The 72,089-nt window shown below is 44.3% G+C and overlaps 1 protein-coding gene across 2 annotated transcripts; it reads left to right on the top strand.

The window, feature by feature from the left end:
* The first annotated feature begins 19,662 nt into the window (after window positions 1-19,662).
* PDPN (podoplanin) lies at window positions 19,663-46,512 on the top strand. 2 transcript variants are annotated; one of them, XM_061187085.1, is made up of 6 exons: window positions 19,663-19,971; window positions 37,953-38,086; window positions 39,710-39,839; window positions 43,906-43,944; window positions 44,493-44,598; window positions 45,177-46,512. In XM_061187085.1, exons 1-6 carry the CDS (start codon window positions 19,905-19,907, stop codon window positions 45,181-45,183), a joined length of 483 nt encoding a protein of 160 aa, XP_061043068.1. In that variant the 5' UTR covers window positions 19,663-19,904; the 3' UTR covers window positions 45,184-46,512. The 2 variants fall into 2 exon arrangements, with proteins under 2 accessions (XP_061043068.1, XP_061043067.1); XM_061187084.1 differs by having other exon boundaries at window positions 44,493-44,604.
* Window positions 46,513-72,089: the final 25,577 nt, after the last annotated feature.

Raw genomic sequence — 72,089 nt, 5'->3', positions numbered from 1 at the left:
TGGGATGAATTGGGAGATTGGGATTAACATGTATACACTAATATGTACAAAATGGATAACTAATAAGAGCCTGCTGCATAAAAAATAAATAAAATAAATTTCAAAATAAAAAACAAAAAAGAAAGAAGGTCAGTGTGTCTGGAGGGCAGAGGGCAGAAGATGGTCAGAGGGTATGCGGGGAGGGGACCCCTGAGAGAGATGTGACCAGAGCCTTTGCCCAAGGGAGGGACTGGATCTGATTAATATTTTTAAAGATCCTACAGGCCACTGGGGAGAGACTGGTGTGTGGCGGGCCTGAGGGGAAGCTGGGAGCCAGGTTAGAAGGCAGAGACGGTGTGGTGGAGACGGACGGGCCCAGACTGGCCGCAGGGCCTGACGCTGCTGTCTCAGGCCGGCACTCATCCCCTCCCCTGGGTCTGGACGCTCCGAGTGCCCTGCACACCCACACTCATCCCTTAACTCCGTCTCAGACCTCCACACCCAGCCCCGTCGGTGAAGCCGGGCCTGCAGCCTGGCCCTGCCTGTGCCCTACACAGCACCCACCTCCCCGCCGGGACCAGGAAATCTTTTGTATTTCCGGTGTCTTGCAGAGTGCCTGGCACATGCTGGTTTGTGCTCAGTAGCTAGTTGTCCAGTGAGTGAATGAACTTATTAACTCATTTTAGAAAAATAAAAAGAGCCCTGCTCCAACCAGGCAAATCTGAGCCTAGACCTTGACCTGAAAAAGAGGGCTTCTATTTCCAAACCCAGCACATTTCCCTCTCATTAGATGTTAAAAAAAAAAAAAAAAAAATCAAAAAAAGAAAGAGGAGAAGCTGACACCCGAGGCTATGGCACCCAAATTACAGCCTCCGACTATTGTTTACGCTATATTTGTCTCGTCTCCAGGCGTCATCCTGTGGGACAGGGCTTAACATGCCAAACGGTCCCTCTGGCTGCAGCACCCCAAGGAGGAATGTTGCCCTACTGCGCCCTCTCGTGGCGAGGGTGGACACTGCATATGTCCCAAGCGGTTTTTCCAAAGACTGCAGGAAAAACAGGAGGGTTTTGATGATGAAGACTTAGAAGGAGGGGTGAGCTGCCAGAGAGGCTTGGGAGCTGAGGTCCTCTTGGGCTGGTGGTCTCCATTAACCTGGGATGTTACTTATCCTGGGTCGTTCCCCAATCTCAGGGTTGCCAGACTGTACAAGAGCTGGAGGACAGTTCTGCTGGACAGGGGATGGCAGCCTTTGCCAGAGGAGGACAGACACACTGAGCCTTTACATGGCTTTTTATGGTCCCTTCACAGAGCTGTTTTATTTACCTGCTGCATGGATGAAGTCTAAGAAAAACCCAGATCCACCATATAATTTGGAGCTAAGTACATGATGGATGCCCAGAGATTTAAAATTAGCCAAGTAAACTTAATACCGGGGCATTATGCTTGCTTTCAAGCGCCTGGATGTCTGTTAGGGAGGCATCACTTGTGAAGGACTCTTGATAAAATAATCAGATTCTATTCTCCCTAGAAATTAAAAAAAGGGACCCACTCTGAAGGGGACCAGTTGTCCCAAATGTCCTCCAACTAAAGCAATGAGTAGAGCTGGCAGTCCGTGTGGGATTATTTTGCGGTTTGCACAAATTAAAGTGAGGTTTGAGGTGATTTCCAAAAGGGAAATATACATTTGCTATTTTATAAACACATCCCACTCAGCTTTCAAAACTGAGTCTCTCCCCACTCTGTGGTAGGAGGGATGGTAGGTGGGGTGGAGCAATGAAGAGGCTCGACCCTTGACACCTCCTGCAAGTTCATGATAAGAAAAGGGATGGCATCGGTTCACATTAAAAGCTAGCATATGAGGGAATGCTTATCCTTATGCGCTTTACTTGCATTATTTCATTTATTTCTTACAACTTCAGGAGGTAGATATTATTATCTCCACTTACCTAAATGAAGAGGCTGAGGCTTAGCCTGGTTAAATGACGTGCCCATGATCACGCAAGAGGAAGTAACGGCAGAGTCAGGATTCAAATTCAGGTCTGCAGGACGGATGCTCAAGCATCCTGCACTATTTTCTCCCAGAGTAGAGTGGAGTTCATCAGTCCACCAGTTATGCCTCAGATCCTGCCTTCTGTTGGAACCATAAGGAGACAATCAATCACACCCTTTATTGCCCTTTAAAGTGTGCAAACGACTGAGAAATAGATTGTATTAGTTATCTGTTGCTGTGTAACAAGCTATCCCAAAATGTAGCAGCTCAAAACAACAATGAACATTCATTACCTCACGGTTTCTGAGGGTCAGGCATCTGGGAGTGGATTAGCTGAGTGACTACAATGCAGGGTTTCTTATGATGTTGCAGTCAAGAGGTCAGCCAGGGATATGGTCGGCTCAAAGCTCAGTTGAGGCTGGAAGATTTGCATCTAAGCTCACTCGCTTGGTGTTGGCAGAAGGCCTCATTCCTTGCCATGTGGGCTTCTCCCTAGGGACACTCATGATATGAATGGTGGCTTCCCTTAGAACAAGTGATGGGGAATTAGAGGGCTCAGAAATGACATACTATTATTTTTGCCATACGCTTATGGTCGCAGAGACTACCCTGATACAATATGGCACTATACCAGGGCAAAAATACCAGAAGGTAGGGATTATTGGGCACCATTTTGGATGCTGCCTATCACGTCGACAGAGAAGCTGGAAAGATGGAGAACAAAATGATGGCTTTAAAACTGGAAAAGCTGCATCAAATGATGCGGCGTAAGGGACTTCTCAATATTTCATCCCTGAAATAAACACACTTAGCCACCTGGTCAGAGGTGGGACTGGAGAACCATAGCTCCCCCTGCAAGAGCACAGCAGGGAGGCTTCACACATTAAGGAGCAGAGAATGCGTGCTGAGAACAAGACATTCTGCAAGGAGAATGGGCTGACTGGGCAGGCTCAGCAACATTTCCCACCTGCCCAACTCGGGACATTTCTCCTCCCCCAGGAGTCTGGGAATGCTCCTCTAGTAGACTTGTTCTCATATGAACATATGGCCAAAGAATGCATTTCTCACTAATACCATCCCTGGTCCAATCAATTCTCTGTTCCATCACCACCTGCTACATCTCACGGATGCTTTATGGACCCTTGTAGGCAAGGAATGCTTCTCCTTGATTTTGGTGTCCCCAGAACCTAACGTGACACGTACCATCATCACCATCACCACCACCATCATCATCTAGCATGTGGCAAGCAGTGTACTCATTCCTTCACAGGAATGACCCCATTCCATCACCATAACCCCCTGCAGCAGGTACTGGAACTACCTACATTTAATGGAAAAGGCAAGTCAGCCTTAGAGAAGTTAATGTGCCCACGGTCACATACTTAGCAGGTGGCAGAGGTGGGAACTGAAGCAAGCATTCTGACTCCACAGCCTTGCTTTTAAATCCCATGCCAGAGAGGCCGTTCAGTCAATATTTGTTGAAAGAGATTAACTCAAAAATAACTTTTGACTTACAAAAAGAAAAGAAAGCCTAAATAAGTAAAGTTGTTGGACCACAGCAAGTTCTAGAGAAAACCTAATTCCCACAGTGCTTTTTCCAGGTCTTAGGAATAAACTTAAGGTTGAAAAAGTGACAGCATCTTGCAAAATAAATAATTAGTTTCCAGGAGGCAGAAGCATAGGCCAGGACATGGCTTCCTTTTCAGTGTAGAGCTGCTTCTCACTCCCATTCACTTCTGTAGATGCTGCTTCCGTGGTTAAAACAAGGGCTGTCCATAAGATCTGAGCAATGCAGGAGTAGGTGAGAACTTTGCTCCCCTAAATGACCACTGGAAGCCAGCGCAGCGGTCAATGCAGATGGCTTGTTGGCTGTGAGCAAAAGGAAATGGGGATGGGTCCATGCTGCACTTCCCGAGAAACAGAAACCCAGAGTTTGTTTGCTTATGAGACAAACAAATGAAAGGCCAAGAGACAAGATGCTTAGAGACTTAGTGCTTCCACTTGAATTGTTGGCCTGCCTGGGAGCAACTGCCTACTTGCTGTTACCCACTGGCGTCTTGCATGCCTCTTAGGCCTCCCCTAGTCCCCACCAGCTGTGTCCTTCTGGCTACACCAACTCATTTCAATGTCTTAACCCAACCAGAGACTAGAGTTCACCAATGGCCACGAGAGCACCAATTATGCATAAGACACAGGGCAGGGCTTATGGGGAAACAAGGTCTCGTGAGAGACAAGGCCTCATTGGGGGAGATAAAGGGGAGATAAAATCTCATGGGGAGACAAAGAGGTATAAGGGAACACTTACCCTGTGGGGAGTTGATTTTGGGTTTTCATTTGTCCTCAAGGACTGCTTGCTTCAGTCTTGGGGTGATTTAGGGGTCATGGCACAGAATAAAAGGGTGATTAGCAGGAGAGAGGCTAAGAGGCATTGGCCACAAGGCTTTAGTCCTTCAGAGGAAGGAGGGAGCGCTTGGGGCTGGGCTGAGGAGGGATGCTTTCAGGGGGGACATGGGATCCGAGGAATTGGGAAGATATAGCCCAGTGTTCCCCAGCCCTCATTCTCAATAATTTTGGCAATATTTGGCTATAGCCTGTACTATTGTTTATTTGAGATTTTCTTTAAATTGAATCATTTTTTCACATATAAATAGATTCCTCTTTAAGGGAAACTTTATATCACCACAGTAAATGGAAATCCAGTAGCACTTTCCATCATAGAATGTAGCCATAAGCTAGAGACAATGAAAACTGAACAGTAGTATTAAATTCTAGCCAGACACTATTGTTGATGAAGTCTCTGACTCTTAACAGGTGTTACAGAGGTGTTAAAGACACAAGAACACTTAATGCACACTTTCTCCGTGATATAATCTGAAGATTAGAAATGAACAGAATTCCTCTTGCAGGAGTATGGCAAATCAGTTCCTCTGAAGACCCCTCCCACTATACTATAACTAGATCCTAGCAAGATTACAATAAGCATTCTTGTATGATTGCTAGGTTTGTATGAAAATGAGGACAATCTCCAAAGTTGGTGGGGGGATAGAAGAGAATACTAAAATGACAGTAGAATGGGAATAGTCAGCAAATGTGACAGTGAGAGATGGCATGAGTACCAACCCTGGAATCAGGGCACGAAGCCTTGAGCCCTCTGCAAGATGGGAGAAATAAAACTGAGACTCCTGCTATAAGCTCTGATTCTTTGAATGGAGCCCAAGGTGCCCGCCCAATGTGGTAACAGCTCAGCTACTGAAAAAAAGCAAACATAAATCGTCCCTGGAAGAAAGCATCGCCAATTTAGGCTCTCAGGATCCCTACAGATTATGTTCAACCAAATGTAAACTCACCATAAAAAATTGCCAAGTACTCAAAGAAACAAGCTTCATGGAGTGAGATGAGTAGAATTAACAAGACACGAATTTAAAATCATATGAATTTCTGATATTGGAATTGTAAGATAAAAAATATAAAGTATGAAATGTTTATAGAAAAAGCTATGTTATTAAAAAATGAACAAAGAACAATAAACTATAAAAATTGACCAGGAAAAAGAACCAAATAGAACTTTTAGAAATGAAAAATATACTCACTGAAACTCAATGGATCTGTTTAGCTGCAGATTAGACAGATAGTGGGTGAACTAAGGAATAGATGTGAAGAAAGTATCCAGAATGCAAAACAGAGACAGGGAGGAGGAAAGTGTCAAAGATAAAAAAGTTATGAGAAAGTATTAGATAAAGTCAATTAAATTAGTTAATATAGGTAAAGAACTTAGAATACTGCCTGGTAATTAATACGAACAAAGACAAATATTGGTTCTTCAAAAAGATCTATAAAAATTTAAGATCTCTGGAAAATGAATCAAGGGGAAAAAAAGACTGCCCAAATAAACAAGATCTGGCACAGGAAAAGAAACTGCAGATGTAGCTGAGATTACAAAAATAATGAGAGTATACTATAAACATTATGCCAATTAATTGGAAAATGTACATGAAATAGACAAGTTCACAGAATATATAACTTACCAAAACTGACCAAAGGAGATATAGAAAATTGAACAATCATATAATTATTATGGATATAGAAGTTTTAAATAATAGTTAAAAATGACCCAAAGAGAATACAGCAGTCCTAGAGACATTTACAGGTGGATCCTACCAAACTTGCAAAGAAGAGATTATTGGAGGGAACATTTCCCAATTTATTCTATTAGACAAAGTTTTGACATTAAAGCCAGGCAAGAATAATGCAAAAAAGGAAAATTATAGGTCAATTTCACTCAGGAACATTGATGCAAAAATTGTAAACCAAATATTACCAAATTCAATCAACAATCTACGAGAAAAGTAAGAAAGACCAAATTGGATGTAATCTAAAAATACCAGGGTAGTTTAACATGAGAAAAATTTATAAGCACAATTCGTCACCTTAACAAATTAAAGGATAGAATCACATGATCATCTTAATAGATGTCAAGAAAATCATTTGAAAAAGTTAATACCTATTCATTAATAAAAACTCTCAGCAGATTAGGAATAGAAGGGAATTACCAACAGCAAGCATCATTCTAAATGGAGAAACATTAGAAACATTCTCTTTGAAATCAAGAGCCAGACAAGGAGGCCCACCCTTCCTATTGCTATTTAACATTGGACTGAAGGTACTAGTCAGGGCAATAAGGTAAGGAAAAGGAACAAGAGTTTAAGGATTGGGAAACAAAAGTGTCTGTATTTCAAGATAACATGATTATCTATAAAGAGATAACCCAAAAGATTTTCAGACCTAATTATTAGAATTAATAAAATAGTTTAGCAAAGTGACTGAAAATGAGATCAATATACAAAAATCAATTGTATTTTTATACACAAGCAACAAATGAAAACATTAATTTTTAAAAAGATGTTATTTACAATAGCAACAAAATAGAAGGTACACAGGAAAAAATATAACAAAGATGAGAAAGAAGTTGATAGAGAAAATTTTTTAACTTTTTTGAAAGACATTCTTTAAACACTAAATTAGTACTATATTAAAAAGATATTATCTCCACATTAATCTATAGAGTCCATGGAATTTCAATCATAATCCCAAAAGGTTTGTTGGGGTTTTTTTCTTTTTTTGAGAAATTTGAGAAGCTGATTCCAAAATGTATTTGAAAGAAGGGTGATGGTCCTAAAATAGTCTAGAGCTTTTCTCAACTGAGTTATTCCTCTTAACTGCAGAACACAGAAGATGATTTTAGTGGTTATTTTCTCAGTTGTCTCAGGGATGGAAGTAACTAGTACCAACCTAGATGCCTAGGAGATAAATAATTCTTTATGTATAATAAGCGCTTCAGGGCATTAGAGTGAAGAAAGGCTGGCTGGAAGGTGAGGGTGGAGGAATTTGCCTAATTCCATATCAAGACTTATTACAAAATTATAGTGATTAAGATAGTGTGATGTTGAAGCAATTACAGACATAATAATCAATGCAACAAAACAGACTCCCAATTATTTGCAAACTTGATAGATGAAGAGGAGATGTAGCAGTTCTATGAGGATGGATCATGCAACAGATACTCAGACAACTGGTTATCCATCTGAGGTAGGAGTGGGGTTGAACCCTTACCTCACACCTTACACAAAATCAACTCCAAATGGATTAACAACTTAAATGTGAAAGGTAAATTTGTTAAACTTCAGAAAAAATTGTGAAAGAATATTTTTTATGACCTTGGGATAAGGAAAGATTTTTTTACATAGACTTAAAGAAAAACTTAACACACTGAGTTACATAAAAATTAATAATTTCTGCTCATCAAAAGACACCATAAAGAAAAACAAGCCGTGAATTGGGGGGTATATTGCACACATGTAACCGCAAAGGATTGGTAGCTCATAAAGAATATATATATATATTAAATTCCTACAAATCAATAAGAAAAAGACAGATAGCCTAATAATAAAACAGGCAAAAGGATACAAGCAGGTCTTACACAGAAGAGAAAATGTATTTGATGGATAAAAATATGTACTGATAATCAGCCTCATTAGTAATCAGGTACTAACTTGCATACAGTACCCTAATGAACTGTGTTATTTTACACCAGACTCCAGAACCAGACTGGCTGGGTGCCATCGTGGCTCCTCCAAGACATGGGAAGGCAACAGTTTCTCCAGGCCTCAGTTTCTTCTATGTAAAATAGGACACCAACCCAGTAAAACCTTATTGAAAATTGGCTCCCACCATCCACCCAGCCTGTTTTCATTCCATCAACCTTATAATAATGCCACCTAATATCTTAAACAATTGGGTTTTTTGGCCCTCATTTATAGGATTAGATGGAGTTTTACTGTACTGCCTATTTCATAAGGTTGTTGTGAGGATTGCATGAAAATTAGTATATGGAAAATACAGAACAATGCCTGACACATAGTAAATATTATATAAGAATTAGCTATAGTGTCATTGAAAAGTCTGAAATTAACAAGTGATGACAGATGGAGAGTAATGGCAACTCAGCTGTTGCTCAGGGTCAGGGGAAGGGTGTCAACTAGAACAAGGAATCACTTTGGGAAACAATTTAGAATTATCTCACAAAGTTAGTGTCTTTGTTCATTCTGGCTACAGTAGCAAAATGCCATAGATTGGGAGGCTTATAAACAACAGAAGGGTTTTTTTTTCACAGCACTGGAGGCTAGGGCATCCAAGATCAAGGTGCAGATTCAGTGTCTGGTGAGATGGCTCTTTCGTTGTGTCCTCTCTTTTATAAGGGCACTAATCCCATTCATGACCTAATCTTCTCCCAACGGCCCCACTTCCAAACACCATCACCTTGGGGGAATAGGTTTCCACATATGAATTTTGGGGAGACATAAACATTTAGCCTACAGTAGTTAAACATGTACTTGCAAATGCACTTTCCCTATAATCTAGTAATTCCGCCCTTAAATTTATACCTGTGTTTTTCAAACTTTAGTGGGTATCAGAACTCCCTGGAGGGCTTGTTAAAACCCAGATTACTGGGCTCCACTCTCAGAGTTTTCAGTTCAATCGGTCTGGTTTGGGGCCTGAGAATTTGCATTTCTAACAAGTTCCCAGGTGATGGTGATGATGGTCCAGGGACCACACTTTGAGATGAACTGGTTTAGAGAAATTCTCAATTGCGGGCACCGAAAGACCTGTACACGAGTGTTCATAGCAGCACCGTTTATAACAGCAAAAAACTAAAAACCCAACCCAAATGTCCATCAACAGGAGGTAAAAAATATACTGAGAGTTCCACACAATGGAATATTACACAATAGTGGAAAACGGATGAACTATGCTACATGCAATAACAATGAATATTAACAATGTAATTTTGAATGAAAAAAAGAAGCAAGTTAGAGAAAACTATACACTTTAGGAAACTTTTTTAGCTCGTAAACAAGAGAATTAACTAATCGTTGTTTAGCTACTTATACATATGTGGCAAATCTATTTTAAGAAAATCAAGAGGAGAATAAATACAAAATTTGTGATCATGTTAGCTCTGGAAGTTGGCAAAGAGAAAATCCTATAGTATTGGTGATATTTTCGTTTTTAAGTTGTGTAATGAATTCACAGATGTTAATTCACTATGGTGCTTTATAATTTATGCTTATGTTATATATGTCTTTGGCATGTGTCAATTATTAAATAGCTTTTTACAAAAGAAAATTAAAAGGAGAATAACTTTCTCACTGTGTGATTATTATTTGATGTAATGGAAAACACTTTGTAGCAGAGGTCAAAACTTTTACCACTTCCTTGGAGGTAGGTGGAGAACGAGTTTTCCTTCATTTTTTATAGGTGTCCTCACTTTGATCTAGATTTTGGGATTAGAGGAACTGAAACACTCTAGTTATCACTAACACAGTCTCTTCTGGTTTGGAACAGTCCTCTAACATCTATCCATGCTCTTTTTGGGAAATGCTCAATTTCTCTCTCTAAATAATATCTGGGTGCAGGGGAAGTTTTCACATATCATGGGGACAGTGGTTGTGGTTATTAAATATGATGTGAGTACTCTGGCTTTGTCCTTTTGGGCATCCTGCTTGCCTTTGGGCATCGGCCTCTGTCCGTGCTGAATAGGCTGGTGATGTCATTGGTCCTTCCTGCTCTTAAGCCACAAGCTGGCATCTGCTGTTGCTGCTGATCTTCGGCTCTGCCATTTGTTCTGGTCATAAGGTCACTGCTGCCTGCGGTCTCCCAGCCCTGACCCAGGGCTCCATGGAGACCACTGGTCCTCTTAGCATCTCTTTCCTTGGGGGACATGAGGGACTTCTCGCTGTGGGGAGCCAGCTGTGTCATTTCAGGATCACCTACCTGGAACCTCTCTGGACAGCTCCCTCCACCACACTTCTTCTTCCTCACCATGTTGCATGTTTCTGGAAGCAGAAGTTCAGCCCATATATTCTTGGGATGGGCCCTCAACCTGTCCGGGGTTTCTGTTTTCTTCCCATCACCCGTGACCTTGGGCAGAGCCCCGAGGGACCCAAGCAGCATCTGCTCTCCCCTCTTCTCCCTTCTGGGTGTCTTCTTTACTCTTTTTATCATCACTTCAGAAATGTTCATCACTTCCCCCCTAGGCAAGAGCGGCCCAGGAGCTGCTGGGCACATGAGTCTGGAGCTTAAGTAGAGATCTGGCAGGAAACATAAATTTGAGAGTAGTCAGTACTTAAAAACCATAATTTTGATGAGAATGGTTTGCAAAAATATATGCCACTGGATCATTTGAGACATTTTCAGTTTCTGGAAAGTACTTATTAAACGACTACTGGTTTGCCTGTTATTCTTTCACTTAGAGACACTTTGTTTAGTTGGATATACTCGAAAAACAGTCGGGAAAATAAAAACATTTCTCATTTCAAGACACCTTTGCCAATATATTTACATAAATTGATTTTTATCTGATCACATGCTTTACATATATTTTCACAAAAACCCATAGAGCTGCGAACTTGCTCATTGAATTAATGGGAAAATTCTGCCAGGAAACCTAATTGTCAAAGCCAGCTCTCTATCAAATCAGTAAACCAAATCAGACATTCCTTCTGTCAAGAGTCTAACTTTATTTCAGCTCAAAATAGCGTGTTGTTATACACCTTCTTGAGAATGCTGATTCTTCCTCTGAATTCTAATTTTAACATGAATATATGGATCTGGCAGGAGGCTTGTCCATGAGTTTGCCTCCTATTTGAAACAAGGGGCCCTTGTTTCTCTTTGTTCTCCTTTTGCTTTGGTCTCTCAGGGCTTTCCCTCAGAGCCATGCATCTGGGTTAAGAGCCAGAGTATGGAAGAGGCCAGGTCATAAAATTAAATTGTCATCACTCTGGCCACGTGAATTCAGAATAACCCAACGTGGGTCAAAATACCCCAATTCTAAAGCTAGATTTCACCCCTCACAGAAATATCCCTACAACAAGAAAAAAACATAAAGCTCTTCTGTGGATTTATGGTGTTTTGCTCAGAGGAGGCTATGCGGACACCAGCATTTGAAATTGTCCCTCACTTGTCCTTAGAAGGTTTTTACATCCTTTAGGCAATGCACCATTGTAGGATGAAGGAGGATTCAGAGATTCGTCTTCCTACAGCAAAGGAGAAGAAAAACAGTTGTGGAAGGGGAGGTAGATCCATGTTAGGAAAGAGAACCCATGTGAGTTGCGAATCTGAAAACTGACACCCTTTAAACTTTCCTGCCTGTGTGTGTCCCCTTGGTCACTGCCGCCTCCAGTGGTGTGCTTCCCACTTGGAAGGCTGCTACTCTGCTCCATTGACTTATTTCTTTTCATAACCCTCAGCACAACCTCTGCAGACCTTACTTATTTCCTTATCTATCATCTGTTTCCCCCACGGCGTGTAAGAGGCTCAGAAACAGCCATCTGGATGCCTTGCTCCCTGCCACATCCCTGGAGCCTAGGACACTGCCTGGTACACAGTCAGATGTTCAACAGATCATTACTGAATGAAAGAATAAATAATGTGTGCTGTAGCTCCTTGCTGTTATGTCAGTTATAAAAACGTGATCGGGTTCCCTGGCTCTGCTAAGGAAACAGGGATTTACCTCCAGTAACATTTCCCAGAAACTCACCTGCGCCTCTCATCTATCTCCAGGACCCCTTAAACGTGCTGCTCCAATATAAGGAGAGTCCTTGCCCCGTCTGAAGGCAGCTGGGGACAGGGATGGGGGCACAGAGGCTCTGAATATTGGACTGCTAACATAAAAGCTGTTTGCTTCCAGCTTTATTAGCTTTTAAGCCTTTTCCTGTTTTCCTAGCATGGCCAAACCCACCTCTTGGCAGACACTAAAGTCCAGATTTTTGAATTAGATTCCTGAATGGTGATTAAAACAGATTTGGGACCTCAACAAAAGAGATTCCAAACTACCAACAAAATCCAGACTATTCCAAAGAAACCGTGCCCAGGGGAGCGAGGCAGGGTGGGGTCTCGTCCTTTAGGCCTCTTGGCCTCATCTCTGGGGATGGCACCGTCTGCTCTGGGCACGGGATTCCAGGCTGGGATGGCACAAGTTCTGTGGTGGGGTTGCTGCCATCACCAGGGACGTGGGCAGGAGCTGGCAGCAGAAAGGGTGAGTGAAGTTGCTAGAGTTCTCACTGACTCGCATTGACTTGCCACCAGCATTTTCACAAGCCCAGTTTCCACCCAGGGAAACAGAGAGAGAAAGACCAGGATGGATGTCTTTAAGGCCACCACCCTTCAAGAGAGCAGTAAGATAAACACCAGCCTCCAGCCCTGTCCGGACTCGACTTCCCAGCCCCCCACACGGAGACACATTCATTCAGATCGCTTGCCAAGCAGTGCTGAGTCTCCATAATGAAGGGTCCTCTGAACACACCAATGAAAGGAGCTTTCTGTGTGTATCGGTCTGAATTTTAAAAAACAACCATCCGCCCCAATGCTTGTCCATCCATTAAAAACTCAGTGTTGATCAGGAAAAGAAAAAAAAAACAACAAGCGAACAAAACAAAAAACAAAACGAACAAAAATCTGATTCTATGCTCTCAACCCATTAAAGGAATCAGCGACCCTTTTCTCCCAACCATCCAACATACCTGAATTCAAATCCACTGATCGATTCAGCCAGCTTTTTCTTTTGGGTGGGGGAGGGAGGAAGGGTGGTATATAAACAAGCAATTTGTTGTTATTGCACTGGAAAAAAAAATTACCAGTGGCCTGTGTAAGTGCTTTCTGCATTTCTTTGATGCAGTGTGGCGCCAATATCAGATTCTGAGTAAGTAAAATGGGGCGTCTCACCTCCCCAGGGAAGGGGATGTTCACCCCCCAGCCAGGTCAGAGCTCTCCGTTCTCCTGGAGTCTGTGGATCCCTCTCTGTGGCCAGCAGAGAGGCCCAAGGCTCCCCCAGGACGACAAAGTGCACAGAAGCCTGTTGATCCACAGAGGTGAATGTTTTCCTTATTGCTTCAAGCAATAGCTCCACGCTTTTAATAGACCAGGGAAAAACTGAACATCAAACCTCATTCCTTGGCCCAAGACAGCCACAGAGCCCCACCTCGGCGACGAAGACTCAACCTTCCTCTACCAAGATGAGGGGTGAGAGTGGAGAGGTTGATAGCATGTGTGTCTGTCAAGTGAAGACAGAGAGGGGACAACCGGCTCCAGGCAAACGTCACAGCTGCCGCTGCTGGGCGTGCAGTGTTTCCTGAATGAGTGAATCGATGAGTTACAACAGTGAATGAACGACAGCATGAATCCTGAGTTGCTGCTGGACCAAACGAAATTATGAACCAGCTAAAACGTGTGTTTAGCATCCCAGAGCTTTCTATCTTATGCGCCTTCTCCTTCTTGGCGATATCCAAGAAACGGGTCTCCTTGACATCTTATCAAAAGCTGCTCTTGGGAAAGGGAGAGAAAGCCAGTCACAGCAAACTCTGCCAGACTTATAGTGCTACATGCCATCCTTCATACGTATGCTTGCATTCTCAAAGGGATCAGGTTTCTAAAAGGGATTTAAGCTAAGGAATGAATACTGTTTATGGAACTTTAGCCCTCAGCCAGTTTGTGGGGGGACAGGGGTATGTACCAAGATTTGGAGAGATGCCCCCAAGGCTTTTCCAGCATCCCAGAAATCTCACAAGCCACCTGTTCATTTTGTCTTTGCATAGTCAGGCTGGCTGGAGGTATATGGTGTGCTGTTGACTCAACCTCCAGGCTGAGCTGGGCTGGGATTCCTCGACGGTAAGGATCTTCTAGCAGTCCAGATAAAATCACAACTCTCCTTTCACAAATATTGATGGAGCACATAACAGAGGAAGATGAATGTATCAGCAAGCTCCTGGCTGCAGGGAGCTCAGGATATCCTCAAAGGGGGCAGAGAGACACCATAGCTTAGAAGGCATTGGCTCAACCCTTTAACTACAGTCGGGTGGGGTGAGGTGGCCCTAATGCTGGGAGGAGATCCAGCCAGGCAGGGGGACAGAGTAGGGGGTCTTCAAACTGTGAATGCACACAGCTTTCCCCAGGGGTAGGCCAGCAAGGGATGGGTTTCTCAAATTCTCAAGCTTCATAGGTTTTCCTCTAAAACTGCTGGAAGAAAGTGAAACCTTCATGATAACTCTTTTGCCACTTACAAAAGAAAGGCAGCTCCTCGTCCATCCTGAATTTTATTATGGAGCATTTTTCTGGGGTGAAAAATTCTCTTTAGCCCCAGGGTACCAAGACACACTGTCTTTCCCTGTTTTGCGTACCTGCTGTTAAGAGAAGAACTTGGCCTGTGCTGGGGTGTTCTGAATTCAGGATCAGGAGCTTCTGCAGCCAGGATCAGGGTGTTCTGAATTCAGGATCAGGAGGTCTTAACAAGGGATCAGTTAACGTTCATGTGTTGACGTTGGGAAATGACATCGGGGCCTGATCAGGTGACACACTGAGAAAACGCAACATCCTTCTGTGGTCATCCAGCCAAAAAAATTTGTGAGTGATGCTGACTCTTTGAAGTGTAGCTGGAAAGTTTTCCAGGTCTTTTATCAAAAAATGTCAAGATGTATGGTTAAAAATTCATAGATAAAAATTTTATATAATTTTTCATGATCATTGTGTTATCAAATCGCAACATGAAATATTTTTTCCAATTACAGTCAGTCTTCATCTTATTTCTTTCCATGAAGCATTTAATATGTACTACCTCCCATTAAAAATAGATTTATTTAACTCTATGATGAAAAATAATCGGTACCTAGTTTTTCAAAATTCCTTTAGGGAGTCTGCCAGCAAAATTGCGTGCTGCTCATTGGAATAGGGCATGCAGTAGTGTGACTGACAATAGGAGGGGCAGTCAGCATTGGGGTGACTCCTGGAGAGAGATGGGGTGCTTTGGCAAATAGAGGTAGCCCAGTGGGTCAGGAAGCCAAGCCAGCAGCCTATTAGTGGAACGGCAGGAGCCAGACTCCAGATGGGGTCCTGATGCAGAACATCAGTTCCTAGGTGGACCTGGGAGATAATCAGGTTTCCCTGAGGGAGTCTTGGGTCCAGGGAGCCAGACAGGGATCTAAGGGGCTCTCAGGAATCAGGCCCAAGGCGAGGGTTGGACTAGCAAGGGATGAGTTGATGCCGAGTCCTTATTTAGCTGGGTTTCCTTAGGCCAAAAGGAACCAGTTCCACTGAGTCCATGTCAAGAACCTCTGCCCTCGAGGCTAGGACTGGCTGAGGGTTCAGGTGGGCACAGGTGGCCACTGGAGGACTCGAGAGGCTGAGAACCAGGCAGGGCCTGGCAGAAACGACCATCACAGCAACCATAGCAGTTGTACTCCGTGCTGTGCGTAGAACCCTCCAAAGTGGGAATAACACACCCATTTCAAAGAAGCAGAAACTGAGGCTCATGTTGGCTGAAGGCCACCATGGAGCTAAATTGTGATTCCTAAACACTGAGGCTCTTTCCGGCAAAGCAAGCTGCTGTGGTTCCTTCAGCCCCAGCACTACTCCCTACCCGCCATCCCTACCCTCAGCCTCATCCCATTCCTGCTATAGATACATTTTGGGCCCAGGTCACTCACCTAAGTGCACCATTTACCCCTGAGTCACAGAGGTGCCTTTAATATCAGCGATATCTCAGCTCCAGAGCAGTGTGGGTTGAGAAGCAAGAGAAGTTGTTGAGAAGTCTTCCCAGGCAGCCTGGAAGTTCTGCCTGCTGCCCTGGGACTGCGCAGGGGCCTCAGAGAACACAGGGCACAGGAGAGATCCTAACACTCATTCTGCTCCATCCCTCAGGGTGGAGGGTCCCAGGCTGAGGGCTCTGGCTCTGCTCCTTCTCCCTTCTGCAGCTTGGTCTCCCACCCTCAGCTTGGGGTGCGGAGGGAGGCTCCTACTTCTTAAAGGTAACGTACAGACCTCTCCTTCCAGATCCTTAAGCAAACCCAGCACTACCCGACAGGCTCATGTCCCGCAGCAGAGGGGCTGTGGCTCCACCCGTTGTTCTAGGTGACCCAGACTACCTGTGTGGTCTCTAGATCAGTGGATCTCAAAGGGGGGCCCCAGGTCCAGCAGCAGCGGCCTCCCTGAGCACTTGTTAAAAATGCAAATTCTCAGGTGCCACCCCAACCTATGAATCAGAAACTCTGGAGGGGGGCCCAGCTCTCAGCATCTTAACCTTAACCAGGCAAATCTGATGCACCCTTGCTTTGGAAGCCCCTTTGGAAACCATACTGCTTTGAAAACCTGTTTCCTTGGATGTAAGATGGGTATTATCAGTGTTCTTAACCCAAAGGATGTCCTGAGGATTACATGAGATAATGCTGAAGGTCCCGAAGTTCCCGGGTAAATGTCACTGTTATCTGACCAGTCACCGCTTTCAGAGCTCAAGCTGTTTCACAAGAATGTAGGAATCTCCTGGCATGTATCATCCTTGTTTCCTTCTTCCCTCAACTGGGCTGGTCTCAGACTTCCAAATCCCCTGTGCTTCAGTGAAGCTTCTTTAGTCTAACCCTGAGTCATCCAGGTGCACAGTGGTTCTAACCTCTGTACCCAGGGGCAGTGTGCCCTCTCTCTCCTCTGCCGTGGCAGTTGTTGAGGAAGGTCCCCCACTAGGCCCAGCCAAACTCCCCAGTTAGACCAACAGCACCTGGCCCTGTCCCCAGACCCAGGATGGCCTCCAACAAGATCCAACTCCTCTACCAGCAGGTCAGGTGACCAACCTTGTAGAATCTAAACACATCCCTGGAGGGCAGGGGCCAGGGTGGGTAGAGGCGCTTCTCCTTTGTCAACTGAAAAAAAAAAAAAAAAAGTGCACAATGTGAGAATTGTGTTAAGTTTTATTTGGGGCAAAATGAGGACTCTAGTCCAGGGGACAGCATTTCAGACAGCTCTGACGAACTGCTCCAAAGAGGTAGGGGAGGATTTCCCTGGTGGCTCGGTGGTTAAGAATCCGCCTGCCAATGCAGGGAACACGGGTTTGAGCCCTGGTCCGGGAAGATCCCACATGCCGTGGAGCAACTAAGCCCGTGCACCACAACTACTGAGCCTGCACTCTAGAGCCCGTGAGCCACAACTACTGAAGACAGTGCGCCTAGAGCCCATGCTCCACAACAAGAGAAGCCGCCGCAATGAGAAGCCCACGCACCACAACGAAGAGTAGCCCCTGCTCGCCGCAACTAGAGAAAAGCCCGCACACAGCAACGAAGACCCAACGCAGCCAAAACTAAATAAATTAAAATAAATAAATTTTTAAAAAAAACAAAGAGGTAGGGGGAGACGTCAGTATCATATATGATTTTAGTGAAGTGGGGTAGGTGCAGTCAAGCACACATTTTGGCAGAGGCTGGCTGCTAGTCACAAGGAGAAGATGTCACCGTTAATGATTTTAGTGCTTTTCTAGATATGAGGAGATGCAAGACTTTGGCTCATAAAATCTTCTCCTGGAAACATCTGACTATCTGAAGGCCTGTCCCACCAGTTTTTCCCAGAGCACAGAGTGCCTCATTCCTGATCTCCAAACTCCTTTCAGGGTTTGTTGAAGGTCAGCGGTCACAGCAGTTTGTGACTTAGTCCTTGTAGAGGCAGATGGCAAGTGCCAATTTTTAGTTGGCACCTTCAGTCATAACCCAGCCCCAAGCACCCTCTAAATGAGCTGCACTTAACCTGTTCTCCCACCGAGGCTGCATTTCATCTCTGTTCCCAAGTGAAGTCTGTCTATCTTTTTTTTTTTACTTTGGAGTGGATTTGCATCTATTCTCCATTTTGCAGGATAGACAATACAGGCACCATGCGGTCTCTCAACAAACATTACTGGTAATGCAGTAATACCAATAAAATGCATTAACGTGATGGGGGAGTTAGTTCAGCTTATCCTCTCTATCTCCAGTTTTCTCTTTATGTTTCCAACCCCTTGACTCTCCAGGGTCCCTTCCTCTCCTTATTTCAGGTGTCCGCTCCTATCCTGTAGCCCCAGGACAAGACTTCACCTGGGAGATGGTTAGAAAGGCAGAATCTCTCCAGGAAGCTTCACAGCATTATAACAGTAACACAGGGTCACACTGTTTGAGAAGGGCTGCCAGGGGGCTCTGTTTACTAAATATCCCTGCGGCTCCTGGCTTAAAATATGGATTCCCCAAGGGTCTAATTAATGAGTAGAGGGTGGGACACAGGACTCTGAGTTTTTAAGCAATCTCCCCATGTGATTCTTGTTACAAAGTAAATTTGGAATCTGGGGTTTAGGAGAAGGATCTGAAAACAACCAGTTTTCACCTCAGGATGGAGCTTTGGGGCATTCGTCTTCTGGTTCTTTTTGCTGAATGGAATTTGTGGCATCTGGGAGTGGGCCACCTCTCCAACTCCTCCCCTTAAAAGAAAAAAAAAAATTTAATTCCAAGAGTTCAAAAAGAAATAAAATCAAAACATAAATTCTTTTCCTGTTGCTAACATCCAGGACCTGAGATCAGGGCAAGATTGCTTAAACCAGTAAGGTGGGGACTTGGGGGCCAAGGTCCAGGATTAAAGGGGACAAGCCCTAGCTGGAAGTGCACACAGGTTGGTGACCAGGTGGGTCCCTTTGACATCCTCGGGCTGCTGCGCCCCACCGACTGCGCAGGTCTGTCCTGGGCCCCAGCACCGCAGCGCTGTATCCAAAGTAGGAAGAGGCGGATCTCGCGCTCAGCCTTTTTTCCAAAACTGCCGAAGCCACCGGGGCTACTAAGCTCCCAGCCAGCTCTCTCCGGCAGCTCCCCGGGAGCCCGCCCGCTCGCGGCCCCTGAACAAGGGCGCAGTTTACCAGCGCGAACCGCCTCTGGCCCACCCAGAGGAGGACGGCCACTTTTTTTTTAAAGCCATCAAATTCAATATTTACAAGAACAATCCCTTGCTTGGTTCTAAAATGACTGGCCACACAAGGAACAGTTTACTTCTAAGAAGAAAAACCTAATCTTGTGCCTGACTCTTAAAAAAGGGAATAATGATGTTTAAAAATCACCAAAAAAAAAAAAAAATCGCTTACTGCCTGCGCCCCCTTTCCCTCCCGTCGGGGAACAGAATAAAAGCCAATGTTGCCGGGGCTCGGGCCCTCCGCGCGTGCCGGCAGCGCCCCGCAGCCGCGGCCCTGTAACTTTAAACCTGGCCTGAGGTCATCGTTTTCGCGCTGGCCAAACAGAGGCAGGGGGCGGTCCTAGGGAGCCCCGAACTGGGACCACCTTACCGCGCGGGCTGTCCCCGCCCTCGCCCTCGTCGGGAGAGATAAATGCTGACTCTGATCCGAAAGTTCCCAACTGCAAAGTTTGCTCCTCCGGCGGCCGCTGCGGGCGAAGGCTGGGACCCCTCCCGCGCTGGGACTTTTGCTCCCCACATTTTCCAGCCCCCAGTCTCGCGCTCCATCAAGCGAGGGCCTCTGGCTGAGGAGCTTTTTTCAGAATCTTCCCCCAGCACAGAAACGAGCTGCTCGGCCCCCCAAAGAACAAGTCAACTAAGAAGATGTGGAAGGTGCCAGTTCTGTTCTTCGTTTTGGGAAGCGCATCGCTCTGGCTCCTGGCAGAAGGAGGTAAGACCCAGCAGGCGGGGCTCCCTGCAGCTGCTGGCGGGGACGAGCGAGCTGGGACTTGCGAGAATGCCCGGGCCTGGTGTTTGAGGTTGCCCGGGAGAGCAGAGGGGAGCTGGCAGTGTATGTGTGCGCACGAGTCCGGAGGACCCGGGAGAACGAGAGACAGCGGCTTTGCTGGTGCCGGGTCGCAGAGAAAGAGCTGAGCGGGGTGCCAGGAGGAGACCCCGCATCCACAGGCAGCAGGTGGGGAGCAAAGGGGGTCTCCCTCGGTGGCGGCCCACCCCCTGATGGCTCCTGAGAGATAGAGTGGAAGGGGAGCCGCCAGGAGCCTTCCACTGGCGGCGCTGGGCTTTCCTACAGGGCTGTGTATTGGAGGACCTCCCATGGCCTCAGAAGAAACTGAGCCCAGGGAATCGGGAGGGACAGGGGCCGGGGGTGGAATTCCCCTGTGCTGCGACTGCCTCCCTCTGGGGGGCTGCCAGGTCTTGTACCCTGTAGGAGGGCACGTTGGACACACTCAGGACCCTACCAGCGGAGACCCATTGGAAGAGGCCTCGGTTATCCTCTGTAGAGAGGATAGTGTGTGGGGAAAGGACTGAAGTGGAGGGTCCTGAGTGCGTGAGGGAGTGGAGGATTATTGTGAACATTGAGGTTTAAGTTCCTTTGGGGCCATGTGTCGAACTTGGCCAAGAGCGCCAATGACTGAGTGTTGGTGACTCCTTAGTCTAGTTCACTCCGCTGGATCTGATGATGGGAGCTCTGCCTGCCCATTATCTGCATCGTCTCCTCCTTTTCCTCTTTCTCTTACATCTTCTTCTCATCTTGCCTCTTCCTGGCTCAGTGTGCTGTGTTTGTGGCATCCACGCACATTGGTCGGAGTTTAGTTTTTCTTGGGTTTTTATTTTTAATCCATTTCCACAGTAGAATATAAGCTCCCATGGACACAGCTATGTCTTCGCCTTGATCCCCAGGGCCACACGATATCTGGCACCACAGTAGCTGCTCACTGAATATTGGTCTAAGGCGTTGTAAGCTAGCTTGTGATCTTTGGAGTTGGAGGTTGAGGAAATTAAACTCTTTTTCATTTTCCAAATTGAGGATGGAGGAAAGCCTGGTGCCAGAAGAATCCTGCTTGAAGGGAGGGGTTTGAGGGAGGACTCCACACAAAGACAATTATACCCAGCCCTAGGGAAGTGATATAGGGTCTATTACTCTCTGCCGGACCGTCTGCTTCGGGGAGACTGAGCAGCTCTCTTTGCAGGGCCGTGAGCTATTCGTGGCAGTCCTATCTTTGGAACTTCTCTCTCCAGGGCGATATACATGGCTCTGCGTTTCAGTTACATTTCCTTTTTGGCAAGACGGTGTGCAAATGACAACATTTTGTGCTCAGCGGGGCAAGGTGTGGGAGGCCCGCAAACTGAGCCGCTTCCCAGCTCTGCCCAGGAAAGACGGCCGCTGGGCGGCATCCTCTGTTTTCTCCCAGGGAAGGGTTAGCCGTAATTATCTTAAAGACAGTCCCGAATATCAACGGTTCTCCTAAAAAGAAGTGGTAAACCTTGTCTGAAAAAAACCAGCCACCCCTAGTACTAGCAACTCGATTGCTAAAGACAGAAGCATCCCCGGACCCCCTCCCCGGGGGCTGTGTGTCAATGCAGAGTTGCTGGGCTGCTGGCGAGGATTTGAGGCCCAGGAGGAGGCTTTGTCTGAGGATAATGAGTGAGGCAACTTGAATATGGATGAATAACTTCTTTGAGCTGAGCCATTGTGGGCTCTTGTTGGGGAGCTGGGCTGGGGGTAATTATGGTGATGAATTTTATTATCCTTCTCATGGAAGTCTACTCCCCACTGGGCTTCCCTCATCTAGTGTTATAATCTGGTTCAGTTGTATAATCTGGTCCCATGTGTTGTCTCTTGGGATGTTAGTGGAGTCAAAGGAGCTCTGCTGTCCACACATCTGGCATTTTCCTCCTTTGTCAGGCCCTACCCTCACTCTGAACTTTCATCCAAAACACGTACACGGGCCTCTTCATGAGGCCATTTATTTTGTGAAATTCTGCAGGCTGCTGCTTGCTGAAAACCCACATGTGCTTTTCCGGGACCAGTCCACCCAGGATTAATCATGCGGTGAACAAATTTCCCTGTGATTTCCCCAAAACTCTTGCCAGTTTCGGATGCTCGGAAATCTTCACGAGTTGCTAAGAGTTTTTGTTGCACTTAAAGCATCTCAGGTCTGTTAGAGCCTTCGTGAGGGAGGCTATCCATTACACTGGCGCATGAGATCCAAGATAGCATTTAATATAGAAAAGCACATTTTTAAAAAGTATCCAAGCATAAGAAGGCTAAGTTGGGACATGGCAAATAGGGAGGAACCCAGGCTGAGCAGAGGTACACGGCCCCTTCTCGTTCCTCTGGCCTCCGTAATGAGTGGCAGGTGAGTAACTCTATACTGAGAATTACAGAGACCCCAAACCTTGGAGTGACAGTGGATGGTGTGGCCAAGTAGGAAGGACACCACCTCCCTCCCATTCCCATCCCCCACCATGTGCTAGGAATGTCACAGTTCCCTCATTTAATCATCACAAGGCCTTGAATTATACATTATTATCTTCAGAATATGCCAGAACCGGGATTCAAAAAATGGGCCTAACTCCAAACCTCAAGCTTTTTTTGCTACATTACACACTGAAGAAAAAAAAAAAAAAAAAGGAGGAGAAGGTTGAACTTGAAATTAAAGGTTAACCTTGCTTTAAACTCCTTAAACATGAAAACAAAGTTTTTTTAAGGTATAAAAATTTCTTTACATTTAATACTTAACCATAATACTCCTTTAAGAATGAAGATGTCACAGTACCTTAAAATAGGATTCATTAATTCATTCCCCAAATAGTAATTCATCATCTCCTGAAGTGCTGGATTTGAACTCCACGCACTTTTGGAGGAGGCACACCTCGCGTAAAGCACGCACTGCAGTCCTCACCAGCAAAACGACGAAGTGTGCTTTAAATTCCACTGGCTTATCTGAATATTTGTCATATTTCTGGCTTCCAAGAGCAGGCATGCCAGGTTACCACTTGTGGAAATATTACGGGGGAGGATGTAGAGAGAGAAAAGGCTCATGTACTTGGCAGTACCCTTTTGAAACTCACTTGAGGAAGCTAAATCAGATCCTGTAAGGCTCTCCAAGGAACCTGCCATTCCTTGGATAGTCCAAAGAAATATCCAGTGAGAGTGTTTTGTTGGAAGAGAATCAAATGATTGGGGGGGGAACGGGTGGGTTACTGAGATAAGTCTTAGGATTCCCGTGGGGTGGGCAGGAGATAAAAGCACCTTTTGATTGGAGTTCTGAATCTTTCCCTACTGATGTCTTAAAACTTTTTGGGGAAAGGAAAGTGATCAAGCATTTTATCTGAGGGCTCTGAGATGGAGCCAGGTTAGGGAACAACCGGGATTCTGCCAACCTTCTCCAAGGCAGGAAAATAAGGTGGCTGTTTCCTTCCCTCTGTCTCACCCCAGCGCCCACCAACCAGCCTGCTCATGGTGGCTTGTCCATGGCAAGCATTCCCTTGAACTTCAACAGGTAGGGATGGTCGGGCTCTCCCGCCTTTTCATCTGGCCAAGTGTCTTTGCCTCGGGAATTGCTCAGAGGAGATGGGTTTAATTCTTTGAGGGGAATCACGCTAAAGTTCAGAGGGAAATTTGCAGACCTGCCCACCTCATTCACCTAGTTGCCTGAGGAGCTGCAAACTGAAATTGTCAGGGCAACACTAAATTTTATGCAGGGAAAAAAAACACCCACAAACCAAAAAAACAACAAACCTACCAATAGGATAATCACCTTTCCGGAGGAAGGTGTGCTCTCGACCTCTGTCCAGAGGGTCAGGGCTTCCAGGGCTCCAGGCAGTAGAGAGAGGTCACTGAGGTCCCTCCCCCCGGAGCGGGGGAGGTAAGAATTGTCATTGTTACATTTGTAGCAGGCAGGGGAATGACAGTTATATGGAACATAGGTGGGAAGCAGGGAAGGGCCACTAGAAGATGCGTCAACATATTACTGATGAGAACGAAGCATTTCCTGTAATTCATCACACTGTCTCCATCTGGGTGAGTAAAACTCAGCTAATATAAGCAAAGATGTGATCCAGTGAATGGTATCCTGCCCAGAGGAGAAGGGAGTCTATTTGCCTAGAATCTAGACAGGGAGGGGAAAGGAATAAGGACTAGATGACGTGAAACCTGCCTTGCCCAAGGAATGCATTTATTTAACAAATATTTACTTACTAACTTCTTTGTGAGTCAGGCGAGGTTATCTTTGCTAACGGCTAGTATGCAAGATGTCATATCTGGTGGCTGTAGGGCTTCTGATCTCAGTCAAGGTGTTCCTGTGAATTAGGGATCCCTGTTCTTTCACAGTCTGGAAATGTATTCCACCCAACTGCTTCACCCCAGACTTTGTTCTATCTGCACCAGACAGCATTTCAGGTATTTCACTCTTGAGAAGGGCACGCCTTGAATAGCAAATATGGGTAGAAAGCATTGGGAAACTATTTCCCATTCTAAATAAGCTATTTGATTTCCTGGCCTCTTATGAGCTTGGCTAGGGTGAAACAGTTTCATCTGAGCTAGATCACCCTATAATAAGATTAAATTTCTGAATCTGTAAAACTAAAGGAACTGGATTCTGGATGGGTGGTATTCATAGCAGTAACTATAATAACAGCTAACAGTTACTGAGTGCTTAGTGTCAAGCACCTTCCAAGCCCTATTTCATTTAATCCACACAACAGACCTACAAGGTAGGAACTATTTGTATTTTATAGATGGGTAAAGAGGCTCAGAGAGCTTCAGTAACTTACACACAGACACAGAGCTAGAAAATAGCAATGGTGAGACTTGACTCCAGGCAGCCCAACCCCAGAGCCCACACCCCTAAACATTCAGCACAACAGCCAGCTATGCTTAGGGTTGTGGCCGCCAAGGACACTCAGAGATGTCAGCAGGTTGATTTCAAGTAACTTTTACAGCAGTAACTCCATTTGTTATTTGTTGGATACATAATTCAGATTGAAGAACTAGACTGACGTTGGGGTACCTAACTAAAGGACATAATCCCTGTTCCCTTAAACATTTATAGAGCACACATATTATTAAGAACTTTAAGAGTTAGAATGGAATCATACAGTGGGGCTGCAGCTCACACAGAGAGGCAAGGCAGATGTGTGTGTGGTGTATACAGACAAGGCAGCACAAAAGTCATGTCCTGCGTGGCACACACCATTACCTGCTGCTAGTTCGGAGATGAGATTCTTGTGGGCTTCAGGAGCTGGAAAAACCCTTGTGGGGAAGATGGGGCTTGATCTTGGCTGTGAAAAATGGTGGGGTTGGTTGGGCAGGGTGGCAGGGAAGGGCAATCCTGGCAAGAAAGACTGCTTGAAAAAATGCATGGAAATTAGAACAACCTGGAGTTTGTGTGGGAAGAGGTGTGGGCACCCAGGGCTGGGAAAAACCATGAAGGCTGGCTGGAGTCATGGGTGTTGAGTTGGGGAGGGCTGGAAATCAGGGAGAAGGCTGAGTCAATGTTGAGTGGGAGGTAGACCTTTTTCTGTAGGCAATAGGCAAATGGGAGCAGATTGGGCCATGAATAGTGATTGCCAGAAGAAAACTTAATGACAAGGACACCATATGGGATTGAATCTAGTTTATGGGACTAGTCTTGGGGGAGGGGGAGAGTCAGGAGATAAAGAGACTAAGTGTGGTTACAGAAGAAGGGGGAATGAGATCAGATTTGGGGGAATAAGAGCCAGCAAGACTTGTAGCTCAGTATCTCCAGATTTCTTCTTATTCTTTCCTCATTTTCCGATTTCTTCTTATTCACCTCTTACACCACTCATCACTGCTTTAAAATTTTTTATTGATATGTAATTCTCATGGCATAAAATTACCCCTTTAAATGAAACAATCCAGTGGTTTTTAGTATATTCAGAGAGTTGTACAACCATCACCACTGTCACTATTAGAATATTTTCATCACCGCCTCCTCCAAAGCCCCACACCATTAGCAGTTGCTCCCATTTCCCCCTCCCTCACCCCCTAGCAACCACTAATCTGCTTTCTGTCTTTATGGGTTTGCCTATTTTAGGTATTTCATATAAATGTCATCATACAATATGTGGTCTTTTGTGTCTGGCTTTCACTTAGCATGGTGTTTTCAAGGTTCATCCATGTTGTAGCATGAGTCCGAATTTTATTCCTTTTTATGGCAGAATAATATTCTATGATATGGCTATACTGCATTTTGTTTAGCCATTCACCCATTGATGGACATTTGGGTTGTTTCCATTTTGGGGCTATTATGAATAATGCTGCTATGAACATTCATGTACAAGTCTTTGTGTGGACATATGCTTTCATTTCTCTCAAGTATGTCCCTAGGAGTAGAATTGCCAGGTCTCATGGTAACTCTATGTTTAACTTTTTGAGGAACTGCCAAACTGTTTTCCAAAGCAGCTGCACCATTTTACATTCTTCCAACAATGCAAAAAAGGTTCCAATTTCTCCACATCCTTGCCAACACTTGTTATTTTCCATTTGGTTGAGTGTTTTTTTTTAAATAGTAGCCATCCTGGTGGGTATGGAGTGGTATCTCATTATAATTCTGATTTGCATTCCCCTAATGACCAATGACGTCGCACTTCTTTTCATGTGCTTAAAGCCCATTTATATATCTTCTTTGGAGAAATATCTATTTGTCTCTTTTGCTCATTTTAAAATAGGGTTGTCATTTTTTATTGTTGAATTCTGTGTGTATTCTGGATACTAGACCTTTATCAGATATATGAATTGCAAATATTCCTCCCATTCTATGAGCTGGCTTTTCAATCTCTTGATAGCATCCACTGAAGCACAAATTTTTTTAAATTTTGATGAAGTCTAATTTATCTATTTTTTTCTTTTGTTGCCTATACTGTTGGTGTCTTGTCTAGGAAGCCATTGCCTAATCCAAGGTCACAAAGATTTACTCTTATGTTTTCTTCCAACAGCTGTATAGTTTTAACTCTTACGCTGAGGTCTTTGAGTCATTTGAAATTAATTTTTTATGAATTAATCATGGTGTGAAATAGAGGTCCAACGCCATTCGTTTGCATGAAGATATCTAGTGGTCTCAGCACCATTTTGTTGACAGTTTTTTCCACTGAATTATCTTGGTACCTTTGTCAAAATCAATTGCCCATAAAAGTGTGGGTTTATTTCTGGACTCTCAGTTCTATTCCATTGATCTATATGTCTATCCTTATGCTGGAACCACATGGTCTTGATTACTGTAGTTTTGTAGTAAGTTCTGAAATTGGGAAGTGTGAGCCCTTCTCTTTGTTCTTTTTCAAGATCGCTTTGGCTACTCTTATCACTGTATTTTAATTATTTGTGTACATCTCTTGCTCTTTAGAGAAGAGAGCAGGACCCGTCTTATTCACCACTTAAAAGAACATATGGTTGGTACGCAGTAAACATTTGGCAGGAGGAAGAGGGAAGAAACACAGTGGCCCAATCCCTTTGGCAGGAATGGCAAGAAGGCAGGCGATAGAAATCAGATTGGAGGGATGAGAGATTAGGAACCAAGGTGATGAGAAGGAACAGGAGGTTATGCATTGTCTTACAGACACAGTGAGTTTGAGGTACTAGTAAGACATCCAATCTGATGTATCTGATGGGTACCTGGGGAGATCTCAACGAAAATGGCATCAGAAATAAGCCCCGGACACAAAGTTTGCTGCCTGAATTCCCCATTCATGGGAACAAGGGAGAAAGATGGCAAGGAGGCTCAGAAGAAACAGGCTTAGGCTCAAGGCCAAGGGCAGATAGTGGAAACACAGCTACATACTGTACATTCCTGTAGGGCCTCATCCTCCTGGGCTCACAGCTGGGCTGTCTGTGCAGGATGTCTGTGCATGGGTGGATGGTGAGGTCAGAGCCGAAGGGGCTTCTCTTTTCACTGTTGCAAAATCAGGGCCCGCTCAGCTGACAGCCCTGCGTGAATCACAAGCTCAGTTTCCGAGCAGATGGTGAGTGTTTCCCAAACACCCCATCATCCCATTGAGATGCTGCACTCCAGGCCAGCACTTCTAAAGCCCGCTTTAGTTGTTTGGTTATTCAAGTACTAAGCGGTCCACCCTAGGAGGTGGCCTCTTTGTGCAGGACTGCAGGCCCCGGCCAGGTTCCAGAGAAGTTATTACAGAGGTGTTGATTCCAGTCTACAAAACTGTGGACTCATTTCCTCTTTTTACTGAGAACATTCCTCTCTTGGTCAAGAGAGAAACTTCTCCCCAGGTTGACTAATCTTGGTTGAGGTTGTAACCAACAGCCTCGAGTTTTGGCATTTGAAGGGTCCTGAGGCCTCTTTGAGGTTGGGGTGAGTGGGTAAGTTGATTCATTCTCCTGAGTCCTGAAAAGTGTAAATATTTATTCATTCATTCGATCATTCAGTTATCAGAGACTATGCTAGTGGTTGGGCCATAGACTTACAGCAGAAAGGAATGCTGCCCTCAAGAAGTTTGATAAGTTGATAGATGCTAGTAGGGAGAAAGTCGTGAATGCGGTGTTATCAAGCCCTACACTAATTTAGAGGAGATTACTTTCTCCTGGCACCTCGGGAGGGTGCGGGTGGGCTCTGAAGAAAGAGGTGTTTTCCCTGGGCCATGAAGAGTAGGTAGGGTTTGGGTGGGCAGTGATGGAGTTGAGTGGGGGAGGAGAATGAGTGGGAGCTGTGGAAAAGTAACCAATACACATAAAGGCTGTGTAACGGTGTGGTTAGAGCTGGGGGATTTCTTTGGAGTCTGACAGATCTTGATGTGTAACCCCTGCATCACCCCTTGCTGGCTACACGGGTAGATTACTCTCAGCTCCACCATCCTCATTTACAAAATGAGGATGATGTTAGTCTGCAAGGCTTTTGTGAAGATCAAAAGAGAGTGCTTGGCACAAACGTTGCGCACGTTCTCCTATAAAATAGTCGCCATTATTAAAATACCTACCTCGTGGATGGTCACGGAGCTTGATGGCGAAGATTTGTGAAGGGTACACACTAGGTCTCGATTCCTTTTCCCCCATCGAAGGGAAGAGAATGGATGCGGTTGGGAGACCTGTCTTATGGACTGCGTGTCCTGCACCTTCCACCTGCCAGTGAGCGGTGTGAGTCCTTGCTTCTGAAATGAAACCGGAGTCCCCAGCCATCACTGGCCCCTCTCCTTTCTTTATTGCCATGTTCAGCAGCAGAGACTTTCAGAACGCTGCCTTCAGCTTTGGGAGGTGACCCAGAGGGGTCAAAGAAAAATGCCCCTTGGGGCATTGAGCGTAACCTCCCCTTCTCTGAAGCCAGGGGAATGTTCGCTGCTCCAAATCTTAATGGGTAGCAGTTCTTCTGATTTCTCTAGAGGAACTAGGGACACTTGTCTGATCTCTGCAGGCTTGACACGTTTCTCTTGAGTTTTATGGGAGAGTCACACAGCCCCAATGCTGACAGCGGGCAGACTCAGCCTCAGCCTGCAGGGCCTGACAGGACCGGACGCAATGAGTGGACCGGCTGCTGCTCATTAAAAATTAAACGGCAGGGCTTCCCTGGTGGCGCAGTGGTTGAGAGTCTGCCTGCTAATGCAGGGGACACGGGTTCGAGCCCTGGTCTGGGAGGATCCCACATGCCGCGGAGCAACTGGGCCCGTGAGCCACAACTGCTGAGCCTGCACGTCTGGAGCCCGTGCTCCGCAACAAGAGAGGCTGCGATGGTGAGAGGCCCGCGCACCGCGATGAAGAGTGGCCCCCGCTTGCCACAACTAGAGAAAGCCCTCGCACAGAAACGAAGACCCAACATAGCCAAAAATAAATAAATTAATTAATTAAAAAAAAAAAGAAATTAAACAGCAGAGCAGCCAAGTTCATCCTCATAGGGGAAGTGTCCTGTTTTCAGCCCTGCTGTCTCTTTCATCAGCGGAAGGCATTGAACAACTCTCGGGTGAAGCAGGGTGGACCGTGGTGGGAATATTACAAGGTAAGGGGTAACTCAAAAGACGTCTGCTACGTGGCTGTAAGTGTACTCATTCAGTCAGTCATTCAGCAAACATCTGCTAAGTACTTAACCCTGGTGCCAGGCATGGGGAATATGGGGCTCTGTGGGCTGGAGGCTGTACTGTATCGCCTGGAGGAAAATTAAGAGCACGTGTGTTCCTGTGGGGTACTGAGTGGTGTGGCCAGACTTCTAGGAGTTGCCTAGATTCTCCATGGCCAAACTGTGATCCAGTAAGCAATTTACCAGGATCCTTGGAAGGGGTGGAGGTAGGTGGGAAGCCCACAGGCCGCATCAGTGATTGTACTGACCACAACCCGGGGTCTGCCAGGAGTTGAGGGTCTGGGTCAGCAAATGGCTTTCAATATTCCACAGAAAGGCTTCTGTACAAGTCAGGATGTGGGCCAGCCTGTGGGACCAGAGGGGTTCCTCAAAAGATGTGGTAAATAAAAGCAAAGTCCGAACACCTTTCTTCCGGCTGCAGAAACCCGCATGGTGGTTAACGAAAGGAGTGCCATCAAACAGCTAAATTGAGGATGTCTTGAATGGAGATGAAAGACTGTACAGAGATCTGACTATCTCGGTGATCACAGTGGGTGGTCTGCAGAATGTCAGAAAATGTTGGAGGTTGACACCCCTCTGCAGTTTGGGGTGTGTTTATTTTCAGGCTTCTGAGCACAGTTTTGAGACATGATAGAAAAATAATGTATAAAAGCCAGTGTCTGGGCAAAGAAACGGAAGCAGGTATTTTTGGTTTTGTTTTCTAAATAGATGTTTTGACCTCCCTCTAAAAGCATTACATTCTCCCAAATTTAATTGGGATTATTTGTTTGTCAGTTATCTTACAGTTTCTCCTACAGGGAAAATCCAGAACTTCCTAGGATGTTGCAAGAAAAGAAAAAGAGCATTCTACTTCTCGATGGCCACAAAAATCATTCCAAGGCCATGCAGTCATCCATCTTCAAAGATGGATGACTTCCATCTTCATTTGTGCATTTAGATGCTGGAGCAGCTCAAGATGCTAGAAAATCCAGACAACATGAAAGGTGCCTTAGTCTATTGGCTAACACCACTGGTTTTCTTTGAAACCCTGGGGGTAACTCAGCTTGACTTCTTTTAAAATCAACTTTCCCACTTTAATCTCCACCTGTTGGATTCTGAAGCTTCAGGTCTGCAGAAAGAGGACCACAGGGAACTTCTTCCTCATGTGGAGATGGAAATGGGGCAGAGGCTCTTTACCTAAACTTATGTAGGAGACTTCTGTGGCTGTCCTGATAAGACAAGGTGAAATCCAGTAAAGGACTCAGCATCATATGGGAACATCCTACTTTTTTCAGTTCACCGATTCATACTCTAAATGTTGTTATCAGGACTTCCCTGGTGGTCCAATGGTTAGGACTGTGCCTTCTAATGCAGGGGGTGAGGGTTCGATCCCTGGTCGGGGAGCAAGGATCCCGCATGCCTCACGGCCAAAAAACCAAAACAAACCCCCAAAACCCCTAAAATAGAAGCAATATTGTAACAAATTCAATAAAAGACTTTAAAAAAATAAAATAAATGTTGTTATCCACAGAGCTGCAGCAGATTGTAAAATGAAGTCTCGCCGCTGAGGTTTCATATTTATTTCTGATTGTTGGGATAATGACTTCAGATGCTTTCCAGCCATTACCCGTCCAGTTCTTTCCCTTCCCACTGCTCTGTCCTGGTGCAAACACCACCCGCTTCTGCCTGGACAACAGTCTAAATGATCTCTCAGCTTCCGTCTGACCCCGGCACCATCCCCGACACCCACACCTATTCCATGGCACTAAGAGTGGTTCCTGGGACTGGGGTTACGTCCTGCCCCCACTCAGAGCATCTCCTGGCTTCCTTTCTACTCCAGTTGAAATCAAGACGCCTTCCTTACAGAGTTCCACCAGACGGGCCCTCCACACCTCCCCGGTCTCCTTTTCTTACCATCCAGCCACACTGATCAGCCTGTTTCTGGAGTGTGTGGTGCTCCAAGCTCATTCTGGGCTTCAGGGTTAGTTAGACCAGCTCTTCACCTACCTGGAGATCACTCAGTCATTCAACAAATGTGTACTGAGTGCCTCCCCTGTGCCAGTATCGTAGGCAATGGGGACATTAAGGTGAAACAGCCTTTACTGAGCTTATGTTCTAGTGGGACAGTCGATCAGTGAATATACAAATAGTCACTAATATTAGTGTGTGGGGAGGGGGGTACTGATTTCCATGGGTGCTCAGGAAGGCCTCCCGAGAAAGCACCCTGTGAGCAGGGATCTGAAGGGGGTGCACTATCTTGAGATTTTCCATTTGTCTGCTGTTGTCAGCTCCCGCACTCCACCACAACAGTACCCAAATCCACGAGAGTGGAGACCTCACCTGGTTCACGCCTCTGTCTCCAGAGCCCAGAATGGGGCCCAGCATATAGTAGGTGTGCAGTAAATATTCAAGGAGATAGAGGTGAACCTCGGGAAGGCTCCAGTCTCCATCATTGCTGCTGCCTTTGTTTGTAGAAGCAAGAGAACCTCTGCTCTGAGAAATACAGCCTCTGTAAGGCAGATCACACCTGACTTCTAACCTGCCACTTCTGGATGCTTAGTCCGAGAAGGGGACTCATTTGAGGAAATAGAGGTTGTGGTCACTAAATAATTTGACTGGGGGATTCTAACAGATGGGATTTCATAAGCGGAGGTGAGATGCCCAAGGAAGCAACTGCTTCCGACAACCAGGATTATAATTTTTTTTTATGAAGACATTGGATACTGTAATTCAATTTATTTGAGTGCATAATTTACATTTTTCAATGTTAATGTAATCTTATGTTAATCTTTTTTTTTTAACATCTTTATTGGAGTATAATTGCTTTACAATGGTGTGTTAGTTTCTGCTTTATAACAAAGTGAATCAGCTATACATATACCTATATCCCCATATCTCCTCCCTCTTGCGTCTCCCTCCCACCCTCCCTATCCCACCCCTCTAGGTGATCACAAAGCACCGAACTGATCTCCCTGTGCTATGAGGCTGCTTCCCACTAGCTACCTCTTTTACATTTGGTAGTGTATATATGTCCATGCCACTCTCTCACTTCGTCCCAGCTTACCCTCCCCCCTCCCCGCGTCCTCAAGTCCATTCTCTACATCTGCGTCTTTACTCCTGTCCTGCCCCTAGGTTCTTCAGAACCTTTTTTTTTAGATTCCATATATATGTGTTAGCATACGGTATTTGTTTTTCTCTTTCTGACTTACTTCACTCTGTATGACAGTCTCTAGGTCCATCCACCTCACTACAAATAACTCAATTTTGTTTCTTTTTATGGCTGAGTAATATTCCATTGTATATATGTGCCACATTTTCTTTACAGGATTATAATTTAAGGGAGGATGAGGATGGGGGTGAAGAGGAAGGATGTCAGAACCCGGGACGGGTGGGCATTTGCCAGGCAACAGCTGCCATAGAGGCACAAAAGGGTCTTGGGGGCCAATAAGCAGGCAAAACACTTGGCTTTGCATCCACTCACTGACCAGGCCAACTTGGCAAATCATTTAACTTCTGACCTTGTTAAAGAAAGTTATTCTGGCACTTGTTCAAACAGTTGGAAAACTTTATTCAAGACTATTGCCATAGGGGAGAGAGATGGGGCTCAACTTCAAATGCAATAAGGACAGCTGGGGATTTGTAGCCAAGGAGCAGAGTGAGGGGCAGTGGATGGAAAATTATGAAGAAGAGACCTCAAGGGTAGGGGGATTCTTCCTAAACTGGCCTAACAGGATTCTTGCTAAAGGCAGTCCAGGGACTTAGACATCAAAGGTGGGAGATGGGGAACTTGATCAGATATCGAGGGGTCGAGAGATTGTCTCTAACCTGACTTAGCAGGGTTCTTGCTGAAACTGGACTCTGCAATGATGGACACGGAAGCCCAAGGCCATGGCCTCATTGAGAAGAGGGCTCAGAGGAGCCTCACTAAGGTTTGGTCAAGGAGGGCCTTTGTCAACCTCACCTTCCTCATCTGATCAATGGGGACAAAAATGCCAGTGCAACCCACCTTGTGATATAAAGTCAGCCTGAAGACGTCATGTAAACCCTACATTGCTGAACAAATGGGAGAGAGGGTGCTGTTGTAATGCTGTTCCTCCTGCCCTCAGCAGAACCTATGACTCGGAAAGATCTCAGTGCACTTCTGTTCGAGTGTGGCGCCCTCTCCTTGCTTGCTTTCTGCACCCTGTTTTATTCTAACTACATCCCTGGCACAGAATTAGCTCAGCAGCGGTCAGCTGATGTGAAGAGGAAGAGGGAGATGATGGCGAGGGGAACACAGATTTAGGAATCAGTTCTGGAAAGAGTCTGCAGACAGAGGGTGGAATGTAGGGGGCACGGGGTCAGACGGCAGTGCCCAGGTCATTTAGGCTGGTCCTTGTGCTAAAGGTTTCTCCCAATACCATGACACAGTATTTGGAAGAAACCATTTGTCTCAATGAGAGCTAGTTTTGAAGCAGAGAGGAAAAGAGGAGTTATTGAAATGACAGTTTAATTCGTGGGGGAAAATCAAATTTATATTCCCATTTTACATCATGCTTTAAGATAAACACAAGACAAATAGAAAGAACCTTAAGGAAAATATAGATGAATATTTACATAATCTTGAGGAAGGGTTTGTAAGTATGACATCAGAGGGACAAAACAAGCTTAATAAGTTTGACTAGTGATGGACCTTGCCACTTACAAAAGAGACATGCCAATTAGTTAAAAAAAAAAAAATGATTGTAGCATCTATTCCAAAGAATACATTCTTAAGGCATAGAGAGCACTTAAAAATTATTAAAAAAGGTGAATACCATAAGAGAAAAATGGTCACAAGAGAAGACACTCCCATCGGCCAGCAAACAGATGGAACAACTCACCAGCACAAATCAGAGAAGCGTAAATAAAACCACAAGACTGAAAACACTTACACAAAGGCTTTTAATCAAAAATTTGGGACTGTTGCAAGACAATCACAGTAACAGTGTGATTTAATATTCCATCCAAATTCTAAAATATTTTAAAAGAAATGCCATCCCATAAATGTATAGAAACTAGAATAATTTCTTTGGAGCTATTAGACTTTAATGCTAAGATAAAAATGATTCATAATTAACACTTTTATCCCAATAAGCATCTCTTCAGTGCTCATTTGTTCTCAAACTTAGAAACCTTAAGATCAAATCAAATTATCACATCATCTTCTTAGAGTTAGTACCTTTTTAAAGAATAACACATACACACAAATTCCAAAGCAAATGGATGGGTTACAGCTGTATTTGGAAACTTCCATTGGTTCTGACCGGCAGGCTGGAGGAGGCTGGGTGTGGCAGGAAAAAGGTGTTCATGTGAGCATAAGGGGACACCGCTCCAGAACAGACTCTGTTATTGTAGGTTCATCGCTGCACTTATATAAACAGTTGTGCGTGTTGCCTGTGCACACACGTGTCTTAGGAAGAAAAAAAGGATTGGGGAGCAAAGGCATCAATACATGATTTGAATTTCACCATTCAAGAGAAAAGGATGTCAAATGCTGGCTGGAAACTCAGCAGCTGGGCTCGTAGGAACCCTTCACCCAGGAAAGCCTTCAGCCGAAATAATGAGAGGGAGAATTGAGCATCTCTTGTTAAAGATCAACTTTCCCATGGAGCAAAAAGAACGCCAGGGCAGTGAGACAAAAGAAATGCCTCTTAATCATGAGTGTCATTCATAAAATGTCCTTTGTCTATTCAGAGCAATTTTAGTCCTTGGGTCTGTGGGCCAAGAGTAGAAAAGAACAAGTTACGCTTTCAATGAACTGAACATTCTATGAAAGAATTCAAACTAACTTCATTCAGTACTTAATTTGTTTAAAGCAAGGGTGGTTTTATTTTGCTTTTTAAAGCTAGTGGATGCCATATAGTAAGTGATTTTGCTGAACACTCCAGAAAACATTTTTTAAATGGATTGTCTGTTAACTGAGTTCAAACCAGGAGTGGAAAAAAAGAAAATAGGATGCTTAGTTTTCTAATAAAGACTGCTTGCCTAGCAAAGGGATATTTCCCCTTGAGCTTGATAACTACATTCAACATTTGGGACTTCCCTGGTGGCACAGTGGTTAAGAATCCTCCTGCCAATGCAGGGGACACGGGTTCGAGCCCTGGTCCGGGAAGATCCCACATGCCGCGGAGCAACTAAGCCCGTGCGCCACAACTACTGAGCCTGCGAGCCGCAACTACTGAGCCCGTGTGCCACAACTGCTGAGCCCGTGTGCCACAACTACTGAGCCTGCGTGCCACAACTACTGAAGCCCGCGCACCTAGAGCTTGTGCTCCACAACAAGAGAAGCCACCACCCCCCACAACTAGAGACAGCCCGAGCGCAGCAAAGAAGACCCAATGCAGCCAAAAAAAAAAAAAATACATTCAACATTTGCTGAGATCATGGTCATAAATCCTTAGCAGGAGCTGCTCACTACCCCTACCCCCACCCCCACCCCAGCAACCAGCCAAAAAGGGAGGCAATCCATTTGCAGGCACTGAGGTATTCAGTTATTGCTAACTAGTGAAAGCCTTTCCCCCCACCCCAGATGAAAAATAAATGCATATGCTTGGGAGCCTCATCCAGAACGTCGATTGGCAGCACTGGATTAGGACCCTCAGTGCAAAAAGAAGGCTCATGGAACAAGAGAACTTACTCTAGAGGTTTCCTTCCTCTATGCATCAGCAAAAAAGCTGTGATCAAATACTTATTAGCTGTGACTTTGGCTGAGCTATCTAAGCATGGGAAAAATTAAGAATCTTAAGGCAAGGGCCAGATCGCTCACTTAGGTACTGTCTAGATATGAACATCTGCCCTTCAGTTAAGCACATAAGTCTCCAAGCACCCCCTCGCTCTTGCTTCTGGGCTGTGTGTGCTCACTTATTTTGCAACTGCATTTAGTCATGGAATTTCTTCCAGAGCCACTCTGAGTCTGGAGAGGGAACCCATGACCAATGAGTCAGATTTGTTTTAACTTGTGAAAAGGGTTATTTGATGAGTTGAGATGGTGCTCCTACTTGGTCAGGATTAGCTCTGATCATTGCAGTAGAGGATGAAGAAGAGGCCACTTCTAGTTCTCTCCCGAGTCCTGGAATTCAACCTGCAATCCCACCCCACCCATCCCCTCCTCCTCTGGAAACCTTTCTCATTGGCACACAGGGTCATTCATCCAGTGGTAATGCAGAAAAGCCAGGGCCAGGGGCTGTGAGGTCTCTCTTTAGTATAGCTCTGGGCGCACTAAAAGTTCTATTGGTTATCTCGGCATCCTTAAGTATATTACTGATCTCTCCTGTAGGCGATGACCCCAACCGTAAAAGAAGAGGTTGAACTGTGTGTCGTCTATGAGGTCTGTGGTCAGAGCCAGAGATTCTAATCATTCAAGCAGACAGCAGTCTCAAAATTAAATGGAGAGTGAGATTGATTTTGAAAAGAAGGAGGCCCTGCTTTTGGACATTCTGATTCAGTAGGTTTGGGATAGAGCCTGCTAATTAGCATTTTTAGAAATCTTTCCAGGTTATTCTTCTAGGTCTAAACGATATTCTATTGACCCAAATGCATTAATTCATTGTATGAAATGGCACCAGGAAAAATCAGGTTCATTATTGAAAAGGCAAAGTGTACACCCCCCATCCAGCATACCTCAGTGGGATACCAGGGAGGGGCTGCCTGCTTCACCTTTTTATATTCCCATCTTCCTTTCTTTTACAATGGAGATAACCAGGCAGTTGTATGTATGTAGAATGGTTTGTGTTAAGCCAGAATGACAACCATCCTAAAAAGAAAAAAATACCCAAAAGAAATGAAAAGAAAATAATCTGACTGAAGCTGGCCAGTTAGGTCTGCCCACATGATTTCCACGTTAAGGTCTGACTCAGTCTTTCCTTTTCAGCCAGCACAGTCCGGCCAGAAGATGCCATGACTACAGGTGTGGAAAATGACAAGGCGACCCTGCGTGTGGAAGATTACACAGTGACCCCAGGTGCCGGGAGAGAGCCCCATGAGTCTGCTGGCTTGACAGCTCTGGTGAGTGATCACATGCAGGGATATTTATTATATGTATGTGATCACATGCAAGGATATTTATTATATGTATGTGATCACATGCAAGGTTACTTATTATATGTATGTGATCACATGCAAGGATATTTTGTGACTGGCTTATTTCAATATGCTTGAACATAATGTCCCCAGTGTTCATCCATATTGTAGCATGTGTAAGAATTTTTTTCCTTTTGAGGTTGAATAATATTCCATTGTATGTACCACATTTTCTTCATCCGTTTAGATTGCTTCTAACTCTTGACTATTGTGAATAGTGCTGCTATGAACATGGTTGTGCAAATATCTCTTCCAGACCCTGCTTTTAATTCTTTTGGGTGTACACCCAGAAGTGGGATTGCTGGATCATATGGTAGCTCTATTTTTAATTTTTCTAAGGACCTCCATTCTATTTTCCATAGTGATTGCAACCATTCTACCAACAGTGCACAATGGTTCCAGTTTCTCCACATCCTTGCCAACGTGCTATTTTCTGTTCTTTTGATAGTAGCCATCCTAACAGGTGTGAGGCAATAATCTCATTGTGGTTTTGATTTGCTTTTCTCTGATGATTAGTGATATTAAGCATCTTTTGTATGTTTTTTGGCCATTGCGTATCATATTTGGAGATTTGTCTACTCAAGTCCTTTTGCCCAGGGAACTCCCTGGTGGTCCAGTGGTTAGGACTCTGTGTTTCCACTGCAGGGGGCATGGGTTCGATCCCTGGTCAGGGAACTTAGATCCTGCATGCCGTGCGGCACAGACAAAAAAAAAAGACTGGAAGTCAAGTCCTTTTGCCCATTTTTTAAATCAAGTTATTTGATTTTTTTGTTATTGAGTTGTAGGAGTTCTATATACTTTAATCAGATATTAAAGTATCTGATTTGCAAATATTTTCTCCCATTCCATAGGTTGCCTTTTCACTCTGTTGATTGTGTCCTTTGATGCACAAAATTTTTAAGTTTGATATAGTCCCATTGATCTATGGTTTTTTTTGTTGCCTGTGCTCACTAGCATATTTGTTGAATGCTACATTGGCATGAACTTTGGAGTCAACAGAACCATTTTCAAGTCTTGTTCTGTTGCTTGTTGGCTCTGTGAGCTTGGGCATATTATCTGATCTCTCTAAACCTTATTCATACTATAGGGCTAATAATAGAATTTACTTAGGGGTTTTCGTGGTGTAAATGAGAAGGTATTTAGAGGGCCTGGCAAATAGTAAGCTCTTAGTAAAGGCTAACTATCACTCTAATTGGGGGAGGAAGGGCATTAAAAATAATACAACATAGTATGTGCCAAATAAATGTTACAGGGGAAAAGTGCCATTCAAGTTCAAGGAAGAGAAAGAATTAATGCCTCGTGCCCCAGTATTTTCTGAAGAGTTTAGACCTTAGGAAGTCAGCATGCTAAACATTTGGTATTTATTTCAGGATTTTATTCCTATCCCCATTCTCGTTGTTTCTTTATGTTTGTTTTCTTGTTTCCACTTTAAATTTAGGTCATCATATAGCTTATACATTTATGCCACCTTAAATCCATTTCTGTTATAAGGCAGAGGATAAAGCATTAGGTTTTATTTCTGTTTTGCCTCATTTACATCTCTAATAGATGCCGACAAGAACAAAGAGTATGACAGACAGTCACAAAGAGGACCTGCCAACTGCGGAAAGCACAATCCACTCCCAAGGACAAAGCCAGAGCACCACAACCCCGAATGTGGCAACTAGTCAGTCCCCAGGTAAGAAAACCAGACACTCTGGTAGGGGTTGATCTTCTTTTGCATAATTAGTGTGTTCCAAAAAATCCAGGAACAAATATAATAATCAATAGGGCACTAATTTTGAACCAAGCTTTCTGTGGTAGGTTCAGAATTTGTATTTATTGGGTTGTTGAACGCAGCTTTCTAACCTTAAATGACAACTAGTGATAATGCCTCCACAAGGGCAAGTTAGGTAGCTACCGGTGTCATATTGCTGACCCTAACCTGATATAATGCCACACTAAGAACTTTGTGTTGACACCCAAAAGCGTAAAACTTAGCCAACCTATGTAAATCTTAGTAGATTCTATGCTAACATTTACCATCTTACACTGAGTTCATGTCTGTACACATGAAGCAAGAATCTACTCTAAACCAGTCTTACCAGGATCTGGGGTTGTGCTTGTGATTCACAGTTGGTACCTGCAGCAAAGTGAATAGGACCCCTTGAGGTGAAACTCTTTAGGACAACTTTGAGTCTTTGTCATTATTATGAGGTTTAGACCATCGCTAATGAGCATGAGGAAAGATCATTGCCATTACAACTTAGCAAGGGAAGGAGCCTCCTATTTCCAGAACTTTCTTAAGAGAAATTCAGTTGTTTGGGATATTTTAAAAATATACCTTATTTTATAGTAGATAGGGGTGGAAGAGAAAAGGAACTAATCCTCTAATAACTGCAATGAGTGCTTGCTAACTCAATCAATTTTCTATAATCATTTTATATAGTTAGGTGTTTTCATCTTCAAATGAAAGCAAACATAAGGACCTTCCCTAAAGCCGTGGTTCCTGAAACCAGTTGCACAGCTGAACACTTAGAAAGTTATTCCTTACTGTTTAATGTGCATTTCCAGACCCAATCGCCAATCTGGTTTTAAAAACTCTGTAGCACTTCGGAAGATTTTTTAAATGCGTTATATTTGTACACCCATGTTCATAGCAGCAGTAGACACAGTAGCTAAAACATGGAAGCAACCCCATTATCCATGGACAGAAGATTGGATAAACAAAATGTGTCATATACATACAATGGAGTATTATTCAGCCTTTAAAAGGAAGAAAATTCTCACACATGCTACAACATGGATGAACCTTGAGGGCTAAATGCAATAAGCCAGTCACCAAAAGACAAACACTGTGTGATTCCACTTAGATGAGATACATAGAGTAGTCAAAATCATAGAGACAGAAAGTAGAATGGTTGTCGCCAGGGCTGGGGGCGGGAGGGAGTGGGGAATCGGTACAGTGTCAGCTTTGCAAGATGAAAAGGAGTTCTGGAGATGGCTGGTGGTGACGTTTGCACAGCAGTGTGAATGTACTTAATACCATCAAACAGTACACTTAAAAATGGCGGGCTTCCCTGGTGGCGCAGCGGTTGGGAGTCTGCCTGCCAATGCAGGGGACACGGGTTCGAGCCCTGGTCTGGGAGGATCCCACGTGCCGCGGAGCGGCTGGGCCCGTGAGCCACAACTGCTGAGCCTGCGCGTCTGGAGCCTGTGCTCCGCAGCAAGAGAGGCCGCGATAGTGAGAGGCCTGCGCACTGCGATGAAGAGTGGCCCCCGCTTGTCACAATTGGAGAGAGCCCTCGCACAGAAATGAAGACCCAACACAGCCAAAAATAAATAATAAATAAATAATAAAAAAATTTTTAAAAAAAAATGGTGAAGATAGTAAAGTTTATGTTGTGTATGTTACCACAAAGATAAAAAAAGTTTTATAACGTGCTTTGAAAATAAAGCCTACAGTTACTCCAAGATGCTAAAGAAATGGTTAACATTAAACACCAGAGAGAACCAAATAGGGCTAAGCAAGGAAAGAATCGTCAATATATTGATAATTGGTCATTGGAAAGCATTTCAAAATTTTGGAGAAGCATTGATCATTTGTAACAAGAGTTCACAGCTAATTAGCGGCAGAAAATGGAGCATTACAAGTTGACTAGTTTTCATAGCGTACCGGGATATTTCTCCTATTCCTTAAAAATAAAAAGTCTCAATTAACTGGAAAATACTCATGGTTACTCTCTTGTCCTGGCCCCTACCCCACCCTTTCACAAAAACTGTGATTGTGGCACATTCCCACTTCATGCATCAGTGTTCCAAGAAATTTTCACATGTGAGTTAAAATGTAATTATAAACAATTGGTTTTTTTTTTTTTTTTAGATTTTGCATTCTTTTTTTTTAAAATTATTATTATTTTTTTTTTTTAAATTTTATTTATTTATTTATTTATGGCTGTGTTGGGTCTTCGTTTCTGTGCGAGGGCTTTCTCTAGTTGTGGCAAGCGGGGGCCACTCTTCAACGCGGTGCGCGGGCCTCTCACTATCGCGGCCTCTCTTGTTGCGGAGCACAGGCTCCAGACGCGCAGGCTCAGTAGTTGTGGCTCACGGGCCTAGTTGCTCCGCGGCATGTGGGATCTTCCCAGACCAGGGCTCGAACCCGTGTCCCCTGCATTGGCAGGCAGACCCTCAACCACTGCGCCACCAGGGAAGCCCAACAATTGGTTTTTTAAGAGGTAATTTTATTAGGGCAGCAGATGTCTTTCCCATGAAACGCCCAAGTTTGATGATGTCCATATGTATGACACACTTGCATGACCACAGTCAGTATAACTGGGAGGGAGCTAGGGGGTACAAGACTAGTAAACTCTAATTTAGTAATGAATCTTCCACAAACTTTATTTTCGGTAATGTATTTTCTGACAAATGATGTCATTGATGGTGATAATGTTATGTTATGAGCCCAGTATGCGGCCACCATGTTAAGACATGATAAGCAAAAGACATGACCTGTCTCTACTGGTAGTTGGCAGCCAGGTATAACATTTAAGGAGTTGATTTGATGACACCTTTGTCCTGGGCGGGCTTCAAAACCAGCAATCTCCCAGTCTCCCAACTGGGTTGGCACGATCAGCTTGAGCTCCACGTAAATGCTGTAGAGCTGTGAGTTCAGCTCATGCAGGGAGAGCTGGGTTCAAGGACCCATACCCTGGGGCCATCTTGAAAAGATGTCTTTTTTTTGAAGATGGATTTGGTACAGAGTGGATGACTTCTTTCCAACTCAACCATTAGAAAAAGAAAGCATCTTATAGCTGATGGTTGGCTGGTGTCACCTTTGATTAGGAAAGCTATTGGATATCTGTGGTATTTTGCAAATTGTGAGCTAAGTTTCTAGGGAAGGGCCTGATTGCATCACTTCTCTCCATTGTCTCATTATATCAAGGCCTCTTGACTTCTTCATAAACACCTACCGCCCAGAGGAGTGAAGGACTCAGTATACAAAGAAGTTGATGGGAGAAACAAAACAAAAGGCCTTTATTTTTTAATAGAAATTGTGTAAAATTACCTGAAAGAAACTCACAGTTTTATTACTTACAGGAAGGTATTCATAATTAAACAACTTCACATGGTTGGTGAATGAGAATATTCACATTGTAACCATTGGATTAAGTTTAGCTGCAGATAGAAATCCTGCAATAATAGTGCCATAAATACAAAGGGTATATTCTCATTAAAATCATGTGCCCTGTAAGATCTGGATTTTGCTAGGAAATTGATATCACGAGGCAAATCACAGTCTTGACCACAACTCCCAAAACATTTTGCTCTCAGAATGACGTTTCTTCAAAATAGACCTCATCACAATGGGTGAGTTTTCCATGATCTTGACATTGGACCAAGAATCAAGGGGCTTGGATTCTTTTGTTACCCTAACCTCTGAAATCTTTGACTATTTATTTAAGATCTCTATGGGTCCATTTCCTTGACACTGCTCTCTACAGTGGGTGAGAAAAAAAGTAACATCCACAAAAGAACTACAGACCCATAGGTGTGAAGAAGCATTCATAAATTCAATAATAATAGTTTTGAAACAAGATCATGTCAGAGCTTGCTTAAAAATCCCCTGATCCAATTTACTTAAGAAATTATCCTCTTTGCTTGTGTTTTGCTACCTTCCATTTAGGGTAAATTCATCTTCTGCCAATTGTTAAATTACAGTTACTAAATCCTAATAATTCTATATCATTACATCTCTCTCTTTATAGGGAAAACAGATGGAGAAAAACCAACAACAGTTGAGAAAGGTGGGTTAGATTTTGGTACCAAAATATTCTCATGTTTTAAAAAAGGTTCATTTGAACTTAATCTTTGTCATGAATTACATTCTTTCCTGGATTGTAGTCAATGGGAGCAGAATACAAACCTTCTGAGAACAGGTTTGAAACCTCTTTTAAGAGAGAAAAGCCTGTATTTGAAAATAAGCAAACTGCAAATGAGTCTATTCACTTAATGACAGCTATGGAAAATGGTGTCATGTCACAATTTATCATTCCTAAGAATGAAAATAGGGGCTAATTTAGTAGCTGTGTGTACACAAACGCTACCCAGTAATTAACAGTGAAGCCACCTAGTAGGAGTGGTATGCTTGATAGATCTTGAGACCCAGAAAACTTTCCATTCATAATATGAGATTAGAATAACCCAACATTTCTCCCTTCCTAAGTCAACTCCCACTGAATACAGGAGAAACAACAAAGAACATCATTTGTTATCTACAGTGGGCCAGTGGCATTGTTTATTGCTGGTGTATTTGTTTATCTGGGGCTTATGCTTTTTTTTTCTTCTCAATCAGGTGGCTTGTCAACAGTGACCCTGGTTGGAATCATAGTTGGGGTCTTACTAGCCATTGGATTCATTGGTGGAATCATCACTGTGTTTGTTCGAAAAATGTCGGGAAGGTACTCGTAAGTAAATATCTTAGGCCCGTGTGATAGGTAAATGAGGGCAGCCATTTCCAACCTTTGAACTAATAGAAACCTCCAAATAAAGGTCGTGTTCAGAAGCCACCAACCTCCGTAAGCACTACACCTGAAGCTTCCCCAGAAGAACAGGTGTCTACTTGGGGCCTTACAAATTTCCAAGAAAGTGCCAGAGATGGCTCTTTAGTTGACTTCCATTGAGATCTCACCAAATTTGACCTCTTGTCTTAATTTTCCAACTAAGTGAACTTGAACGAAAACCCATCTGTTGGGGAGATAATATATGATTGGGTGGGGAAGGATAAATGCTATACAACTGGGGGGTCGAGGGACACAGTTAGCAATACAGTTGCAGATTTATGTGTCTGGAAATGCCCGGGAATCTGACCCTGGGTGTGAGGACCAGGCCTGGAGGAGGGCTGAGCAGGGACAGAAGAGCCCCATAATCCAGATCTGGAAGACGTAGACAAAAGGACAATAGGAACAATGACTTACGGGATTACTGGTCACAGTACCAGTAAAAGAAGTGACCGTCACCTTTCTCTTTGTTTTCACAGGCCCTAAAGAGCTGAAGAATTGTGCCCTCCTGCCAATATGTTTTAATAAAGAGAGTTTCCGACTTCCCTCCCCATCCCTGAGCGTGTGGAGAAGATGACCCGTGGAAATGCTTCACCACTGCACTCAAAAATCCACGGTGATTCCTCCACTTGCCAAAAGTAATGGAAGGAAAGAGCATTCATAAGACTTGCTTCTCTAAGCGTTTGTCTTTTGAAAAAAAAATTTTTCTAATATAAATTTTGTATAAGATGATTTAAAAGACAAAATGCATAGAAAACGGAGCAAAACTATGTCATCTGATGTGTATCTAAGGTAGACAATATAATCCAATCGATGTTAGAAACTGAAATCATGTCTTTGTTCTGATTGTTCTCTGTTGTTGTTAAAATGCAAAGGAATTTGGAAATATTTATACCAATGGCGTCCTTGGGTGTAAAGCTATGTCAGTAAGTGGCATAAGCATTTTGCAGTTTCTGATCTGTTGAAATGTATGCATTCCAGTCTAATTGGGTCTGTTTTTAAAGCCTGATTTGGTGTGAATAATCAAGTAGAAAATCTAAACTTGCATAATAGGTAATGAGCAACTGCCTTTCACTGGTCTGGGTAAATCATTTCCAAGGTATCTATTTTAGATCATAAACAGAAGTCTGTACTTTGGGGAAGGCATTTTGTGTCTCACAACAAGGGCACCGACGGGGCCTCAGTGTGCTCAGCTGCCTGCTCCAGTGATGACTTTATGAAACAAAGGTTTGCTTCTACCTGCCCCCTTCCACTTCCCTCAGATGATGGAGATCCAGAGCTAAAGGGGTGACCTTCTCTCTTCCCCATGATACAAGTCCTCCAGATTGGCTACTTTGCTCTGGAATATGAGGACCTCAGCCCTGGATGCCAAGGAGGCTGCTGAAGGCCCAATGGTGCCAGAGGCTCAAGTGTTCCAGGAACCGAGAACCACAGTGACCCCCAAACCCTGTGTGTGCCTCTGAGAAAGAGAACCTGCCAGTTTCCTAACATTTACTTTCTGCCTCGGAAGAAAGATACGGGAATACTGATTTTTAAAAAGCAGCTGGATTTAGAGACTTTATTTTAAAATGAAAGATATTTCTGGTCTTCATGAGATCCCACATATTTCTGTGGGGTCACAATTGACAGTTCTGTATTGGCACCATCCAACTCAGGACATTTCTCCCTGTAGGTCAACTGAATTCTTTCTCCTACACAAAAAAATTTTTGTACTGAGCAGATGCTATATCACAGTTGTGGTTGTACAGTTCTGATAGCCTCTAAACTTGTACGGGTTCATAAAACAGGAAAAAGTAAACTATCAGTCTACTTTGGCATGGCCTGTTCCTCTTTCTTTTGCAGTAATGTGTGGATGTAATTTTAAACAGTATACTCTAGTGTCACTCAAGTCCAGCTGGTCCACCAGCCCAGCTTCCATATTTGAACATCAACTGATGGGGAGAAGGGTCTTTGGAAGAACTTTTACGAATCTCTTAAATATCCTCTGTATCATCACTCAGATTCCTGAACAGGAGTTGGGAATAATGTTCGTTTCATCTTTCCTATCCTCTCTCTTTTTTTCCTCTCACTGTGAAAAATAATAGTCAACCCCAAGTCATACACTGGACCCATCACCTGCTGGGACAGGACTGTGGGTTTCTTAGTCACATCTGTGTTGGTGCTCAATGCAGTGTAGACATGTTTTGAAATAAAACAGATGATTGCATATAACAATGAGTCAGACCTTTGACTGGGAAACTTGATCAAGTCTGGATCACCCCTGAGAACATCTCCATATAAACTTACATGTTATATAAACATTTGCCTCTTGACTTGATTGGGAGTGAATTATAAATGGTTATAGGAAGTACATTCATGGGAAAGAAATGTAACTATACATTTCACCCAGAGCTCTGCCAAAGTGGGGAGGTTAAGGTCAAGTGGAGGAATCGGAGAAGTGGCACCTTGGCACTACTTTTGCTCTCTCTGGTCACAAAGGGTTAACAAGGTTTTGCCCGGCTCCTGATTTCTCTGCCCTGGGGACAGGGGCCACGTAAGGGAACAGGTATACCTTGTTCCTGCCAGTCGTCCTACCTGGGAACCTGACCTCACGTGGTTAGGGCTTGACCACACAAGAAAAAGAGATAATAACCCCTGTGAGGGTTTTCCAACTACCTATGGCCTGGGACGCATGTTGCTCCAGAATTCCTGTTCCTGGGACATCTCACTGCTCCTTGGCCCTCAGCTGCAAACACTCCACAGGATCTGGAGACTGCAGCGGCCAGGCGTTCTGCCTCTGCCCCTCTGTCAGTCGATCTACTCCCACCGCCACCTACACTGCCCTATATGGATTCCAGTGCCATACCCTGTGTCTCTCCCTGCCAACCCTACCCCCACTCATAAAGGTTGGATGCTAAAAGCAAGAGAGCCACTCACATCATGCTTTCCTCATAATAAATACTCAGTTTCTGTTAAGTCAGGGTTGTTGAATCTGCCAGATGTCAGGAATCCTGGGTGCCTGTTTCTAAGTGGTGACACAATGGAAAAGAGCAGAATTCGGGTGCTTTACAGCTGTAATCCCTCAGAGGAGTCGAATTATTTGGGCTACAGTTTCTTCATGGAAATTTCCATGAGAGGACTTGAAAGCATCCCTTTTCTAGCAGAAAACTAACTATATCCACCTAGTGCCCCAGACCCTCAAAGGAACTGGCCCCTCGGCTACATCAAGTGTAAATTTATATTCCCTTACACACCATCCGCAGGAGATGACTAGGAACTAATGGAGCTGCCAAGGGCACTGGAACTTTAAGGAAAAAAACTCCACCCTCTCTTCCATCAGAAATGCCTGGGGACCAAGCAGTGCCGAAGTTAACTTTATGCCATGTTAAAGCCTCCTTTTAACGCCAATTGTTTTTTCTTTCAACCTGGGAGAACTAATCAAAAACCAGAACTTAGGGGCTTCCCTGGTGGCACAGTGGTTGAGAATCTGCCTGCCAATGCAGGGAACACGGGTTCGAGCCCTGGTCTGGGAAGATCCCACATGCCGCGGAGCAACTAGGCCCGTGAGCCACAACTACTGAGCCTGCGCGTCTGGAGCCTGTGCTCCGCAACAAAAGAGGCCGCGACAGTGAGAGGCCCGCGCACCGCGATGAAGAGTGGCCCCCGCTCACCGCAACTAGAGAAAGCCCTCGCACAGAAACGAAGACCCAACACAGCCAAAAATAAACAAATAAATAAATAAATTTATAAAAAAACAAAAAAAACCCCAGAACTTAGTTCTGCTTCATGTGCTGCCTTTAATGAACACGGAAAGAACAAGTAACTTAATCCCTTACTCGCTCCATCTTTATTTTAATTCATATTGATTTAGTATTCAGGGCTGTTTGTGATAAATGATTTGATGGGGCATAATGCATATTCTGACATTGTCTGCTAATTTAAACTTTGTTTGCTAATTTAAAGTCCAGTGGAAGTAGGAGAAGAATTTCCCCGAAATACAGCTGGATATTGGCACATACACTTGGGACAACAGTTATCCACCCGTGAGCATCAGAGAACTTGGCGTTCCCTGAAAGACTGCATTTCTCTTGGCTCCTCCTGAAACTTAAAGCCACGTTAGCATGTACAGTAGATCCTGGGGCTTTTAATTCAATAAATACACAGTATGTAACCACAGTTCATGGACAATAATGCAGACTAAATGTAAAATCTTGGAGTAGAATAATAAAGACAGTCCTGCTGGTGTGAAGACTGTGAGATTTTGGCCCACGGGCCCAGCACTCATGGATCCGCCTGATGCAGGCAAAGTGCCAGCCTGGATTCACGGAACGTTAATCCTCAGCACTTTTCACTCTCTCTGAGGGGCCATTTTCTCAGACACGGACGCAAAGCACCCAGGGTTCTCTTTCTGCATCCAAGGGCTCCGGGCCACAACACAGAGTCCCGTGCATTTTCCTGAGACCTTGATCCTCCCATGTTTTCTTTCCTACCCGCTTCTTTCTTACTGCCTCTAACTCTCCACGGATGCTCATGTTTGAGAAAACAATCCCATACCAGTCATAAGAGGAATGTTTCTGAAGTGATGGTGAGCCTCTGGGTGCTACCAGAGAGCTTACCTGAAATAAGTGCTTGAACAATCTAAACCACTTAACAGCACCCTGTGTGTAACCTCAGGAAGGCAAAGAATGTTCTGAGTGAAGGGGAAGCTTGAGCCTTCCTTCTACTCCCTGCCCCGCCTTCCACACAGCACCTGGGCATGAGGCTGAGGCTGTGGATGGCTCACAGCTGGTTGGAAAGGGATTGTGGGGTGTGGGTGTTTGTCCAGCAAGACCCGGGGACAAAAGACACTCACAGGTTGACAAGGTGTTTGGGGCTGCTGGAGAGATATACCCTCAAGAGCCAGGAATGATGTTTGTTCATTCATTCATTCAACAAACATTTATTGTCAGTCCCTGTTCTAGGTACTGGGGATACATGTGAGCAAAATCGACAAAAATCCCTGCCTGTGTGGAGCTTTCATTCTAGTGTGGTAGACAGACTCTACCCAAAATAAATAGGTAAATCATAGAGCCTGTGGAAAATTAGAGGGTGGCAGAAGCAATGGAGAAAACCAGAAGGGGAAGGGAAGAGGAAATGCAGGGCGGAGGGACCGCAGCATTGCATCGGGTGGTCAGGGAAGGCATCACTGAGATTTGAGCAAACCTCTCAAAGAAGGGAGGAAGGGATGTCAAACGGGTATCTGGGGGAAAACATTCCAGGCAAAGGGAACATCAAAGGCCCAAGGCAGGAGCATGTTTGGCGTGTGGTAGGGAAGGCAGGGAAGCTCAGAAGGCTGGAGCAGAGTGAGGGTGGGGAGAATGGTAGGAGATGAGGCCAGAGAGGTGGGGGGCCCATCTAAATGGGAGCCATTGGAAGGTTCCGAGCAGAAGAGTGGCATAATCTGAATTACATTTCAAAACAATCATTCTTGCTTCTGGTTGGGAACTAGCCAGATAAAAAGCCAATGTGATCATCCAAGCAAGAGATGATGGTGGCTCAAACCAAGATGATAGCAGTGGAGGTGTCATGAGGTGGTCTGGTTCTGGTTATATTTTGAAGAAAGTCAGCAGAATTATCTGATGGACTGGACATGGGATCTGAGAAAAACAGACAAGTCAGACGACTCCAAGGATTTTGACCCGAGCAATTGGAAAATGGAGCTGCCATCAACTCACCAGGGAAGGCTGTGGATGCTGAAGGTTTGGGAGAGAAGAGCAGTTCTGTGTTGAACATGTAGAATTTGAGACGCCTGTTTAGAGATCCAGGTGGAGGTATCTCAAGCAGACACCTGGGTGCACGAGCGGAGCTTAAGCGAGAGATGTGGCTGGAGACATAATTTGGGAGTTGTCAGTACTTAATGTCAGTGACACTGATGAGATCACCGAGAGCATAGCTAGAAAAAGACAAGTCCAAGATCAGAGTATTGGTGGACTCCAAGATTAAGAGGTCAGGAATAGGCAGCGAGATCACCAGAGGAGTCTTCCACCATCGCTTGGATGACATACACCTCTGGATGAGCTATTTCCTTTTGTTCTCATTTATACCATCTAACAGCCTCTGATTAATAGTTCAGCTCTCCAAGTAGCTTAATGCTGGGATGGGGGTGCCCTTGATAAGGGACACAAATATTCCCAACACTGGAAAAGAATCTCACTCGTTGAAAATGACCAACCTGGCATGAGGGGTTATAAATCAGTTTTTATAAGTTTGATTGGTATGAGTTAAGCCCCAGGACCACCTCAATTCTTACGCACTTAGGATTTCAGAATTATGGATCTGAGGACCAGATCCTTAGAGAATGATACCCACATCAACTTACCACTGCGGTGAAGACATCCAACTCTCCTCCCTACACAGCACTTCTGTTATAAGTCCCAACAATTATGGTGCCTCCATGACCTCCCACAATCTAGCTTCCACCCACCCCATTGACTTGCTCCGACCCAGCTTCCAAACGATCCCCCATTTGTCAATGTCAGTGGCCTCTTCTTGGTCTTGTCCTCGCCAATGAGCAGCCATGGTCAGCCCTGTGGACCCCCTTCTTTCTCTTGGTTTGCCTGCCATGCTACCAAACCAGTTGTCCCTCCTGGCCCTCTGTTTGCTGCTCCATTGGCTCTTTTTCTTGTCTTTGTTTCACCCTTTTCCTCGCAGGCGTACCTAAGGCTCACTTTTCACTCCTCCCTTGGAGAGCTCATCTACTCTCACGGCTTCAATGAGCAGAAGCTCCAGGAGGGCAGGAGTCTGTTGGGTTCCCCGCTACATCTTTAGCCCCTGGAGCAGTGCCTAGGACATAGCAAGTGAGCAATTCTTTCACCCTTTATGTATATACCACCACCCTTCTGGTTCAGATCCTCGAGCAGAACCTTATCATTACTACAAAGTTAAACATCTCCCTGATGCAATTGATCTATATTCCATGAGTGGTAATCTTCCCAAGACATCATTTTGCACATTTAACCACCGCATTCTAAAACTGTTCCGATGGCTTCCCACAAAATAACTTGATATTCAGGGCTTCTACACTTTATCATGGGACCTATATCACATTTGTACAGCTAGGGTGGTAGAGTGGAAAGAGCATGGTTCTAGACCCAGATGGCTGTGGCTTTGGTTCCAGGCTCTGCCACTTCCACTATGGAGGAAATGACTTAACATTTTATGTCTTTAGGCTCTTTTGATTGCAAGGAACAGAGACTTACCCAGGTGTCCTCATTTAGTGCTATGTATTCTGTGGCTACTTGTGAAAACAAGGGCGACAGATCCCATGGCAACCCCCAGGCAGTGGCAAAGCTTGACCACAAGGGAGTGAGAGTGTTCTCAACAGTGCTGGATTCTGGATTATCTTGACACCTCTGTCACTGCACTGGACAGTTTTCATTTGTCCCTCTGAGTCTATTCTCCACCTTTCCTCACCTGGCTCTGTGACCAGGGAGACTGACCTGAAGGGACCAAATTCCCTTGTCCTCTGGGTTTTGGTTGGGTTTGGCCAATTAGAGGCACTGAGAGGTGATTTGGGGGCAATAGAAGAGACAGGTTGGGGTATTTATTCTTCTAGCTCCTTCCCTGCCAGACTAATGGGTTTCCGGTGGTTGCGTTTCTCTATCAAAAGCCACAGCTCCTGTTGGATGGAGCTACAGTTCTGGCCAGGTTCCAGTAACCAATCCCTGCTCTTGCCTATTCAGGGCTGTGAGTGTAAAGGGCCTCCCATGGTTGCTAGCCCCAGGTGTCTTACTGTCCCTTGTGCATTTCCTTAACTCTGTGTTGCCCTTGGTAAATTGCCCCTTTATCCAACTCTTCTCCATCCTTCTTTTGAGGGTGACATATGTTTCCTGCTGGGGCCTTGACTGGCACAACCACATGGGTGTTTTTTGATGTCCACTATTAGGGTGATTCAACCCCTCATTTTCCCTGCCACTACCAACCAACAAACTGATTCTCTACTCTGAGCATCTATTCTCTGCTTCCTGGCTTCTGCTTATTTACAACTTCCACTGACTCACAACTCAAATGACACATGGGCCAGTGCTGTCTCCCTAAACACACCCACCCCCTGCTTCAGCATCTTCTCTCTGTGTGTTCTCTCAGCTTTGGTTCTGCCACTAATGGACTCATTCACTCTCTATTTCCAAGACCGCTGATGTCCAAGGGAATCTGCTTAGCCTGGCTATTCACCGTTGTCCTGGTTGGTCAGAACTTCCTGTGCCAGGCCACATGGGTCACCGACCACTGTAGGTGCCCCACCCCCAAGCCATTGCCTGTTCCTTGTTGGCAAGTGTTGGTTCTGGAAGGAAGAGCATGGGAAAACCATATGTTTCTGAGCTTTACTATTTTTTAATGTGGAAAATAATACCTACATCCTAGAGTTGTTATCAGCCTTAAAGGATATAATGAATGTCTAGGGCCTGTCTGAAAACACAGCTGCTGCTCAATCATTAGCAGCAGTTATTCCAAAGACCACTTCTTACTTCTATTATCATAGCCTCATTTACTCTCCCAACATCCCTGTGAAGTAGGCAAGACAGAGATTATTCCCATTTTATAGATGGAAAAACTGAGGTTCAAACAGTTACCTAAAATTACAGGGTTACAATATGCCCGAAGCATCAGCAGGGAGCTGGTGTCTCCAGCGCTCCTTTGTTTAGTCCACATGTCATCTTTTAAAAGCAGTGTCTCCCGATCAGCTCAACAGTAGTGCATTTTGAAAACACAGTTTCTTCAGCCAGTGGAAAATAGGGAACTTATTTTTTTTAATTATGAAATATTTTAAACATATAGAAAAATACAGAGAGTAATAACAAAGCCCCATATACTTACCACTCAGCTCCAGCAAGCTCTAACATTGTCTCATATTTACTACATAATTTATTTTTGAGAAATAAAAACTCGCACACATCATCCCTTGGGTACCCTCCTGACATCAGTTTCTTCCTTCTTCTCTTCCCAGAGGGATCATTCTCCCGTGTTGGGTGCATTTCACTGGGAAACATGTATATTTTTCTACTATTCTTATTTTATATGTACATAACCATAATCAAGATATAGCATCGTTGTAAATGTTTTTAACTTTTATTTGCATGGACTCCTTCTCTGCAACTTTCTTTCTCCATCCACATTATTTTTGTGAGATTTATCCTTGCTGATACCCTAATGCATCTATGTAGCTGGTGGAGAAGGTAAGATTATGACTATACCACCATTTACTTATGCTTCTCCTGTGGATGGATATTTAGGATGTTTCTGAATTTCGGAGCTGCAAACAATGTTCTGACAAATGGGGTCATAATAAAAGAATTTCCATTTTTCTAGAGAGCAGAATTTTGTCCCCTAGAAAAAATAAAAGTAAAAATGAATTAATTTTTTGGATATTTAAATATCCAGCCTTGACTAGGAATTACTTTGCGTCTATCTTATAAGTGTGATACTCATAGAAAGAAGGTCTAAATTAATTGGATTTAAACGGCCAATAACTTCACAATGGTGCTTTGTCTCTACCCATCTATCTTCCTTCAAATGACCTTCTGATCTTTTTCCAATATGAAAATATTGGAAGAAAATTCATTTATTATTTCTTTTCAAAATGATAGAAATGTCAGCTACATTTCATGAAAACATTTTTGGAGCTAGTTATTTCTAATAAAAATACAACAATGAATTTCAAAGTCAGCATTTTTTTTAAGTACAAAGTGATATATCAGAAGTTGGAAGAGATGTTCTAACATGCAGAAGAAAAAGAATTTAAAAATATGAAATTGGCTTCTGAGAAAAATCCTTCTAGTGACCCAGAGTCCAAAATATTTCTGGCGAAGATGTCAAAAGATTTCATAATAGGCACCGTCTCTGAAGTGAAAAAGAATTGCTAGGCACACAAAATTAAATTCAACATTTTCCTCTTTTAAACAAAAAATAAGGAATTTTTGATGTTGATTGGGAATTTCTCCACACATCACTTTATCAGTATCATTTTCAAAAAGTAAGTGGAGCCAACCTCACTTGAAATGGGTTGAACTGTGGCCCCCAAAAAAGATATGCCCAAGTTCTGACCCTCAGTCCCTGTGAAGGTGACCTTACCTGGAAAAAGGGTCTTTGCAGATGTAATTAAGTTAAGGCTCTATCTCAAGATGAGCTCATCCCGGATTAACCAGGTGGGTCCTAAATCCAACAACAAGTGTTCTTTTTTTTTAAATAAATTTATTTATTTTATTTTTGGCTGTGTTGGGTCTTCGTTGCAGTGTGCGGGCTTCTCTTGTTGTGGAGCACAGGCTCTAGGTGGGCGGGCTTCAGTAGTTGTGGCCTGCAGGCTCAGTAGTTGTGGCTCGCGAGCTCTAGAGTGTAGGCTCAGTAGTTGTGGCACACAGGCTTAGTTGCTCCGCGGCATGTGGGATCTTCCTGGACCAGGGCTCAAACCCGTGGCCCCTGCATTGGCAGATGGATTCTTAACCACTGAGCCACCAGGGAAGCCCACAAGTGTTCTTATAAGAAGAGGAGACACAGACAGAAGAGGTGAAGTACAGGGGAGAGGACATAGGAAGATGGCGGCAGAGATCAGAGTGATGCAGCCACAAGCCAAGGAATGCTCGGGACCACCAGAAGCTGGAGGAAGCTAGAAGCCTCCCCAAGAGCCTCCAGAGTGAGATTCACCTGCAGATGCCTTGATTTCAGACTTGTGACCTCTGGAAATGTGAGAAAATAAATTTCTGTCATTTCAAGCCACCCAGTTTGTGGTAATTTTTTACAGCTTCTCTAGGAAACTAATACACCCCCTGAGTAATCCATCTGTGAGAGCAGCCCCCCACTGCCCGTCCAGCCCATCCCAGATGGAAAGCGACACACACCTCTTCCACTCTGACCTTGAGCCATTCCCTTGATCCTTCCAAACAATGGTTTGGCAGCCACCATGCTTCCTTTGGGACAGATGTTACTAGACCTTCCCATACTGTCATTCCAATTTTGCACTCATGTTGGAGGAATCCATGGTGAAAGAAATGTGACCTAGAACAATAGGCAAAGCCAACCCTTACAGGATGAGTGAAGTACAAAGGTAGACCCAGCTACACTAACCTCGCCGCCCTTCATGGTGACTAACCCTGAAATGCCTTCCTCACTCAACACTTCCCTTGGGTGGTTAGAAATGTTTCAGTGAAAATAAAATCCCAATGTCTACTGAGTGAGCATTCAACAAACATTCATTCAGCGCCTCCTGTGAGTCAGGCACCGCCATAGATGTCAACAGTGAGATGAAATTATTCTAATAACTCATCAAGCGTGCCAATAAAAATAGTCCTTTGGGTCTGTGGCTAAAGGAGAAACTCTCTGGGGTCTGAGGAGCACACTTCTTTCATAGATCTCCAACTTACAAATAGCAATGGTATTTACAGGCTGCTGTCAGACAGCGGACACACGGCGACGCAATATCAGAGACGGTTGTGACAAAGTTAAGAACTTCTCTGGTGTCTGCTCACCTCCCTCCCCTTTGTCCACTCCTCTCCCCTAGGCTCCTAGTCTCACCCCCATTGGATCCACCTAAAAGGAAAAAAAAGAGTAGAAAGAACCATGTTCAAGGTCGAGGATGGGAAAACCTGACTTGCAGTTTACTCTGTAAAAATTAAAATGATAACAGAGTCCAGCCCAGCTCATAACACTGTATCTGAGGCAAATAGATAGTGCGTGTGAAAGTGTTTTATAATTTTTAAATATACAACAGCAATATACAACAGCCATAGGAGTTGCTGTTTATTTGGCAACCATCACATCCAAGAACATGCTAGATTCTCTTACACGCGTACATCTAATCCTTACAACAACCCTGAAATGTGGGTATTACTGTTGCCCTTTTTTAGATGAGCAAGCCAAAAGTTGGAATGGTTGAATTACGCAAGGCCACCCCATAGTGGGTGAAGGAACTGCAGTTTCAAATCCATGGCTCTTTCACTATATGCCACTGGGCCCCAGTATAAGGTATTATTATATCTGTAGCTCACTCAGATGAATTTTTATGTCTCATCTAGTAAGAGATTTTTTGAAAGGAGACCCTGTAGGGTGCCTGAAATCATGCCACGGAAGCACCACCTGCTCCCTGCATGCACCTTCATGTCTATGTCACAGACCTGGGATATGGCGTCATGAAGTCTTACTCTTTGTTGCGGCCCAACTCATGTGGCTATCTCTCCTGTTGAGGAATGTCAGGTCATTGCTATCGTGAATTCAGCAGTCATAAAGCCATGGCAGTAGCACACAGACCCATGGCCCTGCTCATCCCCCACACCCCACACACAGGGCCACCCAGAGCTCAGGTGTAAGGCAGGTAGAGCTTTGGGTGCCTTTGACATGATCCCATCCTCCAGGGGAGGGCCTGACAGAAGGAGATGGGGGATAGTAGTGGGAGAGTGGGGAGGGGGAGAGGGAAGTTCTGTGGAGGAGAGGTCACTTTCCTAGGTTTGGGCTCAAATTCCACACCTCACAGCCCAGTGCCCAAAAGTGTGATTCGCATACTTCCCAAGACTCCAAGAGGCATGCCGGGAGCAAAATGCAAACTTACCAAGCTTCTGCATTGTCCCGGCTGTACTAACTCTGGGGTCAAGTTTAGGTGCTCGAGGGAGACTAGAGCCATTAAAGGCTTGATTTCCCACCTCCAGGGCTTAGGATCTGAGTTGGGGAAGAAATAACAGGGTAAAGCAGCGCTGGTTTGATCATCTGACCAAAACTTTTTGATCCCTAGCGGTAAAAACTGTGAGCACTCACTCCCAGTGTAGTATTAGGTTGAACCACGTGAAACTGCCATTTTTGTAGGATAAAAAATAGTCCGATACCTTTGCGCGACCCAATACATGTTTATAAATTGCATACACATGGACCTCAGCCAGCTTGCATACTCAATATTAGAAAGGCTTCATTTCTTTGTTTTTTGAAGACACAGACTGAATAAAAAGAAGAGTTCTCAAATCTTCCTCTTGTATCCCAAATGATCGTTGTATGCCCCCCCACCCCAACTCTGGAGATCACTGCTATAGACGAAGAAGTACCATGGGTGCTCAGATGTGAATGAAGGGATATTTGAGCTGAGCCTGAAGAACGGGCGGAATTGCCTAGGCAGAGGGTCCCGGGGAGGGTCTTCCTGAGAAGAACAGCAAAACCAAATCACAGAAGTGGGGGGGGGGGTTATGGGTTGAGGGATGGTGGGAACCGCCTGTCAATGCACCCAGGGCCCGCCAGCCAGCCCACAACATAAACATGGCCGGAACTTAGCCTTCTCCTGCAGCTCAGTGGGATGTTTAACCCTCTTCTGGAAAACTTCATCCTGTAGGATAGAGAGCAAGTAGATTTGTTTTCCCATATCGTGCTCTCTAACCTTCTTTAAGGGACTAAGGGCGTTAGGATGAGAATCTGTCTAGGTGGATGGGTTCAGTGGTGGCTCCCCAAAAGATATCTCTGTGTCCAAGTCCCCAGAACCTATGAATGTGACCTTATTTGGTAGAAGGGTCTTTGCAGATGTAGTTAATTTGAGGATCTTGAGATGAGATCCTCCTGATTACCCAGCTGGACTCTAAATCCAGTAAGTGTCCTTGTAAGACACAGAAGAGGAAGCAATGTAACCACGGAGGCAGAGATTGGAGTGATGCAGCCACAGGCCTTGGAACGCCAGCAGCCACCATAAGCTGGAAGAAGAAAGAACGGATTCTCCCCGAGAGCCTCTGGAGGCAGTGTGGTCCTGCAACACCTCGATTTTGGGCTTCTGGCCTCCAGAGCTGTGAAAGAGTAAATTCCTATTGTTTTAAGCCACCCCTGTTTGTGGTACCTTGTATGGCAGCCACCAGAAGGTGATACACTAGGAAAATGCACTTCGACTCCCTGGGCTGGGATACCTGACATAGCTGCATTAACATAAAGCAAGTGGGGAATAAGACCCATCTTTGAACAGCCCCCAGCCCAATCCCCAGAGGGCTCTCCAAGTGCAATCATCTTAGCACGACATGCAAGCAAGCCTCTAACCCAATCCTTCTGTCCCTCTCCCCCAGGACCCCACACATACAGCATGACTGTTTACAGGGGGAAAGCTCTGCTCCCCCAGGTCAGGCTGTCCTCAGTGACCCAAGCCCTGAAATCTGCTCCCAGCTAATCCCAGCCCACCCCGGGTCACCAACCTGGTTGCTATAAAGGGCAGCCACAGTGAGCAACGAGATGGGGGACATGCAGCCTGGGGGGCCACCCAGAAGAGGGGCTGGCAGCGACAAGGGTCTGAGTCACAGCCTTTGCCGCCCTCCAGCCATGGCCTGAGCCCCCTCAGTAAATAAGCCGACATTGCACCAGCTATGTGCCTCTTTGTCTGCATCTGTAGATCCAGGCATCAGACCAAACCCACAGACCCCTCTCGGTAACAAACAGTTGGGTGAACATACAAAGATCTCCATTCAACCTCCTTGCTTGTTAATTTCTCTGAGCTGAGGAGAGCAACACTTAAAACCACTGTGCAAATCAAATCTGAGGTCATTTTAACAGGCTGGGCCCTTTGTATTTTCATATATTTTCGGGTGTAAGTATCCAGCGTCCAGAGGGTCCATACCCATCACTTCTGGCCTGGGGGATCTCAGTCCTAGTAACTGAGTGTCCTGGGCACAGAGTAGGAAGGAGCACGGGGCGAGGGGAGCTGGTGATTTTTCTTTACTCTGCATTCAGTAAAGAGGTAACACATTTAGAACCCCAATCCCCGGGGTTCTCGAAAACAGAACATCTCGTCCTGTTGAATGCATCCATCAGACATCGTGAGAGAGGTTTTGGAAACCAAAGATCTTATGGAAAGGAGGCCCCAATGTCCTTTGAGACTTCCAGGATCACTTCGCAGTAACCAGAGGAAAGCCCCGCCAGCCACTTTGTGAGTCTCCGTTTCAGGCCAGGAAGCAGAGGAGCAGCTGGGGCTGGGACTAAATGCACTGGATGTCCTTTCCTGTATTAAAATTCTCATCAGCTGACCTGGAGCCACAAGAGCAAGGGAAGCAAGTGGGAGGGATCCTAATAATCAGAGGGTGGGTTTACATGAGCACCATTTATTTTTTATCAAAATTCATCTGCGTTGGGAAAACCAATTGTGTAACAAGTGTTCTGGAGTACTTAGAAGGCCACAGGAGTTTAAATTTCTCTTTTCAGTCATCCCCTCCTCTCTCAAGTACATGTTCACACCTCTTCCAATCCTAGGCAAGCCCAGATACACATGCAAGTGTGACAAAGACCTGGGCCTCGCACGTCTTACCTCACCTTGTCCTGAAACTGTACCCCACACCTCAACCCACCCACTTTGTCAAGCCAGCAACTCCTATTCAACTTAAGAGGCAAATAATGGTGGCAGACCCAGATACAGCCCTTGCCACGTGCCAGGCAATGTTCTGTGAGTTTTATGCATCCTCACGACAATGCAGCTATTATTATCTCTGGTTCGTAGAAGGGAAACTGAGGCATAGAGAAGTGTAAAGTCACCCGGCATTCAGCGGCAAGGCTGAGATTTGTGCTCTTAGCCTGTGGCTCTACTATGTCTCAGTGTCGCTTCCCTGGGAAGACTTGCCGGCACCCACCACCCCCCGGACCAGGTCAGGTCTCCCTTTCATAGGCATCAACACACACTCCTTCACCTTGACCATCGTCAATAAAGATCTGTGTGATTAGTTACTTGATGTCCATTTCCTCTGCCGGTCTGTAAACTCCTGTACTCGTTTCCTAGAGCTGATGGAACAGATCACCTCAATCTGGAGGCTCCAAGTCCAAGATCAAGTCTCGGCAGGGCTGCTTCCCCCTGGAAGTTCTAAGGAAGAATCTGTTTCTTACCTTTTCCAGCTTCTAGGGGTGTCGGCGTTCCTTGGCTTGTGACTGCATCCCTCCAGTCTCTGCCTCCATGTTCACATGGCCTCCTCGTCTATGTGTGTCTCTCCTCTGTGTGTCCGTCCCCAAACTCCCTCTACCTCCCTCTCTTATTAGGATACATGTGATGGCATTTAAGGCCTCCCTGGATAATCCAGGGTAAACTCCTCCCCTGAAGATTCTTAACTTGATCACATCGTTTGGCATATTAGGTGATATGCACAGGGGATTTGGACATACGTATTGGTGGTGGGGAGGAGCTACCATTTAGCCCCTATAATTCTTAAAGATCAACAACTGTGTGTCTCATTCCCAGCTGTGCCCCAGTGAGGACATGGCTTCCCCCGGGCTCTGAGTCCCCACAGTGCACTTCTGTGAGCCTACAGGAGCCCCGAGCCACTCTGTAAAGGAAAGTTAGGACTGTAGCTTGCATGAATTCTCCTTCTCTGTCTCATTGGTACCATTAACATTGGCCCCATGGGCTGAATCTCTAGCAATTATTCCTACAAGCAGGGGAAATGGGGAAAATCCTCTGCTCTAGGACTCAATTCTTGCTGAAGTGCATCAGTCAGTGTGTATTTGTGAAGATGCCACATCCTCAGGAGGGGCTTCTGCAGGATGAATTGGTTCAGATCTACTTGTATCCCAGACTCATTGACTGACATCACAGGAAGTAAAGTGAGTGTTTCCTCTAAACAAGCAAGAGTATATGATTTGGGATGTGCTGGTATGGCTGAGCTGCCAGCTTCCAGATTTGATGTGCAGTTGAGATGATTTGAACCCCAGTGCCTGAATCAGTTTTACAGAATTCCTGCAGAGACATGGGTTTGTCTACCTCCCACTGTAGCTCCCACCTTCCAAAAGCACATAGGGCCTCTCATCTCTTCCTCAATCCCAATTCCCTTCAACAGAACCCTCCAGGCCAATCAGCTTCCTTCTGTAAAGCTTGAATGAGTCTTGTTTGCTGGGGAAGTTCAGGGTGACGACTTGCCATGGAAACTAAAACCCCAGGGTATGGGCCAAACTACCACCCAAGGGGAGACGGTACTTGGGTTCCTTAAGGCTCTGAACACTTGGGAAGAGAGAAGCAAGAAGCAGAGCGTTGTACATCCGTAAGGCAAGGTAGCAGCCCCGAGAATGAATAAAGAATCTGTTCACTGCTTTGTGGACTTCAGTCAGGAGTCCCCACACAAACAGCTGGTTTCATACTGATGATGAGTTCTAAAACGATAAACACTGTCCAGTTTTGACTCATATATGGAAGAAATTTGGTAAAAGCCAATGATTACGGGAAAGAATAGACTCTTAGATGGCTCCAAAAAAAGACTCAAAATTATGTTTAAAACATTACACACATATGGCCCTATCTCATGTTTAAAGAGCAACTGGAGAAAACACAATTTTGCATCCAAATAACATAGACCAGGGGGGCATCTTAAAATCTCTTCTGATGGCACCTAATATATTCCAGCACGGCACTGAAGCTTGGATTTTGTTTTTTGGGATCTCTGGCTAATACGTTTACACCAGAGTTATAGCAAGCACCTCCTTATGTGAGGAAAAAATAAAGTCTTGACCTGAACCTTGAAAGTCAGGGTATGCATTGCAGATCCCTGCAGAAGACACAATTTTATGTGAAGATACAAGCTCAGGGTACTCATTTTATTTAAAATGAAGCAAATGATGTTCTATTTTCAGAATTTATATTCAATCCATTGTCAGTCACCATTTATCCTGAAAAGCTACAATTGCATTTAAATAATTTTTCAATGGAAGAAATGGAATCTGAACTTTTTAAGAACTTGGATCATAGCTGGCTAACTTTATTTTTTTTTAATTCACTTATTTTTTGATTGCGTTGGGTCTTCGTTGCTGCTCACGGGCTTTCCCTAGTTGCGGCGAGCGGGGGCTACTCTTCCTTGCGGTGCACAGGCTTCTCATTGCAGTTGCTTCTCTTGTTGCAGAGCACGGACTCTAGGTGCGTGGGCTTCAGTAGTTGTGGCACGTGAGCTCAGTAGTTGTGGCTCGTGGGCTCTAGAGCACAGACTCAGTAGTTGTGGCTCACGGGCTTAGTTGCTCCATGGCATGTGGGATCTTCCCGGACCAGGGATCGAACCTGTGTCCCCTGCATTGGCAGGTGGATTCTTAACCACTGCGCCACCAGGGGAGTCCCCAAACTAACTTTAAAATACCCTTCATTTTAAGAAAAGGGAACCCCCTTACACTGTTGGTGGGAATGTAAGCTAGTGCAGCTACTGTGGAAAATAGTATGGAGGTTCCCCAAAAAACTAAAAATCGAGTTGTCATATGATCCAGCAATCCCACTCCCTGGCATATATCCAGACAAAACTATAATTTGAAAATATACATGCACCCCTATGTTCATTGCAGCACTGTTTACAATAGCCACGACATGGAAGCAATCTAAATGTCCATTGACAGAGGAATAGATAAAGAAGATGTGGTACATATATACAACGGAATATTACTCAGCTATAAAAAGAATGAAATAATGCCATATGCAGCAACATGGATGCACCTAGAGATTATCATACTAAGTGAACTAAGTCAGACACAGAAAGACAAATACCATATGATATCACTTGTATGTGGGATCTAAAATATGACACAAATGAACATATCTACCATAGAGATACAGACTCACTGACATAGAGAACAGACTTGTGGTTGCCAAGGGGGACGGGGCAAGGGTGAGAGATGAACTAGGAATTTGGGTTTAACAGATGCAAACTATTATATATATATATAGGATGGATAAATAACAAGGTCTTATGTGTAGCACAGGGAACTATATTCGTATCCTGTGATAAATCATAATGGAAAAGAATATAAAAAAGAATGTATACATGTGTATAACTGAATCACTTTGCTGTACAGCAGAAATAACACAACACAGAAGAAATAACACAATTATAAATCAATTAGACTTCAATAAAAAATAAATAAAATAAAATAAAATACCCTCCATTTTAAAGTGGTCCAACTGTAGGCATCTAGTTTGCAGCTTGTGCCACACGTGGTTCACCATGCAGGTTCAACAGCACCCAGACTGTTCTATAATAGAGGCTTTCTACCCACTTCAACAGGATCAGTCCCTGATCATGAGCTTGGATGTCGCAGCAGCATCAAATTGCCGTAAAAGTTTCTCAATGTTTACTCACAATTTCTGAACTTTCTGCTCACGAACCAGTAACAGTTCTCAGACCAGCACTAGTCCACCAATGAATCAAGTCCAGCCCTCTTTTTTTTTTTTACAGATGTATTCATTCGATCATTCATTCACTCAACAAATAGCAGCTATACCAGGCATTGGGGCTAGAGGAGTGAATACTTCAGAGAAGGTCCCTCCCTCAGGGTTCTTACATTGTTGCCAGGGAGACAAATGGCAAATACAAACCTGCAATATAATTTCAGGTGGTGACAACTGCGATTCAGAAACACAAAGCAGAGGAAGGGATGGATAGTGGAGGGATGGAAAGGGTGCTAGTCCAAAACACTGTGGTCGTGGAAGACCTCTGGGGAGGTGGAAGTGGTGAACATCTGAGCAGAGAAATGAAACGAAGCGTGGGAGGGGGCCATGCACGGTCCTAGAAGAAGTCTGGTGTTTTGGGGAAAGGGAAGAAGGCCAGTGTACCTGGTGGAGTGAGTGAAAGAGAAAGGAGTTAGGAAATGAGGATGTAGAGGCGGGGAGGGGCTGGATCACACAGGGCCTGGAGGTGAGAAGTTTGGTTAAGACTTTAGATTTTATTCTGTGTTATGAGAAGCTATGAGAAGGTGTGCGGCAGGAGAGTGGGTTTGATGTGCAAAAACAGAGGCTGGATCCAGTTAAAGTGAGTAAGTCTATAGGAATGGCCCCCAAGGATCCTCACCTTGTGATATCTACACTCTGTGTAGACCTCTCCAACATTAAATAGGTCTGACCTTTGTAACCAATAGAATATCGCGGAAATGGAGTGTGACTTAGGAGACCAGTTCACAAAGGGCCGTGTGGCTTCCTTCCTGTTTCCACTCTTGGCTCATCTGCCTGGGAGAAGTCAGCTGCAATGTTGTGAGGAGGCTCAAAGGACCCTCTGGGGAAGTCCACGTGATGGATAACCAAGTCCTCCTAACAACCAGCACTGACCAGTCAGCCATGTGAGTGAGTCACCTTAGAAACGGATGGTCCAGCTCTAGTCAGTGCTGCAGCTGACCACAGCCCAGGCCAACATCTTGACTGCAACCTCTTGAGAGACCCAGAGCCAGAAACTCCCCACTAAGCAGCTCCCCAATTCCCAGTCCATAGAAATTATGAAATAATGTATGTTCTTCTAAGATGCTAACCTTTGAGCAACCTAAGTGTCCATCATCGGATGAATGGGTAAAGAAGATGTGGCACATATATATAATGGAATATTACTCAGCCATAAAAAGAAACGAAATTGAGTTATTTGTAGTGAGGTGGATGGAGTTAGAGTCTGTCATACAGAGTGAAGTAAGTCAGAAAGAGAAAAACAAATACAGTATGCTAACACATATATATGGAATCTAAGGGGAAAAAAAGGGTCATGAAGAACCTAGTGGCAAGACGGGAATAAAGACACAGACCTACTAGAGAATGGACTTGAGGATATGGGGAGGGGGAAGGGTAAGCTGTGACAAAGTGAGAGAGTGGCATGGACATATATACACTACCAAACGTGAAATAGAGAGCTAGTGGGAAGCAACCTCATAGCACAGGGAGATCAGCTCTGTGTTTTGTGACCACCTAGAGGGGTGGGATAGGGAGGGTGGGAGGGAGGGAGATGCAAGAGGGAAGAGATATGGGAAATATGTATATGTATAACTGATTCACTTTGTTATAAAGCAGAAACTAACACACCATTGTAAAGCAATTATACTCCAATAAAGATTTAAAAAAAAAAAAAAGATGCTAACCTTTGAAGTAGTGTGTTATGCAGCAACAGATAACTGATACAGGGAGTATTTTTGGAATCCTGGAGACTAGTATATCAATGCAGCATAGAGGGTAAGGGGATCCCGAAAGCGCAGTTTACTGGTACACAAAGATGAGTAGTGTTTTGAAAGGGTGCCAGCCTCAACCTGTGTCAGTGAGAGTGCTAGAAAGCAGGATGAAAGGTGCATCCGGGGAGGTGGAGGAGAATGCAGTTGCTGGCTGTCACATGGAATACTTGGGAAAGATCAGGGAGGATCCATTTCCCACTATAAGCAATCTGAAAAGAGAATAATCAATGCTTTCTGAGATAAGGCAGGGGTACGGTGAGCAGACCTCTATTCATTCAAACAATATTTACTGAGAACCTGCTATGTGCCAAGACGCTGATAAGTATCGGACACGGAACAGGACACAGCATAGACTTGGCTCCCGTCTGGATGGATATTTCTGTCTTTGGGATTGGAGAGACTGGCAGTGATCACGTAAATCCACTAGCAACTAGGCAGGGCAGGGGGGTAAATACATTGAAGGAGAAGGAGATAAAAATATACATCAGGGACATGAAAACCAGCTTGAGGGGGGTCACAGAAGCCTTCTGAGGAAGTCATGTTTGAGTTGGATCTGAAGGACTCGTAGGGTTAGGGGGGCAATGACTGGGGATAGGAGAATTCCAATGGAGGGAACAGCATGGAGGGAGGCACGGAGGCAGGAAGGAGAGGTTTGAGGAACCAAAGGACAACGTGGCTGGGTGCAGAGAGCAAGAGGAGAGAAAAGCAGAGCAGGCTGGGCAGTGGGTGGGCCCAAGCTATGCCCAGCCTCACGGCATGTTAAGAATTGGGGTTTTTATCCTAGGATCAATAGGAGGCCTGAGAATCCTGGTTCTGCCATTGGATCCCACTAAGATCAATTGATATTATATCGATCCTCCAATTTGTTTTTTGTGTTTTCTTCCCAACGTATCCACTTGTGACATCAGCCAAGTCCCAAAATGAGACCATTGTTGGTTGACAATGGTAGAAGCTGGTATCCAAAGGATGCTCAGTTGCCTTTGCTTACAGATCAGTGCGTGCTCTGAGTTACCAACCCCACAGCTCCTCCAGAAATAACACTGAGGAGTCGGGAGAGGCAATCTGTGGCCTGGCAGCATTGCTCTGCGTTTGAGCTTTGTATGAAATTCAGTCCATCTATCGTTATCCCAAAGAGCCTCCTTTAGGATAAAGGCTGTCTCCAGCCTTGCATTGAGCCTGAGCCAAACAAATATTTGCGTGTATTAACTTTCCTAAATTTGTCAGATGACATTTAATATAACCTACGATTGATGCTAATTTTTCTTCAAAGCAAGCACAGTTTTCTTGCCTCTGAATGTGCGTTCAGGAAATGGAAACGATCATTTCTTCAAGTGAACTGTGGCTCTGGAAAATGACAACATTCCATGCTGTTGCGGGGATAGTCTACAGCTATAGATTTGCATGCCGAGGCAATGTCATTGGGAAATCGATTAGGGTTGTATTAAAAGAACTTTGACATTGCCAGCAGTCATGAAGACACCAAGGTTGGCTGTCAAAGGGGGCAGAGGGGTGCCGAGGCTGCACCATAGGGTGCCAAGTCTCCCTGGCTCCCAGCTCCCCACTCATTGGTGATCATCTCCGAACACTGAGAGCAGATGTCAGGGGATGGACACTGCTGTAGCCAGTGAGGACCGTCTGATCCATAATGAGATACTGCACCTTTCTCTGGCCATTGTCACTGTACAGTCCTGTCATCTATAAAGAGAATGGGTCATCTGAGGCTGACACCCCAACACCCATTATCCATAAACAGTCATTCTAGGCCAATCACGGAGCTCGTGCTCCTGGCCAGTGATTGATTTACAACAGGCGTGGGAACTAATCCTGACTGCAGAGAAGACAGAGGAGGTCTTCTGGGGCTCGGGGCCTTGGGACAAGCAGCTTCATTTCCGAGACTCCATTTCTTCAACCATATCTTCCTTAAAGAGCTGTTCTCGAGGATTAGTTTCCTGCTTATTAAGAAGTAAAATTGAGTCATTTCCCTAGAACAGTGGCTTTTAAACTTTCTGATCTCAGACCTCTTTATATTCAAATATTATTTAGAACCAAATAGCTTTTGTTTATGTGATATATCTGCCAATGTTTACTGTGTTAGACACTAAAACCGAGAAAGGTTTTTTTCATGTTTTCTATTCATTTTAAAATACAGTAATAAAACCATGACATAGTAACACAAATAGCACATTTTTAATGAAAAATAACTATATATTCCAAGACGAAAACAATTTTGTGAGAAGAGTGGCATTGTTTTTTATCTTTGCCAATCTCCTAATGTCTGATGGAACAGAGGATAGCTGGATTCTCATATCTGCTTCCAAATCCAATCCGTTGGTTTGGGGTTGAAATACATGAAGAAAATCACACAGATAAGTGGGAAAGTGGAGCCCCCCCCTCCCTCAAAAAGGGCTTCCAGGATCCCTCAGGAATTCTTGGACCACACCCTAGTATGCTCAGAATCACCACTCTAGAAAACTGAATATCCACCCGTTGATCCAGAAACAAGCTACTGTGTTTGCTAGAAGTCTCCCATATAGGAGTTGAAACCGAGAGTAGTCATCTGTTAGATCTCTTAAACTGGAACTTGCTTAATAAATAATGAACTGTGACCTGCCTTCACTTATCCAGCTCATTTTGTTCTTTTAACAAATTCTTGCATGTCCTCCAAGCATCACGTGGCCAAAACAATAAGATGTTTGCCCAAGTTGTTTTTCAGGAACTTGGAGTCAGGTGTGTCCAGTTCGAGCTTGAGCCGGTTAAGACTGGTTAGGACCACTGACCTTCCAATGGGGCTTGCCCAAAACTCCACCCTCAGAACATGCTAACGCCCCATTTTCTGAACATCCATCCCATGAAGAAGCCTGTAGCTTAGCTGCACCTGTGCAGAACGACGATTACCTCACCCTTTTCTTATTTCCAATCACCTTTCCCCATGAATCTTTATCCCATTAGTTTTCTGAGCCCCGAGCCCTGAGGGAGGCAGAGTCGAGATTTGTTCTCCCATCTCCTCGCTTGGCTGCCTTGTGAATAAAACCTTTCTCTGCTGCAAACCTCAGTGTCCCAGCGCTTGGCTTGCTGTGCATCCGGCAAATGAACCTGGTTGGTTAAGAAGGTAAAATGACTGTCCAGTAACAGAACAGGAGTTTGGAACTTTTTAAAATTCATCTGTCAACAGACTTCCATGCTGTCTTTTGGTTTAGAACATACATTTGACATTCTGATGGACAATATATGTGGTAAACTGACAAGTGACAGGATCTCAGAGTCAGAGGGGACTCTAGCATTCTCTTCTAGCTCCGTGTCCTGTCCTGTAGCTCATGTTCTGTTCAAGCACGTCCCATGCGAGGACATTCACTACTCATAAGACAGTGTGTTCAAAGAAGCAAGGGGATTGGGAATCACCTGGACAAGGTCTTACCTACCGTGAAGGAACTTGACAAGCTCACACAGTTCATGACTGGCACAGCCCAGTGTTTCCCTACTTCCTTATGTTAACTTTTTTTGAGCCCAGGTCATAAAAACAGGTCCTTTTATGTGCCTACACTGAAGAAATACTCCCTTCTGGGAATGAACAAACCAGTCACTTGGTTTTACACAGTGTATTTTAAGTGGCCAAAGCAAGTCTGGAAGCTGTAAGACACTTCTGCTAAATGAACTGTTTGAATCAGTCTGTTAGGTTAAAGGCAAGGAAGGTTTCCAAATAAAGCGTTTCTTTACTGAGTAATGAAGACGCAGCAGCTCACATGGCCTGTTGGAGCACCTCTCACCTCTGTCTCTGCATGGACCTCCCCTTGGCCTGCCTGCAAAGGTCACTGTCGGTACCAGTGAGCCGGAACCTTCCTGCCCAGAAGGTCCATCCAGAGGTGAGATACTGATCTTCCAAAATCTTTTTGGCTAAGAGCCTCAATGATTGCTGTTTTATTTTTTACATTTTATTATAAAGGTTTTCATCACAAAAGCACAGTGTAGTTAACCTCCGTAGACCCATTCCTCCCGATTTAGCAATTTCAACATTTTGATTTTGTCACACGTTCTTTTTCGAACCATTCTTTATCCCTCTCTCCTTCCCTTCCTTCCTTCCTCTCTTTTTTTCTCCCCTTCGATAATTTAAAACATATCCTTAACACCATTGCATTTACCTTGAAAGACTTCTATAGATGTTTCTAAAATATAAGGCCATTTTCCACAATGCCATCATGTCATCTAACTTAAACATTCCTTAAAAAGAATTATTAGTCCATTTATACTCTAATTTCTCCACTCATTCCCTTTGATTATTATGGCTCCGAAGTCCTTTTCTAATCTGGAAGATCCCTTCTCTCTGTTCTCTTCATGCATTTGACTTGTTTTAGAAACTGGATCCGTTTTTCTACAGGATGTCCCACATTCTGCATTTGTGTCATTTCTTTCTTCTGAAGTCCTTTAACTTATTGGTTTGTCCCTTGTTTCTCCTGTAAACTAAAAGTTAGGTCTAAAGGCTTGATTAGATTCTTAGACAAGAATACCTCACGGTGGTACTTTCTATTGTATTCTATTTATAGGTGTACTTTCTATGGCATCTCATCTAATCTGGCTGTCCTATATTTAGGGATGCTGAGATTGGTCAGTGGACTCAGGTGATGGCAGTCTGATCCCTCTATTGTAAACTTCCCTGTCAATCATTCTCCATTAAGTTTTGCATTAATTTAATCTCTGGACCAATTATACAATTAGGAGTTTAAAATGGCGATTTTTTTTCCCTACCATTTAAATTCTATTATTCCTTCTAAATGTGTTAGCTGGAATCCTCCTGTGAAGAACTTTTCCTCATCAACTAAGGCTATTTAGGAACCCAGAAATACAGTTCACATAGAACAAGAAGGATAAATGCTTACTTCTTTCCCTTTAATTATCAATTCTCAGAGTAAGGAGTTTGTCTTAGTTCAGGCTGCTATAATAAATACCACAGACTGGGTGGCTTAAATAACAGACACTTGTTTTTCACAGTTCTGGAAGCTGCAAAGTCCAAGATCAAGGTGCCATCAGATTCAGTGTCTGGTGAGGACCCTCTTCCTGGCTTGTAGATGACCACCTCCTTGCTGTGTCCTCATGTGATGGAGTGAGAGAGAGACAGCTCTGGTCTCTTCCTGTTCTTATAAGGACACTAATCCCATCATGGGGGCTCCACCCTCATGACCTCATCTAAACCTTAGTTCCTCTCAAAGGCCCCACCTCTAAAAACCTTCACATTAGGGATTAGGGTTTCAACATATGAATTTGGGGGGATACAAACATTTGGTTCCTAACAGAGTTGGTGCCCCAGCTACCAGCACTGGTTTCAATGGTGTCCAATGAATTTTTTTGAGCTGCTATTTCTATTCCTCTTTCTCATTCATTACCATTATGAACTCATTGATTCTTATACACTTGTCATGTGTTGATCAGTCCCAGTTGTTATTCTTTCTGATGCACAGATTGTTCCATCTGAGGCCACGGCAACCTCACAAGTTGGGTTTTCGACATGCCCCTAAGGCTTGTCTTTGATGGCTTCCTTGCTTTCTGGCACAAGAAGCCCCAGGATCAACTCATACATTTCCCGCCTCCAGTTTGGACTCAGCCATTTCTCTATGAAGCCCTGTTTGTTTTAGCAGGAAATGGTGTGTTCGTTGCTACTGAGTTGTTATTGCTTCTGTTAATTGATTTAGAAAATGTATATTTTTCAAAAAGAAAAAGTCTAAAATATTCATAGTGATTTTTCCACTTCAAATTTAACATCATTGGTGTTTCTCTTAACTTCTTTAATTTTATATTTGTGTGTCTTTTCTGCTATGCTAAAAATCTTGATTCCTAAGAACAATTTTTATTGCTGTAATGACTCATTAAAATATAATACACATATGATAATTTCAAAATTGCAGTGTCAATATTGCTACTAACAAGAAGACTACTGAATGAAGTTTATATTTTCTTTGCAGTTATTTTTGACCTTAGAATATTTTCCACTAATGATGTACAGTCCAAATGTTGCATCCAAAAGTGACTTGAAATAGCTCTTTTATCTTTGGTGGTATGATATCAAGTTGATGTATAATTCAGTACTAGTTTTGATTTGTTTTCAATTTTCAGGAAATGCTTCCCCCCATCCTCTCCTTTTGATTTAATTTTCTTTTTTGAATTTGTAAAATATTTCATGATTCCAAAGTCAAAGCTTTCTAGCAACATATATTCAGAGAAGCCTCATTTCCTTTCCTGCTTCTGCCTCTCATTCCCTCTTCTTCCCAATGTTTCCCCCACTGATTTATCCTTCCTGTGTTTCCTTTTAAAAATATGAGAAAGTGTGTGTGTGTGTGTGTGTGTGTGTATTTCCTCCCCACCTTCACTCAAAAGGTGATACACTATATACACTGTTTTGCAGGTGATATTTTCTGTTCTTTTACCGCTATATCCTATGCATATCACTCCATATAAGTATGTATATTGAGATATTGCCTCATCCTTTTCATGTCACATTGTGCTCCATTGTCTGGGTTTTT

Source organism: Eubalaena glacialis, chromosome 3 (assembly GCF_028564815.1).
Source record: "Eubalaena glacialis isolate mEubGla1 chromosome 3, mEubGla1.1.hap2.+ XY, whole genome shotgun sequence".
Classification (NCBI taxonomy): domain Eukaryota; kingdom Metazoa; phylum Chordata; class Mammalia; order Artiodactyla; family Balaenidae; genus Eubalaena; species Eubalaena glacialis.
The sequence above is the reverse complement of the archived record's forward strand: the minus strand, read 5'-3'. Positions and strand labels throughout refer to the sequence as shown.

Bases quoted from the DNA above. Each gene is read 5' to 3' on its own strand.
- PDPN (XM_061187084.1), top strand. From the start codon at position 19,905: ATGTGGAAGGTGCCAGTTCTGTTCTTCGTTTTGGGAAGCGCATCGCTC. The intron at 38,087-39,709 runs GTGAGTGATCAC...CATCTCTAATAG, and splicing joins CTGCTGGCTTGACAGCTCTG to ATGCCGACAAGAACAAAGAG. The intron at 39,840-43,905 runs GTAAGAAAACCA...CTCTCTTTATAG, and splicing joins GGCAACTAGTCAGTCCCCAG to GGAAAACAGATGGAGAAAAA.